This window comes from Schistocerca piceifrons, chromosome 1 (genome assembly GCF_021461385.2).
Source record: "Schistocerca piceifrons isolate TAMUIC-IGC-003096 chromosome 1, iqSchPice1.1, whole genome shotgun sequence".
In the NCBI taxonomy this organism is placed as follows: domain Eukaryota; kingdom Metazoa; phylum Arthropoda; class Insecta; order Orthoptera; family Acrididae; genus Schistocerca; species Schistocerca piceifrons.
Genome location: NC_060138.1, coordinates 791,612,526 through 791,684,614, shown reverse-complemented (window position 1 = coordinate 791,684,614; position 72,089 = coordinate 791,612,526).

Genomic DNA, 72,089 nt, shown 5'->3' with positions numbered 1-72,089 from the left:
GAACTTGGAACTACTTAAACCTAACTAACCTAAGGACATCACACACATCCATGCCCGAGGCAGGATTCGAACCTGCGACCGTAGCAGTCGCGCGATTCCGGACTGAGCGCCTAGAACCGCGAGACCACCGCGGCCGGCTGCATTACTTTCCACTTTGCTACACCTTGCTAATGTTTCGGGTTTCTAGAGATATAATTCCCACTCTTTATCTTCTGAATTATACTGTGCAAGTGATCGGTAGCGTACTGATACGTATTTGCTATAGAGAACTATGTGTAAATGGTATGACATTTTGGAAACCATGTAAAAATACAGGGTGACAGTTATGGAACTATATGAAATAAAATGTATCTCTTATTTTTTGGTTTCGGTCTGTATTAGAGTTGTCCTTGATAAAATATTCTTATCTTTAAAGTTTCATTGTGGTGGTTATTGGTCGCGCCAGACCGCTCGTTAAATTTTTTTTTAAAGAATTAAAAGAACTTAACAGCTTATTCATTCTTAGGTTAAGATCTTATAACCTCAATAGAATAAAACCTCAGTCCTGCTCAGACACACAGCCGAAGGCAATCCTAGAGAATGGCCTCACGGTAAGTGAGGTCTCCTTGTCAGGGTGATTGAATTAGGCAATTAAATAATACAAGTGATGTATGGGTGGTTCGTTATGTTTAGGAGTGGGGACGATGGGTGGGTTTTCACTTGTTAAATACGTTACGGCATGGCGATGTGTATCGTGCGGCTTCTGAACGGTTTGCGGTAGGACGTTAAACTGCACGGTTGGCCACAGAAGATTACAGGAATTGTATGCGCATGCGCATGCACACGTGACTTGTTGTCGGGCATTTGCACCTGAAAATGTCACGTTACAGCGTGCCTGAGCGTACAGCGCTTGTGAAGGCCTACTAAGCGAGCAATAACAGCGTAGCTGCGACTCAAAGGAAGTGTGCGACCGAGTTCAAACTGAAGACAACCGCTCCAAGTGTGCTAATTTGATTCGCAAGATTGAGAGGTAGGATAGTGTTCGTCATGACAGTGTCGATCGTCCAAAAAGAGTGAAAACGCCTGAAAACAACGAGAAGACACACGCTGTGCTCCAAACCAGCCCCAGGAAATCGATCAAACGAGCTGCACAACAGGTGGGTATCAACTGGGAGACACTGCGACAAGTTGTTGAAGACCTGCACATTTCCCCGTACAAAATTCAAACTCCTCAGCTGTTGAGGCCAAGGGCCAGGGAACAGTGGTTGTGTTTCACCAACACTTTTGTCCACAGAACTGATGAACAGGACTTTGATGTGAATATGGTCTGGTTGTGCGACGAAGCCAGCTTTCATTTGAATGGGTTCGTCGACAAGCAAAACTGGCGCATTTGGGGACTGAGAATCCGCATTTCGCGATCAAGAATTCTCTTCACCCCCAACAGTTGAGTGTGTGGAGTGCAATATCCAGCCACGGGATAATGGGTGCGATATTCATTGATGGCACGTTGACAACCGAACATGACGGTTTTGGAAAATGATCTTATCCGTATTATCCAAAGTGACTCTCATTTGGACAAGATGTGGTTCCTGCAAGACGGAGCTCGACCCCACCGAAGTAGAACAGTGTTTGATGTCCTGAAGGAGCACTTTTGGGGACCACATTCTACCTCTGGAGTACCCAGAAGTTACTGGCATTGGCCGCTATTAGCCGCCATATATTCCATATCTGAACACATGCGACTCCTTTTTATGGGGCTATATTAAGGACAAGGTGTATTGCAATAACACCAAATCCATTGCTGAGCTGAAAACAGCCATTCAGGTCATCGACAGCATCGATTTTCCGACACTCGCTATTCGTCTGCGCCACATCATCGCCAATCATGGCAGACATATCGAAAAATGTCATAACCTAAATTCGAATATCTGTAGTGACATTTACATTTTGAATAAAGAGTGTGCACGCCGTAGTTTGTAACAAATCTAAGTTTTTTTTCGTATAGTTCAGTAAGTGTCACCACATATGTTCTTGTAATCCCAGAGTCTACTGTAGAAGCATGGCAGCAAGCAAGAAAGCAGGTAGGGGCCAGAAGCAGTAATGCCATTTTACTGAGGGGAACCAGCATAGTCTTTCTACACCAGATCCGAGAGTGGCCACAGTCTGCTGAGGGCGCTCTGATCGCGTATCGTGCATGCGTATGTGGTGGGTAGTTCACTCATGACTGTTGGCCATGGTGGATGACCGACCGACTTTGTGGGAAATATCTAGCGGTTTGAGAACTATACACGGTGCATTGTTTGTGTCTCTTTTTTGTGATCTATCTGTCTTCACGGTATATGTACACGTGTCTGATGGCTGACACGTGTATGCAGGAAACAGAAGTGGTGATTTTATATGCTCCAGGATACGAATTATGGTTATACAACAATATGGTATGTGGTGATTGGTTTGACTCTGAAAACTTCAAGCTTTCTTCGACAGCATCATAGCAGTGTAACTGAGGACGAGTCTTTGGCGGGAGTTTCCATATTTCATGATCTCAAAAATGGTTCAAATGGCTCTGAGCAGTATGGGACTCAACTTCTGAGGTCATCAGTCCTCTAGAACTTAGAACTACTTAAACCTAACTAACCTAAGGTCATGACACACATCCATGCCCGAGGCAGGATTCGAACCTGCTGCCGTAGCGGTCGCGCGGTTCCAGACTGTACCGCCCAGAACCGCTCGGCCACACTGGCTGGCCATGATCTCACTTTTGCATGGTTTAACCGTCAGCGCAATATAAGTGCTGTAGGTTTTTTCTTCCTATCTGTACAAAATAATTTTGACGCTGAGAGTCTCATAATTTGTCAGTCTGAAGAAAATCGCAGACAGAACTCCCACAACGGCACCAGCTGCTAGCAGTTTGACGGGTAAATTCAATGAGAGCCAGTCAGAATAATCCATTCACAAAAAGTTCCATGACGTCAGGTAGTCACAAGACACCATTTGTGTGGGACATAGGAGCCTCTGCTTCGAACAAGATGGGGACAGGGTATCTACAGAAAGTTCTGTGACGTCTGAAAGTCATGTGACGTCTTCTTTGTTTGATTGTTCAGAGACACGTTCAAGCACACCATCGACCTCTGGCGGAATGCTGTCTCTCATCCACCACTGTGTCTTGATAGCATCTACAGACCGGCAACTATAGGACACCGAAAATTTCAGCTATTTTTCTCGACTATAGAATAGTGCTTCGTATTCTGTTTGCGGAATTGTTCTGTTTTTCCTATCTGTGCTTGGACAGTAGATAGTGCTTCTATAGCAGAGGAGAAAGACATCCCTGACTCCAGCAGAAAATATAAACTAACCCCCACACCATTACAGAAACCTGATGAACACCGTAGCAGATGTAGGACTCAGAAATTTTTTTCTCTCTGGCAGTGCCTTTAAACAAGCAGCTAAGACTGGAAAAATGGTGAGCGTCCTATTTTAGAGCTACAGAGATATTTATTTCAGCTTCCAAATATCGTCGTTTTGGCGTATAAAATCAGATATTTCAGCTGTTACTGGCTTTTGGATATTTCCCACAAAAGCATGTGAAGTATCTCAGGCAGCGATCTTTCTTTGGAGTCTGTGTTCAATCATGGCGGTATACGTCACAAAATTGAAGCAAACTACTGCACAGCAATCTTTTTGGAAGTGCATTTAGAGACACACTCAGTTGGATTTAGTAACTCCTGTGGCAGCTCATGCTCAAAGACAAGGAAAGGCTGTGGATTTTCCCACAAAAGCGCGCGAAGTGTGTCGACACAGTTTCAAAGGTTTGCGATCTTTTTTAGAGTCAGTGTTTAAGTGTAATGGTGATGGTATTCCTCGGAATAAAATATGTAATTACATCGAAAATTGTTTAAATATTCTCGTGCCATCTGCAAAGCTCTCTCACTCTCTTTATACAGTGGTACATTTAATTCCTGTGACATCTTCATGTTACGTATGTGACAGGATTCTGGACATTGCTTGAACACCTGATGTACGAAGGTTGGAACTTTAATAGTGGCAACTATTTACTTACAGCTCGTACAAAACAGATACGTGTCTCAAAGTTTTACTGACCTTCAAAGTAGTCACCAGCATTGTGTATAACCCGTTGTCAGTGATGTGGAAGTCGTAGGATACTCTTTGCAGTGCCAGTTGCGTTGACAGTTCGAGCAACGTGGTCTATTTCCTGATGAATATGTAGCAGTTCTGAAGTTGGTCGTAGGTTGTGTTCTAAAAATGTACAGCATAGAGAAAGAAGTAATGACACTTTCTGCAGGACCTGACTATCATTTTGCAGGCAAAACTCAAGCACGTACAGTGCAAGCTGTTACTGATTTGTTTGACTGATGGGGCTGCTAAGTGCTATACCACTTACTGTATTCCCCTGACTTGAACCCTCGTGATTTCAACTCGATTTCTAAACTGAAGTAAACACTTCACTGCATTCGCTTCAGAACTGCTACAACTTTGTCGGACAATAGACAGTGCTGCTCGAACTGTCAACACAAATGGCACTGCTAAGAATATCCTACGACTTCCACATCGCTGGCAACTGGTTATAGACAATGCTGGTGACTACTTCGAAGGTTAGTAAAACTTTGAAACACGAATCTGTTTTGCATGAACTGTAAATAAATACTTGCCACGATTAAAGTTCCAATCATCGTAGTAATTCCCAAAGCAGTTCGTGTACAACAACAAAGAGTATCCGTCCACTGGGGATGGGAGGGTGGACAGTTGCAGTATTGCCAACACAACAAGAAGTACGCTGCCACTTACGTGACTGTTGCGTGGCGAGCTGTGAGCTCAGCTTATGGGCTCTCTTCCAGCGGAACGTGGAGACTCTGGGGTGAACGTCTTGCCTCTTGTGCTTTGGACGACTGACTGGAATTTTATCAGATGATCTACAGTTACAGCACACGTTTTTATTAGCATGAGTTGCGAAGTGTAACTTAGCCCCAACCTCCTGCATCTTCATTATTTGATTAAGCATATTTATCTTCACCAAATATCATTGCTTCCAGCCATCACACAGGTGGCTATCGCCACAGCACTCAGCTACATGATTACAGCTAATATATTCGTTAAGCTCCTCCTTCTCCATAAAAGCCATCTCATCCATTGAACACATAGTACACACAGTAAACAATTATATCTGTGCTCCCAGTCCAACAGCAAGACAGAGACTGATCGGATTCCCCTCGCAGGAGGGGAGGGCGACCACCAGCTTCCTCTAGTGGTGGTGTCGTGGACTACATCAGTTGGACTCCGGATCTCAAGGTGAACACACTGGATGGTACTACTGCCTATGAAAACTCGAAATGTTAATATAAACAATGCATAAAGAATCCGCCAGCCCTTTATAGACTGAGTCCAAATTTCCAGGTAGGGGACAGGAGGGGAGGGGAGGGGGGTGAAGTTAGGTTAGTGGAAGTAACGCAATTGACCTATTTTCGTGACAAAATTGGAACTTCCCGCCATGACGTCAGTACGAAGTTGCCACAACTGTGACCATCATCTTGGATCCGCGATCTTGAATAAATCTGGCAATAATACAGAGGAGGGTGATGCCATCTTTGTCCCACCACACCATGTGACGTCCAGCTTTCTGTGCTCATCTGGGAGATGTCTGGCAGCTTGCTGCCCCACTTTAAGAAATTTCCACCAGGCAGTTCATATGTTATTGTATTTTATCTATCTCGTCCTTAAGTTTTGCAGGTTAATGTACTATTACACTATCCACAACATGCAGGCAGAATCTCAGCAAAAATTTGTAGCACGAAATCTGAGAATACTCAATACAAAGAGAGTTCAGTACTATAATGGGCAGTCAAACGAAAACGAGGCAGATGGAAAAAGTAAGAGAACTGTTCGTTATTTCAAAAATATACGCCACAATTATTAGCACAATTATCCCTTTGTTAGGCAGCTTGGCCAATACCCTTCATGGGATAATGTTTGCGGTTGGCTATGGAACCATGATTGTACCGAGGCTAGCACTTCTTCCGAGGCAAATCGACGGTCACGAATGTCTTTCTTCTAAGCTCCGAAAATACGGAAATAGCACAGGGAGAGATCGAGATTCTAGGGAGGATGTGTAAGGACCTCCCAGTGAAATTTCTTCTGCAGCGTATCCAAACCAACCTTGGTAACATGTGTGTGGATCCATGCAACAGGAGACAGTTGAATAAATGGAAAAGGACAGTTTGTTTCAATCAGAGAGCAGTTGCTGGCGATGTTGTCCACTACAAAATGGCCCGGAGACAGCGTTCGGATGACTCCACACACAGAAGACTGGAAGGAGGTTGTGTGAGAGCTTCGCAGCAAAACTTCTACAGCATAGACAGAACAAAATTGGGAACATGTGGGCGTCCCATGCCGCAAGGTTGTTTCGGTTAGGCTTCAGATGTTTCGCTAGAAAGCCGTTAAACATCCCGAAAATAATTCCTCTCTCTCCCCGCGTGATTTCCACATTTTTAGTGCCCTTATGAAAGACTATCATGGTCGCTGGTTTGATTAGGGGTTGGGTTAGGCTATTTGGGGGAAGAGACCAAACCGCCCCTGTAGCTTTGTTTATGTTGAAGCCATATGTTATATGTTCAACGACCCGTAGGTGGTGGTGGTTTTGGGGGAGGAGACCAGACAGCGAGGTCATCGGTCTCATCGGATTAGGGACGGATAGGGAATAAAGTCGACCGTGCCCTTTCGAAGGAACCATCCCAGCATTTGCCTGCAGCGAATTAGGGAAATCACGGAAAACCTAAATCAGGATGGCCGGATGCGGGATTGAACTGTCGTCCCCCTGAATGTGAGTCCAGTGTGCTAACCACTGCGCCACCTCACTCGGTGATTTGATTCCCGTAGGCCACCACAAATATATGTCCGTGAAGTCATTGACCGAGCTGTTTTACAATGGGATAAATGTTTTAACACTTACGGAGATATCTTTTGAAATAATAAACAACTTCCTTTTTTTTTAATGTCGCATTTCCATTTGACTACTCCTTATATTTTTGTCGTATAGCAGAGCACCATTAAGTAGGTGATGGTCAGTTGCGAATAGGCTGGACCTGAATTGTTTCTGTAACGGAGAGGTTTATGGTTGTTGATGTGGGAACAGGAAGTTATTTCTGCATCTGCTTCATAAATGGTGATGTGTAGCTCAGAGTTTCTCAAGGTTGAACAGAAAATCGTTCACATGTCATTAAAGCAGCCTGGAATAGTTTATTTTTAATACAAATAGTGGCGCTGCAACTGCCATTGCGAAAGACTCGTGTTGTCTCGCTGTGGCGCAATCTGCGACCCGAAGCTACATCCCGAGCGGTACGCGCTAGAGATGTAAAAACGCGGACTTTCGCTTCTTTCGTCAGGCGGCTCTGTGCACGTCGGCGGCATTTGTATTTATTTGTACTCGGAGGCAGCGCCGTTTTAACAAGGCCGCCTCCAGGGGCGCATCTCAAGGCAGAGTAAAGCCGGCAGTGGCGCCCCGTTGCCGGCACAAAGCGGCTGTAATGCCGTCGCGGACGTCAAAGACAAAAGCCGCGGCGCTGCGCGGCTGAGGACCACTCAGTCGCGGCCGCGGCTTCACTGCACTCCACCCGGCTCCACTCCATACAACACCGCCGTAATCCACTGCGGCCTGCGGCTCTTTCAGCGCCTAAACACAGATTTGTGGCAGGGGCAAGCCTCGCTGCCACCTGCTGGAAGTGGGGGACGTCAGCCTATCCAGTACGGGCATTTCGTTTATACACTTTCCGTCGCAAGGAAACTACAACCAGTAATGCGTTGTTTGTCCCAAGTCTCCTTGTGCTGCTGCAGCAGTCGCAACGTAGTGCAGTAACACCATTGCTGGTATGTAGTACGAGGGGCAGTCATTAAGTAATGCAACATTTTTTTCTGAAAACCGACTGTTTTTATCCAAGATTCCGACGCACCGTATTATTCCCCATTCTTCTGGCTACAAAAAACTACTTTTCAACGCATTGTCCTTACAGTTGGACGGATTTAATGACACCTTACTGGCAGGGCCTGTATACTAGCATGGTACCACTCTAATGATCGACGTCGGAGCCAACGTCTTGCTTCATCAATAACCTCCCCATCGTCCATTTACCGCTCCCCACAGAGTACATCCTCCATTGTTTATGGTCTTCCATTAGGCTGCGAGGAGACCAGCAGGCGCACGCCTTTGAGTACTGCAGCTGGTGGACGAGTGTGTCTGCAACGAGGCGTGTGATTGTGATCCGTCGATCATTTCGAATGAGAGTGTCAGCAGGTTCCAACATTGCAGGCGTCGAAGCTGTGTGCCAATGGCGAGCGCGAGGAAGATTGGACAGGTCTGTGCGACCTTGTTGCGCCGCCAGACACCTCGCACAACGACTCACTGTGCTTTTGTTCACTGTCTGGTTTCCGTAGATATTCTGCAAGCGCTTAAGAATATCTGTGAAGCTCTGTTTTTCCGGTAAGAGAAACTCAGTGATGGCTCTCAGCTTGGAATGCACTTCTGTAACAGACGCATAGTGCCTCCACCTGTCGGAACATCATGAAACTATGGGCCCGAAGTGGGAATGTTCCACGATGTCCTACGGCAAATTCCTCATTTTCTCAACCAAAACTGGCCGAGAAAAAAAGTCTTGCATTCTTATTAAACACCCCTCGTACAAACACTTCAGCTTCCGGGATTGTTCGTTCAAATGGCTCTGAGCACTATGGGACTAAACATCTGTGGTTATCAGTCCCCTAGAACTTAGAACTACTTAAACTTAACTAACCTAAGGACATCACACACATCCATGCCCGAGGCAGGATTCGAGCCTGCGACCGTAGCAGTCTCGCAGTTCCGGACTGAGCGGGATTGTTCGTCTCAGGTGGTACTTGTATAATACAAATGAAAGAGAACCATTTTAGCGTCGCCTACCATTTTAACACAATCGTCTTATTCCATATTTTCTTGAGCAGTAAATATTTCGGAATGGTGGTAGTTTATAGCAGTCCTGTAACGTGTCTCTGATCGACAAGATAACGCCAAGCAGACTAGAGGTGTGTCTAAGGCCACCAGATAAGGTCAAATGATAAAAAAAATGCCAGTAACAGTTACATAGAGCATTAGTACGACACACGTATCAGAAAAAAAAAAACAGGGAGACACGAAATCTATCTGCTGGAAGGTATCTTTAGATCTGCAAGCAAACGTAAGTACTTTGAATTGATCATTGACGGAAGATAAAAATAGCTCTCATTGCAAGCAATGTCAAACGTGCTCAAGAGTTCCTTTCCTGTCAATTAAACCCAAGGCTACTCTACGACCTGTCTTCAATTATGGACCTATAATACGGCTGAGGAATACCGAACGAGTGGAACAAATTTAGGCAACGGGCAGTACTCCTGAAGGCCATTAGCCATCATTAGCCAGAAGAGCAAAAGGACTGATACATAAGGTGCAAGAAATAGGAATCATCAATAGCAGATGCGGAAAGGAAAATCTTATTACAATCAGGAACACTGTCAGCTGTCCATTTCGAATCACTGGGTCAGCAAATGCTCTACATATATCATAGGGGTTTCCATACGAAAACATTGTTAAAAAATCTATATAATTACAATCTGTTGCTAGTCAGACGTAACAAATCATATTCCTAAAGGTTTGAAACGGCGTAGATTCTAAAAACGACTTAAATCCACATGTACCGAAGATTAAAACATCTGGTTTATTCGTCAGTGAATATTATGTTTATGGTGTTCTTACACCTGTTGTTTGACCATAAATACATGGAATTAAAAATCCTCAAGTCATACCTACTTGTGGCTGTAGGCGCTTATATGTGTAAGACAAAATGATATTTTCACACGTTATTAGTGTTCTCTTTGCAATAGGCCCACGGCTTGCATGATGTGGAAGAAGATTTTAAGCACAAGTTTTTCGCTTATTTACTCGTAGCGATACAAGTTACAAGACGAGCTGGTTTCGGCTTTCTGTAATTATCAAGTGTACCTGTGAAGATGGTAAGCACGCAGTTGGTCTCGACCCAGGGACCCAGTATCTGTGATGAACTATGATGTATTTGAAGTCGTTAAGTTCAGCCCCTTCTCACGGCAAAGAGATAGGAACAAAAAGCTCATACGTAGTTTGCTGTGGATTTTTTTCGTGTTTTACAGATGATTCAGGAGTAGAAAGAAAACCCTTTGGTGCGTTTAATCCCAGTTGTTCACTGACAAAAATACACTGGATTACATGATTCTTCCAAAATTGAATCAGAAATCAAACTTCCTTTCGCATGGTTTGTTAAATTTGTGTTCTTCAGAGGGATGTTACCAATGTCGAGGTCTTTCTTGTTACCATGCCAAATTTGGCTTCATATTTTATAGAACTTAAGTTCAGTAACTTATTAACATAGTTGCAACTGCAAAAGAACTCTAAATCACAGTCTGTTATTAAACAAGCAACTGAGGACAATTGCTGAAGAATTAGCCCATCCTGAGTATAAAAATCAATGTGTAATCTCTTGACATATGTTGTTGGACACCCACTCAATTTGTCCTTTCAGCAGCTATTGATAGTTCTTAACCATACATTAGTCTATTGAAAAATCATAACAAAAGTTTTGTATATTAACCATATTCCAAAATACTCTTTTTTAGTATGCTCATATGCTAAAAACACATTTCGATATCTTGATCTCCTCATGAAATATGATAGATTTTTTGAGTAATTTAGTTACTCTGTGCTATAGTCGACATGCGGACAAGTAAGTGAGCTACATAAAATCCATTTTCAAGAAATAGTGACAGACACAGGTCTCCTAGTATGTTTAGATAGTAATTAAAGATATTAGCTATGTTTCATAAGCAGGTTATATGACCTAATACGTACCAATAGTAAATTCATAGTGACTCTTAATTTTGATTTCAAATTATTCGAACTTCGTGCAGTGAGTTACATAATTTCGAAGTATCACCATAGATGTGACCATAAAAGGAAAGGTAGACAGCCAGTCGTAAAGCGGCTGTATCACATTGTAAGTAACGAAAGAATCAAAATTTTTCACCAAGCAGTTTCCAGAAAATCGCTTGAGAAGATTTTCAAAGCAGTCGAAGTACGTGCGCCTCCATTCTGCCACTGCAGTGAGTCGGCCACCTGCTGTGCCGAAGCAGACAAAGAAAGTTTCATTCATTCAGGCCAGGCATGTGCAGTCAGTCTGCTGGGGTTGCTGCTGCAGTCCAGCTGACACTCTGTGATGTCCCGTTAGACAGCACAGGGATATTCTTTGCGTTGCTCCAAGCAGCCGACGCTGGCCTCCCCTACGCCTGAAACCTGCTGTCTTTGTGTGAGCGCTCTTACAGGTGGAGCACTGTCACACGCTGCACACCTGTGTGAACCACTGAATGAAACGTCCATTCAGAGCAAGAACAAAAGCAGGATGTACAGTACACATCACCTCGGCTGCTCAAGACCCTCCGCTGGCACTATCTATAAAAAAATTTTTTCCTTGTGATTTCATTGTTTAACACAGCTGTGCCTGCTGATTCGTCGTCTGCTGCTTCAGTTATTGATCGTAATTCTCATTGTTTAAATCTAAGCTGACTGATTTTATTATGCAGTATGTTCTCACTTTCCTCATACATCGAAGTAGTTCTCCTCCATAGCGAACACACATAGTTTTGGTGTGATATGTGGCCTTTGTAGTCTGCCAGGACGGTAGAATTTAATGACACAGCAGTAACAGCAAACTGACTGCGTGATCTAGACGTTAACGTTTTTAGCTAGTAATAACGAAATTTTGAAGTTTTTGTTTTCCCAGTGACTTCCTCAAATCTGTGTGGTCTAGAGGTTAACGTTTTTAGCTAGTAATAGCAAAATTTGGGTTTGAGTCTCAGTGACCTCCTCAAATTTTTCTTTTCGTGGGAACGTCTGGATGAAGGTCCACCAGCCTTGTGAGATCAGTTGGAAAACTACTTGAATATAAAAGGAGCGAAATTGACGCACAAGCCGCTGAAGTTGTGTTACATCGAAAGGTTTGCATCAGGAGAGGTGAAACCACAGACTTACTAAAAATATCTAGACCGCTCGTTGGTGCTAGTGTACCGTTGCCACATTGAACAGGAAGGGAGCCGCCTTTTGCAGACTAATAGTGTGTAAACATGGTTCGTTCGTGTGCTACTTTCAATTTCAATAACAAGAGTGGAAGAAAAAACGAAGATGGAAAGAATGTTACATTCCACAGGTTAGTCATTCCTGTTTATTGCTTCCTTTATGACATTATTTATGCATAAAACCTTTCCTGAAAACTAATAATTCTACCTTAAACATCTGATATTGTACAAATCTTTGTATTTGTTTAGGTTTCCTCTTTGTGATTATTCACTCAATCAGAAATGGGCAGTTGCGACTCGCAAAGAAAACTTTCGAACCACAGCAAATTATTTACTGTGCACCGATTGTTTTGAAGAGAGTTACTATCTCGAAAATTATGTGAATGGAAGACAATTAAAGGACAATCCTATATCCACATTATCTGCCTTTCCACCTCATCTGAATACCGTACAGTATCCTAGGATTCGCGTAATATACACTCCTGGAAATGGAAAAAAGAACACATTGACACTGGTGTGTCAGACCCACCATACTTGCTCCGGACACTGCGAGAGGGCTGTACAAGCAATGATCACACGCACGGCACAGCGGACACACCAGGAACCGCGGTGTTGGCCGTCGAATGGCGCTAGCTGCGCAGCATTTGTGCACCGCCGCCGTCAGTGTCAGCCAGTTTGCCGTGGCATACGGAGCTCCATCGCAGTCTTTAACACTGGTAGCATGCCGCGACAGCGTGGACGTGAACCGTATGTGCAGTTGACGGACTTTGAGCGAGGGCGTATAGTGGGCACGCGGGAGGCCGGGTGGACGTACCGCCGAATTGCTCAACACGTGGGGCGTGAGGTCTCCACAGTACATCGATGTTGTCGCCAGTGGTCGGCGGAAGGTGCACGTGCCCGTCGACCTGGGACCGGACCGCAGCGACGCACGGATGCACGCCAAGACCGTAGGATCCTACGCAGTGCCGTAGGGGACCGCACCGCCACTTCCCAGCAAATTAGGGACACTGTTGCTCCTGGGGTATCGGCGAGGACCATTCGCAACCGTCTCCATGAAGCTGGGCTACGGTCCCGCACACCGTTAGGCCGTCTTCCGCTCACGCCCCAACATCGTGCAGCCCGCCTCCAGTGGTGTCGCGACAGGCGTGAATGGAGGGACGAATGGAGACGTGTCGTCTTCAGCGATGAGAGTCGCTTCTGCCTTGGTGCCAATGATGGTCGTATGCGTGTTTGGCGCCGTGCAGGTGAGCGCCACAATCAAGACTGCATACGACCGAGGCACACAGGGCCAACACCCGGCATCATGGTGTGGGGAGCGATCTCCTACACTGGCCGTACACCACTGGTGATCGTTGAGGGGACACTGAATAGTGCACGGTACATCCAAACCGTCATCGAACTCATCGTTCTACCATTCGTAGACCGGCAAGGGAACTTGCTGTTCCAACAGGACAATGCACGTCCGCATGTATCCCGTGCCACCCAACGTGCTCTAGAAGGTGTAAGTCAACTACCCTGGCCAGCAAGATCTCCGGATCTGTCCCCCATTGGGCATGTTTGGGACTGGATGAAGCGTCGTCTCACGCGGTCTGCACGTCCAGCACGAACGCTGGTCCAACTGAGGCGCCAGGTGGAAATGGCATGGCAAGCCGTTCCACAGGACTACATCCAGCATCTCTACGATCGTCTCCATGGGAGAATAGCAGCCTGCATTGCTGCGAAAGGTGGATATACACTGTACTAGTGCCGACATTGTGCATGTTCTGTTGCCTGTGTCTATGTGCCTGTGGTTCTGTCAGTGTGATCATGTGATGTATCTGACCCCAGGAATGTGTGAATAAAGTTTCCCCTTCCTGGGACAATGAATTCACGGTGTTCTTATTTCAATTTCCAGGAGTGTATGTAGAAATAAGTACTGAATTGTGGATAGGCCCAGATATAATTCTATGATTGTATCTTTCCTAGGTCGTTACGGAAAGAAAACCACGAAAGACAAGAAAAAAATCGAGGCTGTCCATTATGTGTGCAGAAACGAAATTCTTCTTTCTGTTTACACCGAAGTCCACAATTATTCATTTCCGTCAACTCCAACGAATTTGAGGAAAATGTACGATCGAATTGTGGAAAGGAAGATGTACAAAACTGTACATTATAATAAGAAGTTAAAGACAGCCAGTAACAAGTGCGAGGGCCGCACAAAAGACATGTTACTTAGCAAATATTTTAGGAGAAGTGAAAGCGAAAAAATTAGTTAACGATAAAATAATCTCTCTAATTAACGTCACTCATAGTGAAATGTTGTGGGAAATATGAGATCTTAGCCAAAACAGAGCACAACAGTATTCTGAAAGGTTAAAAGCTGTTGCTATAGCTTTAATCTTTTATGCTGAAGCTGCCTACAGCTATGTTCGCAGTACATTTAATTTATCATTACCACATGAACGTACATTACGTAGAATGTACAATTGTGTTGGTGGTTTGACAGGATTTACGATAGAAACCTTCAAAATCGTAAAAGCAAGAGTTGCGAAATAATCCCGTGACTTATTTTGTGCATTAGTTTTTGATAAAATGAAAAAGAATAAGCGTATTAAGTGGTACGTAAATGAATTTGCGGGCTACGTTAATATTAGGTGTGTTCCTGTTACATAAGGAAGAGAGGAAGAGGCTTTGGTTATTATGGCAGTACGAGTCAATGACTACTGGAAAACCCTTAGTTTGTATTTCGTGCCTGACGGTATTTCTGACTGCGAGAAACAAAATCATTATTGAAATGGCGATTACAGTGTTACATGACCTAAATGTGACGGACTTTGAACAAATATTGAAATGGCCAAGGAGGTAGCTGCAACTATTGCAGTTGACAACATGAAGCCCCATTTCTCTCATCCCGTTTATATATTATTTTTATTCATATATCCATTATAAAAGTAAAGTTAACAGTTCATGTTTTAAATGCTTCACCTAGTAGTGACCTACAGTACTATGTTTATGTTGTGATATGAAATTTCAAGAATTTCAGGAGGCTGAAAGAGATGCAGACCTCTGTCTTATTTCTGAACAGTTATTTTTGCAGCTCCAGAAATCCTTTGGCTAAGGGACACAGATCACCTATACATCATGCCAATAAATGTATTTCGGAACCTTTTGTTGAGAGAGTAGCATGTTATTTAACATCCCTCAAGGATTCAAATGGGATACTTTTGTACTCGGATAACAGAAAAACAGCAATACTAGGGATTTTAGCACAATTTGAAACTTTTAGATGATTGACAATGATGTAATGAAAACAAAAAGATGGAATATTTGCTCATATATAAGTTTAGTCATGATTACCCGGAAATGTATTTTTCTTTAGTTAGGTTCAAATGGCTCTGAGCACTATTGGACTTAAAATCTGAGATCATCAGTCCCCTAGATCTTAGAACTACTTAAACCAGACTAACCTAAGGACATAATACATATCCATGTCCGAGGGAGGATTCGAATCTGCGACCGTAGCAGTCGTGCGTTTCCGGCCTGAAGTGCTTAGAACCGCTCGGTCACCGCGGCCGGCTTTAGTTAGGTGTAGATTAGGTTGGAATAACAATCCATCTTACCTCCATTTCAGAGGCAGCCTTCAGGCATTTTCTTCTTTCAAATGAGGTCAAACATAAAGCAAGTGATAGTAATCAGGTTAAGGATAACACATGGCTCCTGCCTTGGACTGGGAAACACAAATCTTTTTCACATGATCCATTAGATTTTTGTAATAACAGAAGGAAATGTGGAGGCTTTGTGTGATGACGATTATGTCATATTGCCCCAGAACCAAACAGAATATACTGAGCAGTATGGTTGTTTCTATTGCAGGATTTGTTGTCAAACATGTGGCGAACAAGTTAAACTGCAGCACTTGCACATATAGTTGTAGTGTAGAAAATTTGCAGTACCCAAATTTGTGAAGAGGAAAAGTTAATGGTGGCTTGATCATGCCATCAACAGCCGCTGTTACTGTATGCCGAGAGGCTGGGAAACAAACACTGTTGCGAATTCTGTGATCTAGTAATGTTCTTCCAAAAGGTGACGTGTCAGTGACATAATGTCAAATTTCGTGCAAGTAGTGATAAAGCGAGAATTATTCCCAGAATTGATAGGGTATTTAATTGAAAATGTTCTCCCTGAGAATCATGTTTATACGAGGGTTGGACCTTTAATAGTGGCAACTATTTATTTACAGATCGTATAAAATAGATAAGTGTAACAAAGTAGTCACCAGCATTGTGTATAACCCTTTGCCAGCGATGTGGAAGTCGTAGGATACTCTTAGCAGTGCCAGTTGTGTTGACAGTTTGAGCGGCGCGGTCTATTGCCCGACGAATTTGTAGCAGTTCTGAAGCGACTGCCGTGAAGTGTTTCCTTCAGATTAGAAATGGAGTTCAACTCACTTAAGTCAGGGGAGTGCAGTAGGTGGTATAGCACTTAGCAGCCCCATCAGCCAAACAAGTCAGTAACAGCTTGCAATGTACGTGCTTAAGGATTGTCCTGCAAAATGATGATCAGGTCCTGCCGAAAGTGTTGGTTGGTTGGTTGTTTTGGGGAAGGAGACCAGACAGCGAGGTCATCGGTCTCATCGGATTAGGGAAGGACGGGGAAGGAAGTCGGCCGTGCCCTTTGAAAGGAACCATCCCGGCATTTGCCCGGAGCGATTTAGGAAAATCACGGAAAAACTAAATCAGGATGGCCGGACGCGGAATTGAACCGTCGTACTCCCGAATGCGAGTCCACTGCGCCACCTCGTTCGGTCTGCAGAAAGTGTAACCACTTCTTTCTCTATGCTGTTCATTTTTGGAACATAACCTACGACCAGTTTAGAGACAGAAGTGATGTCGCTTTCTGCAGGACCTGACCATCATTTTGCGTGACAGTCAAACAATTAATTTTTAATTACCTGATGACTCATCACATTCGACGAGAAAGAACTACATGTCCATGTTACTGTTGCATAGAATACAATGAAATTTACTGGTAAAATTACGTACTTGAAATTTAATGAACGCTTGTACTATTTCAATATAAATTTTATGGAATCCTTTAAGTGGATTTTTCTCGAGTATAGCATTTTTCAGTTGTGTCACTGTTCTCGATGGGGTGCACAATGAACTGTACGTTAATGGTCGCATATTCTGGTATCTTCTGGAGCACCTCATTTTAATTTGGAGATTCACAAAAACTACTTCTTTGCTAGCTATACAGCCACAAGGATAGAAATGTTATGTACCATAGGTTGAGTGTTTCTGGAAGCCACCCAATGTCAATCGTGAAAATTATCAGGATAAGTTCCACTGCGTTTCGACACTGCGGGCCAACTCGAGTGGTCCTCGGCTGTGGAGCGCTTTTCCCACGCCAGTCGAGATAATTAGCGGCAACGAGGGCTGGCTTTTCCCGACTCTGCACTGGTACGGGGGTGGCCTGTTATTAAGCAGCGGGCGGCGGTCCTGTTGGTGGTACCCGCGCCTCGAGCAGGACTCAGTCGTGGGTAATTACTGTGCCGCGCATGTTGTGTGCGGCGACATCAAAGCAGCCGGAGAAGCGCATCTGACCTAACCCCGGCAAGTGGGCGGCAAACAGCCTGCACTGGATAGCGGCCGACGAACGCTATGGCGCCCACAAAGATAGCCTACTACGTTCACCTCTGCCGATCTACCAGTAGATACGAGGGACGTTCAGTAATGAAACACATTTTCTAGAGAAAGCATTGTAACACACACGCCCGGGAGTTCAAATGGGGTGGGGTACCATAAACTGTTACTGTTTCTGCTTTTCTTGACCGTGCGCCCTGTCCACACCACGTACCTGATAATCCCGCGGCGGTCTTTCTGTTCTGCTCCACAGTGCTGTTGGCTTGCCTGAAATTATCTATCGAAATATGCAGGCGGGTTTAGGGGAACCACTCAACGTTATAACACAACACGGTCCCATGTCTGGTATGAACATCTATATTCTGAGACGGTATGGAGACCACAGGTTGGACTGTTTACACTCTAAATCGTAAATGTTTATACCAATCAACAGTCTTCATGTTTATCTGCTCACAATATCATTGAGACGAACGTACGCGTAACCGACACGACGCGGGTGATGGTTGATGATGCGGAAGCCGAATGATCGAACGGAACTTCTTACGCTCGTCACACATACAGATGTGTGGTAATAGTCCTCCTTGACACTAGTAATGATACAACACTGTTCGTAGAGTTAATTTTTCAGTTCTCAGTTCACACTTGTACGAGCGTGTGCATAACCGTCGCGGCGCGGCTGAATGTTGATAAAAACGGAACGCGATGACCGAACGCACGGTCATCTCGCTCTCTACAAGACTGCACTCTTTTATGGTAACTAATTTTTACTGATTCACATTGGTTCATTCTGGGAGACCGAACGCGGTGCGGATGATCGATGCTGTGCGACACGCAACGAGAGGATACACAAATACGTTATCGACGGACTGCTCATTTTCAATTACTTCTTGACGCACTTTCCTCTGAATTACTTCCATATTTCATCACTTTACTGTAACAGCACTTGCAGCAACACTTCAACCTGGATACTGAAAAAGCCTCACACATGCAGAGCTACACACTACACAACGTAACAATACCGAGTCCCGAGCTCGACTCACTACAGGATTGGGATTAAGGCAATGAGGGGGGCGTTCTGCAGGTGGATCCACTCCTTCCCAACAGACGCAAAGTTCGACAACGACTTCTACCGACACGTAGAGAACCAACTCCCTGACCTACTAACAAGTCCAACAGCAGAAACAGAAGACACCTCCGAACTGACCAAACCTATAACAGACGCTGAAATCACCAACGCAATACGGACCGGACGAAACTCAGCCCCAGGACAAAACAACATCAAACGTTTCCACCTGCAGAACGCCCCCCTCCCTGCCTTAATCCCAATCCTCTCACTGATGTTCAACTACTGCCTAACGACAGAAACAATCCCGACTGCGTGGAAGACAAGTAAGACCATAATGATCCCCAAACCCGACAAACCACGAACGGACCCCCTCTCCTGCCGACCTATCTCACTACTGGTCGTTATAGGAAAAACTTATGAACGTATACTGACCGACAGACTGCGAAAATATGTGGACAACAAACAACTACTCCCCCTACTCCAAGCCGGCTTCCGCCCCAACCACTCCACCACAGACCCAGGGCTTCTACAGATCGCACTGTACGCTAGCCATATTCCTCGACATCGAGCGCGCCTTCGACCGTCTATGGCACAATGGGCTCCTGTTCAAACTGCTCAAACTCGGCATCCCACCGAAATTCGTACGCCTAATAAAAACTCAAATCACCGGACGACACAGGAGAGTACATGTGCAAGACGCCACCTCCGAACCATTCACCCCAGAGGCAGGAGTCCCGCAAGGTGCAATATCATCCCCACTACTGTACGCGCTATACACACACGACATACCGACCCCAACAGACCAACACGAAAAAATCGCCCTATATGCAGATGACACTGCATGTTGGTGCACAGGACTCAGAACAGACGTAATACAAAGAAAAGCAGCAAAATATCTGACCAAACTAGAGACATGAATGACTAAATGGAGAATCCGACCCAATCCGACTAAAACACAACTAGTCCTATTCCAACACCGCAACCTGACAAAAAAACGACAGCAAAAACAAGAAGACATAACACTCCGACTATGGAACGAACCCCTACAACTGACTGACAAGGCGAGGTACCTTGGTGTCTACCTAGACAAACACTTCAACTACCAAGCCCACCTGCAACACCTGCTCAACAAAACGAGGAAACGACAACAGTTAATCCGACAAGTACAAGGACGACTGTATGGCTGCTCCACCAGGACAGCTAACACACATACAAGACATACATACGACCAATATACGGATACGCCGCTGCACCACTAGGCGGAATACCAAAGACAGTAGCAAACAGACTGTACTCGACAGAACGCCGACTACTACGCAGCATAGCAAAGCTACCATGCCGCACCCCTAGCGACGAAGTATACGAGGCGACAGAAATAACCCCTATGCGAACAAGACTGACAAAACTCAGAGCAAGATACGGCTCACACATCCTACACAAACGACCCGACATGGAAGACATTCTGACGACCAAGCCACGCACAGCAAGACGCCCAAAAAAGAAATACATTTACCCGGCGCGTACAGTAGCACAAAACACAACAACTGAGTTCCCCGACTTAGCACCCACAATGACACAACTGACAGGAGGCGAAACCACCCCACCCCACCTAGACAAAAGACAATAGCACAGCAACAAATAACCTAGTGCACCACGACAGCCCCTCACACTCAACACACAACACACCCCACAGAACAAAACACAATAACATTAAGGAAATCATAGACAAGATAAGAACTATTGTTAACAAAAAAAAAGCTCCAAGTACCACCAAAGGGAAAGGAGAATATGTCAAATTAGAATAAGGCAAAAAAACATTGTAGCAACCAGCTCCAAGTGCTACAAAACAGGAAAGGAGAACCTGTAAACATTAGTATTAAGATTAGTCTAAGCTAGAATATATCATCCAAAACAAAATACTCCATCACATAGAAGTATCACAGAGGGAAAAGTAAGTGTAAGCGCGTTTAAAAAAAAATCCCCCATTAGAATAATGTGTCACTTCCAGTTATAAACAAAACTCAATTAAGTAAACAATTAGTTTTATTAAGTTAGTTATATTGTTAAACATGTTCAGTTAATACATAACAAAATCTATCAATATTTTCTCACATTATATACACCAAAAATAACGTAAAATTAAAAATACCCAATATAAGATAATAGCATGTAATCAGATATATAGGAAAAATGGAAATAAATAAAATAAAAATGTACCCTATGGCTGATAAAGGGCAATCAGACAAGCCCTAAAACCTCCCTTAGGAGAAGGAATGAAAAGAGCTAAAAAAATAAAAAATAAAAAAAAAACACTCGAGGAGCAGTCTCAGGTCGCACCTGATGAAGGTTACAAGCTACGTGACCGAAATATCGTGCAAGTACGACGCTGATATCCGGCAGAACACCCGACAACCCAAGATGTTAAGAGAAAACAGTCTCAGTACGTTCAGTGTCACCCTGGAGTTTGAACATCAAGTAACGTAGAAATTTTAGTCATTCTTTACATACAAAAGGGGAAGTTTCGCTTGGAACGCACCTGTGTTCCAGACGCCATTTTCAAGGCTACATATAGCGCCGCCAAATTTCGTGAAACTATAGAGGCTGAAGCTGGAATATTACACGATGTCCCATAACAAACTCTGCAATTTTTAACGCAAATGGCCAAGGAGAAACGTGCATTGCATTACGTATTGAACGCTTCACATGTAGCAATCGTGTACATTGCTTGCAGGGGACACAACGACTGTTGTAGTTATTGTACAGATAAATCACCACATCTCACCTGTTACTTTATTGACTTCTACTTCCGCTCCTCAAAATCGAGTGCCCTCAGATTTCAACGCGTCAGTGGTTTAAAGCACCACTCCGTACCATCGACAACGCAAAGTATACGGTATCCACAGAGCTTTGTGTTGATGATGGTTCCGAGTGCTGCTTTCAACCTCCATCAAGAACAGTGACACAAATGAAAAATTGAATACTCGAGAAAAATCCACTTAAAGAATTCTATAAAATTTATATTGAAATAGTATAAGCGTTCATTAAATTTCAAGTATGTAATTTATCCCGTAAATTTAATTATATTCTATGCAACAGTAACGTAGACATGTAGTTCTGTTCTCGTCGAATGTGACGTGTCATCAGCTAATTAAAAATTATATTAGCGTCTGATGAGGGACGGGTAATTGGCGATCCGTGGCGGTTTGTTTGTATAACAGTGTTTCAGGTATGTCGCGTATTCACTAATGCTGGAAAGTAAAAAAGGGTTATAAGAAACCACCATCTTATAATGCATGTGCCATTAAAAACCACTTGTGTCTGGGTATGTCACGAGCTTTTCCTTAATAAATGGTAGCCAGATATGAGTTCAGGTGTTAACACAGGACGTTTGTAACAAAAACAACACGCTAGGTGGTGCAGTCCTACGTCACAGGACTCACTTTCGGGAGGAGGCGGTTCGAGTCCCCCCTCTGCTCGTCAAGATTCAGATTTTCCGTGCTTTTTCACAAATCGCTTACGGCAAATGCTGATTTCCTTCCATCACCCTTCGCCATTTCCTGCTTCTGCCCATCGTTGGTGGAATATTACACCCTAATATCTCTTTTCTAAGAAAGACACTCATTCTGTATTCATAGTTCTCTTAATGTAACCTATACTGCTATACCAAGACAAGTCGTTGTCGAAAGTTGTTACCATATATCTCCAAATGTAGTTGACCAACATACATCAGGTTTTTGCACGATACTCTAATAAAAATTCGCACAGACATAGTCTACATATTTTAATTTACTTGGTATACAATTTATAAATATATTGTAACTAACCACGTTACTACGGGTTATTCCTTATTATTGGGAATGGAAATACTTATTGCTTATGAAATCAACGTGAGAAGAATAGGGTCGCCACCGACTCAAACCATACAACTAATCAAAGATTTGGTCGAGACGGAAAATAAATTAATTTGATCACAGACCAAAAACTCACAAAAATGCATACGTTGTGAGGTCGCTCACAGCGGATACGATGTAATTAATAGTATTGCCCGTGCACTGTTCACGACAATCAAACATTTAAAATAAAATAGAAAATGCATGAACACTGCATAAGATCAGCTCCCAGCAACACACCTGAAAATATGACTTAATCTAAAGCATTTGTTATAAAATACAAGAGGAGACTAATCACTGGACCTGTGCATAAGGAAACGCATTGGATGTGCTAATGGGAAAGCTACGAGGTGAGTGGCTTAGGCGCAAAAACGTAATCTCGGAACACAAGAGAAAATTGTAGATAAAATCATTTATTCCTAAACTAAGGATGTGAGGCATGTACACGATTCCTGATAACATGTGGTTTGTGGAGACACAATTTCTAGGTATAGTGCCAAATTCCAACAATATCACATCATACAACCATGTTAACATTTTCTAAAACAAACATGCGATCGGACAGTTAGTGATGCCGGTAGCCCAACAACTATAATGTTCTACCACGTGGTTGGCTCCCCACGGACGAAAGACACGGAAAGTAAGGAAAATTTACGAGAAGGCAAGGCCCTAAATATTTAGAAAGGTGAAAGCTTATACAGGCACAGCTGAAGGCAAACAGACATTCATTCAGAAGCGAGTGCTCACTTCTTATCGACGCCTTTGTGTGGCGCTCTTCCGGCGGATCCAAGTCTGCTACAGAAATTTGCTAAAAGAAAAATCTGCCCAAGTTTTGCATTCCTTGCTGCGACAAGGCAAAGCAAACTTCCAGATTTGAAAAGCGAGACCAAAGGCTAACAGCTCTCCCCTCGCCAAGTAACAGCGCGCCACGCGGTCAGCCTAACTCACCCTTCTTCGACTGGAGCCCAGCTGTGGACGCTTCCCGTACCCGCGGCAGACTGCCTCCCGCTTCTCCAGCCTCTTCCACGCTCCGCGTGGACCGGAAAACCCCAAGATGCCATTTCCGCCACCAACCTAACGCAGGTGGATTTCCCACAAGTAGCGGAAACCTCTTTGCCGACTTGACCACTACGAGAGTTGGCTATTCTGTACAACTGCTGCTGAATCTGTACGACTATCGCAGACTTTCTGCAGCAGACTACGCCACCGTCTAGCAACGTGACACACAACCACATTCATTCAATCACACTACTATGAGAGTAAAGAGAATAGAGAAACAAGGAAAAGAAAGAGAAATGGTAATGAAAATGGGCTACTGGACTAATGAAAGGTGGCTACAGGACCCTTTCATCACCCCAAACGTCCCGGGGAAGACTGTGACGCGAATTTTCTCGCCATGCTAGGAGATTCGCCAACAGTCTTCAAAACAAACATACCATAACGAGCAACAATTGCAACAGGCAAACAGCAGCACAAAAGAATTGATTGATCTCTTAGATCCAAATGAGTTTTATCTGACCTTAGTCAATAATTGTGACCTCATGCGGTCCGCAAGGCTAACAAAACAAATTAAATTAAGTGTGATACTGTACGCTAACATCATGTCATCTGACCTACAACAACAAACATGAGATATTATCTTAAAATTGCTTAAACCTATTATCAAAAGTTAACATAGAGACATAGATGAACAGGTACACAAAATATATACATATATAAACAAATTCAATGTTGCAAAATCATTATCACGAACCAAAGCAGTATCAGCTGGTGCTGACATAAAAACATGTAAGTGAAAGTGCAAAATAGAATTTTCACAACAAATACAGTGATACAAAATCATTAATGAGCCCAATGGAATGACAGCTGGTAAATACCCACATATGGAAAATAAGACATGAGTACAAAAACACACCCAGAAACCAGCTCGTTGACACGCTGTCATTTTGCAGTTTCGTCACATGGTATTTTCACTGGGTATTCTCTTTAGGTGCTGGGGTGGGCGTCTCTTCTAAAGGCGACTTGGAGAATAAGCTACTAGGGGACCACAACACTGAACTGGGGAGTTCGCAGCGGCGTTGATTGTAACGTCTGTTGTAACCCAGGTTGTTCATCCTAGACAGCACCCCGCGACGTTGCCTCGTGCCCGTTTCCACCCTCTGCGTCCATACTGTGGGATGGTTCGGCGTTGCAGATTTGCAGGACATCGCCACTTGTGGGCCCTGCCTCATCATCGAGAAAGCGGCTTGGCGGTCGTCGTCCGTGTGTTGTGGAGAAATGTGTTTTACCGACCCACGCCCCCGTCTCCTCTCGTGTCAATGGGGAGACACGCGCTCTTCTGCGTCGCATCGAGGTCGACGTAAACTCGTGCGGGTGTCGGGCTTGAGACCCGCTTATCACCTCTTTGCACCGTCTCAGCTGATGCGTCAGTGGTGGGACCCGTGTCCCTCCGGGCAGTGGGCGTTACCTCACCGCAGCAGCCGTCTGGACTAGCGGCGCTCAGGGATCGGCGGCCTCGCCTGGTGTGCGTCATACTTTCCCTTTCGCTTGTCAGATGACTAGCGCATGGGGTGGAACGCCGGCCATCAGCTGGCGCTGCCGTGGTGACACGCCTGCGGGCTCCGGTGTGAGCCTGCGCCTGGGGGAAGACCAGCATCCCCTCCCCTCTGATGGGGAAACAGCTGTGACCGCTCGCCGCACCACTGCTTCGCCGTTGATACCAGGGTTCTGCAACGCCTGCCGGTGGACCAAGCTCTGTGCTTTCTGATTCGGAGGCTCCCTAGGCGGCCTTGCACCCACTTAAGAACTGCGCTCACAGAGATCGTTACAAAATATCATGTGTACAGATTACCACAAAATGTTCGGAGTTTCTCACTCCTGATCAATACATGGAATAGTGCCCAAAATTAATTTGACAAAAAGGGCCTTCTTAACATTACTAATAAAAAAACAATGAAGAAAATTAAATAACCAATATTCAAACAAACAAAAAATCCTTTTTATAAAATATAGTTCCAGCATTACATCTGCTGTCAATCATTCAGGGTAGATCTTGTACAAGGTTTGGTCAGGATTTGGATAGGATTTGGCGCCGCTGCTAGCTACAGACACAAAACTCTACCTACTCCTAACTACGCCCTCACACACAATCTACACAGCTCGTACTAGTCACCATCACCATATAGCCCGACTACAATTCCCACATATAAACAAAATATTCCTTTCAACACCAATACCCATATCGTTGTTCATTGACTGCTCCTCCAAGGTTTGCAGAACATGTTTGCTGATCTGTGAAAAATTTCCGAGACTTCTTTTCTATGGACATTGCATAATAAAAGTTATGATTAATGAGACACAGAAGGTTCATTCAAGTCACATGTGGAATGGTAAATGTTTCAACATCTATTCATCAGACTAATGCAAAAGGTCAGTGGGCATAAAAATGGAAATAAAAATCATCCTATCCTATTAGCAAACACATAAACACTTCGTCCTATAAGTACATAAAAAAATACTGTCAAAAGAAATCCATTGTCCAGGGCCATGAGTACCCAACTTACTGCTATCATAAGATACTCATAATGATTACACACTTACTCACCACATGTCCCCAGGGGTCCTCACCTACCGTCATGTTATTTTAGCTTGGAGGTAGTCGCATTGATTCTCTATTAAATATCAAGCTGCTTGAGTTTATAAGCTGTTTCCATATACATCTTCTGGGGTTTCACATCCTGGTGTCCTCAACCGCACCTAGTAGTATGTGACGGCAAGTTACACTTTCCAAATATCTTATAAGATGGCAACTCTGAAAATCAAACACTATTAATCTCCCTTCATACACAAGTCCTTCACCTACAAGTCACCAAGTTGCTTTATTAACATCGCAGTACATTTGAAAAATCTCACTGAATCATGCTCATCTAAGGGGAATAAGAACACTAAAACTGTAATTTATCATCAAGAATTACCTTACGACCATTGACTCGCCACGCCAACACACCCGATACGTTTTTAGTCATCAAAGAACGAAAGCCATCTTACTGTAATAGGAAACGCTTCATATGAGCCTCATAATCATTCACATTCAGATGTTTTGAAGCTGCACAACACTACACCTTTCTGCTGACAAGAAGAAATAACTACACACATATTGGAGGACCCTTTACAATTCATAGAAAATATAAACTTTAATTTCAATCACACCAGAGTGAATCAAAACATTGGAAAATATACACTGTAATTTTACGAAACAGAGGCGACTGGGTTTACCGCGGGCATACCAATACTGTGGCCCTCCCTCAACAAATCTTCCCTAATATCGTCTTCCTTTATTCAAATGCACATCAATATCATCAATAGCACCGGTCCTCATTAAGTTTGACTCCAACCGAGCCAGCCAACAGTCATTGATCCATTTGATTAGAGGCATTTGTCGGATTGTGCCGCGGGTTTGCGGGACGAATTTGAACACCCACTGGCGGACCACCCGTACTGTTTACGGCACCCCTGTTGTTGCTTGTTCGATAATTATTCTGTGGTCGATCACGACTACCGTTCCTAGGTCCACTATAATTGCGCCTAAATCTCTGCCCGTTACCGTATCTTCTAAACTCCCCGGGGTGTCTCTGATTTACTCTCGGCGAATGATGACCATTGGCATCGTTTGTTCTGCCCGCGTTCCGTAAGGAGTCGCGACGCTGCCACCGCTCGCGCGCTCTGTAACTCTCAGGCGACCCGTTACGTCTGGAGTGCCATCTGTCTCTACGGCTGCGGCTTCGCTCGCGCGGCCGCTGCTCGTAGGCGCTCTGACCGTATTCTGCGTGGTGCCATTCGCATCGCACTCAAGCTCTAAAAGGAAATTGCGAAACCCCTCTACGTCATCCTTACATCGCCCTGCAAGGATAACGCGCCGCAACTGCATTGGAAACTTTCCCAGGCAAATCCGAATAATTTCCGCAGGTCCATAAGGATAGTCAAGATGTTCATTCGCCTGCAGTATGTGCTCGAACATCTGCACAGGGCTGGAGAATTTTGGCCTGTTTAACTCTGGTAGCATAATGAGTCCGTGTTTTACACGACTTTGCGCTGCCACTGACCAATAGATCGACAGGAAGTGTTGTCGAAACTCCCCAACAGTGTAGCAATTGCGTGCAATTAACCTCATCCGCGCCGCTGGCTCACCTTCGAGGTAGCCGCACATATACTCCATCTTGTGCGCACTGGGCCACGTAGGAGGAAGGGAGAACTCGAACTGCTGTAACCAGGCCCGCGGGTGAATCCCCGTAGCCGAGTTACGGAAGACTTCAAACTTCCTCACCGTCAGAAAATTTTTAAAGTCAAATTCGTGAGTTTCCCTTGGCGAACGTTCCTGAGGGGATCCGCGCCGTTCCGACCTGGTACGAGATCCGTGATCATGACGATGATCAAATTCGCCATCGTTCCCGGAATCGTCGTCGGAATAATGACCCTTTCGTTCATTTCTTTCAACTTCATGGGCCTTTAACCCTTTTAGGTGAAGATCTAAACGGGCAATGCGCTCACATATTCCCTCGGTAACCCCTCGTTGTTGTATTTTTATTTCACACTGTCCACGTGGACATTTCGTTATCGACCGTATTTCGTCTGCATCCGCTGATGACGAGGTAATCGTTTCCCTATTATTGTCAGACTTACGCGCCACTGCGTCTGAGATCCTGGCTATTTCTTCTCTCGATGGGCCGTGTCTTGTTTTGTTTGCGTAAGCCCTTGCTCTCGCTCGAGAGCTATTATCGCCTGGCTGAGGGTTTCTACCTGCGCGCTAAGGTGGACCGGGCACTTAGCCGCAGTGTCCTCTATTCGGGACACAAGAGCCGCGTGGTCTCTCTGGCATTGTTCTGCTAACGCGCGGAGATCCCTGGCGGAATTTTGTCCTACTCGGGACTCAAGAGCCGCTTGTTCACTCTGGCATTGTTCTGCTAGTATACGTATATTCCCAGCGAACCTTTCTTCTTGCTCCATCACCTGCTTGCTAATGACTTGCTGCCCCTCTTCTAAGACGGAGATGCGTTGGTCAATGATCGCCAGTTTCTCCCCAACACCCTGTACTATTTCACTAGTCAATTTTTTATTCACTTCCTCGATATGCCTCCTATTTTCTTCTGCTTGTTTTTTATTCACTTCCTCGATATGTCTCCTATTACTGTCTAATAATTGTCGTAGCATAGCCTATAATGAATTTGCATCTATCGAATGATTCGAAATCACTACAGCGGGCTCAGGATGGACAACACTTGTACTTGCGTTTTCAGCGTTTCGTTCCTGGTCGGACTCGACGTTTTGACCTCGTCCTTGTTCGGGGTTATTGTCTGGCAGGTTTTTCCGATCGCGGCTCCCTGAACAGCTACATGTCTCCATCATAAGGATAGTTACTCCGTGCTTCAAAATACAACAAGAATAATGCCAAAGTCTCCTAATGGACTCACAGTCCCCACAAAGATTTACTATATGACACCGGTACACGCCACAGGACAAGAATCAACCCAAACTTGTAACACAATTGAATACTAAATCACAATGTCTATACAGTAATACATATACAAGATAAAACGTGTAAGAAAATGCACGCCTATATCATAAATTCACGTAAATTCTGTATTACAGAAAAACAATATACGAATTAGCACATCCAACTGAAAATAACTAATCCTCACTGCGCATCAGAAGATCTCTGGTTTACCGAAATCCGTGAGCAGGGTAAGCCATGTGTAACTAACCACATGGTCGGCTCCCCACGGACGAAAGATACATTAAGCAAGGAAAATTTACGAGAAGGCAAGGCTCTAAATATTTGGAAAGGTGAAAGCTTATACAGGCACAGCTGAAGGCAAACAGACATTCATACAGAAGCGAGTGCTCACTTCTTATCGACACCTTTGTGTGGCGCTCTTCCGGCGGATCCAAGTCTGCTACAGAAATTTGCTAAAAGAAAAATCTGCCCAAGTTTTGCATTCCTTGCTGCGACAAGGCAAAGCAATCTTCCAGATTTGAAAAGCGAGACCAAAGGCTAACAGCTCTCCCCTCGCCAAGTAACAACGCGCCACGCGGTCAGTGTAACTCACCCTTCTTCGACTGGAGCACAGCTGTGGACGCTTCCCGTACCGGCGGCAGACTGCCTCCCGCTTCTCCAGCCTCTTCCACGCTCCGCGTGGACCGGAAAACCCCAAGATGCCATTTCCGCCACCAACCTAACGCAGGTGGATTTCTCACAAGTAGCGGAAACCTCTTTGCCGACTTGACCACTACGAGAGTTGGCTATTCTGTGCAACTGCTGCTGAATCTGTACGACTATTGCAGACTTTCTGCAGCAGACTACGCCACCGTCTAGCAACGTGACACACAACCACATTCATTCAATCACACTACTATGAGAGTAAAGAGAATAGAGAAACAAGGTAAAGAAAGAGAAATGGTAATGAAAATGGGCTACCGGACTAATGAAAGGTGGCTACAGGACCCTTTCAATATACAGGGCTATTACAAATGATTGAAGCGATTTCATAAATTCACTGTAGCTTCATTCATTGACATATGGTCACGACACACTACAGATACGTAGAAAAACTCATAAAGTTTTGTTCGGCTGAAGCCGCACTTCAGGTTTCTGCTGCTAGAGCGCTCGAGAGGGCAGTGAGACAAAATGGCGACAGGAGCCGAGAAAGCGTATGTCGTGCTTGAAATGCACTCGCATCAGTCAGTCATAACAGTGCAACGACATTTCAGGACGAAGTTCAGCAAAGATCCACCAACTGCTAACTCCATTCGGCGATGGTATGCGCAGTTTAAAGCTTCTGGATGCCTCTGTAAGGGGAAATCAACGGGTCGGCCTGCAGTGAGCGAAGAAACGGTTGAACGCGTGCGGGCAAGTTTCACGCGTAGCCCGCGGAAGTCGACGAATAAAGCAAGCAGGGACTTAACCCCATGCGATTTCTTTCTGTGGGGTTATGTGTAAGATTCAGTGTTCAAACCTCCTCTACAAGGAAACGTGCCAGAACTGCGAGCTCGCATCAACGATGCTTTCGAACTCATTGATGGGGACATGCTGCGCTGAGTGTGGGAGGAACTTGATTATCGGCTTGATGTCTGCCGAATCACTAAAGGGGCACATATCGAACATTTGTGAATGCCTAAAAAAACTTTTTGAGTTTTTGTATGTGTGTGCAAAGCATTGTGAAAATATCTCAAATAATAAAGTTATTGTAGAGCTGTGAAATCGCTTCAGTCATTTGTAATAACCCTGTATGTAATACGTATGTAAAGGGGAACTGTTGTTATAAAAAGTCTCGAAACGTTCTGCAATTTATTTCAAAGTTCTACACGATATTCTAAGGAATATTTGGACGGACATTGGTTATACATTATTAATGTATGTGACATATACAGTTATATGTGATTTGTAAAGAGGGAACGTATTTACCAAAATCTCGAAAAGTTTCTGACAGACTTATTTTAGTTTCTTACATGCATTTGGACAGACACAGGCAATATGTTTTTAATATATATAATCCACAAATACATATGCAACATGTGGATAGGAAACGCTGTTACTAAAAATTTCGGAACGTTCTGGACCGATTTACCTCTAATTTTACTCGAAACTTCCACACACACACACACACACACACAAAGTAAAGCGTTGATATGAAAGCTCTCAGAAGGTTCTAATCCTGCTTCTAATTTCGATGTGGTACACTAACGTACATTCCGATAGACATAGACCATACATTTTTTTAAACGATAATGTACAGGTTTCCTGTTAAAACCGACTGTGAGAAAGAAAATGCCATGGTGTGCTGGAAAAATCTGCGCTTTTATTTTTTTCTGCAGTCAGTTTGAATTGCGGTAGCAAGGCATGAAAAACATTAGACAAATTGTTTCTCACATCTATATTCTTTCTACTTCCATACATTTGCAAACAAATGTTGTATACTCAACAATGTATTGTTTTGTTTTGTTCCCGGCTGTCGGTTTTACAGAAAACAGGAAGTGTGTATATATGGCGCATTAACTTAGTTTTAGAATGTTGTTGTTGTGGTCTTCAGTCCTGAGACTGGTTTGATGCAGCTCTATTTTTCGTCTGATAACGACGTCCTCCTGAGTAGTCACCGCCCGGAGATCCGAATGGGGGACTATTTTACCTCCGGAATATTTTACCCAAGAGGACGCCATCATCATTTAACCATACAGTAAAGCTGCATGCCCTCGGGAAAAATTACGGCTGTAGTTTCCCCTTGCTTTCACCCGTTCGCAGTACCACAACAGCAGGGCCGTTTTCGTTAATGTTACAAGGCCAGATCAGTCATCATCCAGACTGTTGCCCCTGCAACTACTGAAAAGGCTGCTGCCCCTCTTCAGGAACCACATGTTTGTCTGGCCTCTCAACAGATACCCCTCCGTTGTGGCTGCACCTACGGTACGGCTATCTGTATCGTTGAGGCACGCAAGCCTCCCCACCAACGGCAAGGTCCATGGTTCATGGGGGGAGTTTTAGAATACTGTGGCACAATCTGAATCGTTCGAAAATCTTACAGATCAAAACTATGTGAAGTACTGTCATTGAAGTTACTATCCTCAAATACAGCAGTTGAAAAAAATTGTTGTACTCCGTATACCGATGATCCCAATCGAGTTACCCATTCATTTTAAGCGACTTCTGTTTCCAATAAAGCCTTAGTTCACAGAAACAGTGAATAAGGCCCAAGAACAGAGGAGAGAGGAGGTGATGGACAGTGATGGGGCAGGAAAGGAGTACAGAAGGGACGAGGACGTGGACAGAGAGACGGTGAGAAGAGATGAAGGAGTATATATATCCAATTTCCATACAAATTTAGCAATTTCGAACCATTGCTGGCTTCGTTAGTTCAAGTATAATAATACGCGTGTTCAGGTTTATTATCTCAACGGTACAATCATCTTTGATTCCAGGATAAACATAGCTCTGTCGAAGTGGAAGCGCTGTCATTGTTTTTGTTTAGTGCCAGAAATTGGCACGTATATATTCACCAAGCATAAGTTGCAAATTATTTTGTTTTCAAATTTTCGATATAACGTACACAATTATGGACTTTAACACACAGCAATTTTCTCCACAGAAACAATGAGACTTCATAAGCAAACCATGCTGGCACACATAACAATGAAACATCGTACTTATGGAAACGTAGTCATAGAAAAGCACTGCCTATTTTACAGAGTGTCCCAGGACGGATAGTCAGTACTTAGGGATATGAGAGGAACGATCATTGGAAGAAAAAGGGTCTAGTCTTCAAGCCCTGTAAAATGCGTAGCGTAAGAGCTATGAGCACTTATTGGTCTACGATGCTATGAAAAAAATCTCTTCTCCTGCAAGTCCGCAGCTCGTGGTCGTGCGGTAGCGTTCTCGCTTCCCACGCCCGAGTTCCCGGGTTCGATTCCCGGCGGGGTCAGGAATTTTCTCTGCCTCGTGATGACTGGGTGTTGTGTGATGTCCTTAGGTTAGTTAGGTTCAAGTAGTTCTAAGTTCTAGGGGACTGATGACCATTGCTGTTAAGTCCCATAGTGCTCAGAGCCATTTGAACCATCTTCTACTGCAAGCTCTTTGCTCTCCATGTTTTGCAAGTTCGACGAAGACAAGACGAAAATGTCCAGTAAACACAGACCCCAAAATACATACTTTAAAAAATACGAGTAGTTGTTCTGTAGAAAATATAGGTTTCACAGTAGGGAAGACGGACGAGTGCTATTAGCTCTTAATGGATTGCGCTTTAGAAACCACATTTACTGGGCATTTTCCTTGTTTATTTCATACTGCCATTGAAAAATATGGAAATCAAAGAGTTTGCGGTAGAAGAACATGATGATATTCGATTTGTGGGGCGCTCAACTGCACGGTCATCAGCGCCCGTACTAAGTCCCAATTTTTACACACTCCAAATTTTTTCACAGTCCAATCTAGTCACTGTCACGAATGATGATGACGATGAAATGATGAGGACAACACAAACACCGAGTCCTCGTGCAGTAGAAGAGATTTCTCTCATAGTATCAAAGACGCAGAAGTGTTCATAGCTCTTAAGGTATGAACCTTAGAGGCCATGTTGTAACGAATCCACAACAAATAAAGCCTATGTTCGTGTGTGAAAATGGACTCGATAAGCAACCTGAGCTATTGGTAATCGGAATCTAACCTGCACAGCACTTTGTGCGTGCTGCATGAGTGTCAGTTTTACTGTCATTTAAGCCCTCAACAGATCGTTACATGAAAAAATTAACATTTGGATAAGCTACCTGACTGTGTATTTGAATGTGAACGACAGGAACAAATGAACCTGTAACAATGAATACCTGAGCTATCTGACTGCGTATTTGAATAAGAATTTAGAAATGTTACCGAATCTGGCTTGTGCAACGGAATTTACTGGATTAGAATACGTAACTTGTTGGTGTGTCAGTGTGTCTGTTTTGGACCTAAGTTTGGTACTTCAGATGACTGCCTTTTTCCAAGTGGTTTACAGCAATTCGCAGCAGCAGCAGGTAAAGATTATTGTTACTAAGGATAGGTTTAATAAAAAGCAGTTTGGTTGGGTACTATTAATTACTGAACAACTCGTAAGAAGGGAATTCATAAAATAAGTCTATTTAAAAACTTCAGAAATCATCATGACCAACAACAGTTTGACAAGTGCTAATAACGGCGAAATGCCTGACAATGACCTTATAAGTATCAATAACGGCTGAGCGCCAGATTAACAAATTATTTCAATTTCAAAGTTTCATTAACATTTAATAACTAAAGAATATTTATGAATTAGATGTGGAGAATAATAATTATTATTTGGAGGATAAGGAGGCTTCTTTAACAGACAAGCAAAACATGGGATTATTGCAAACTCGGACTAATGATCACGAGCGTAACCCTCAATTGCGCTTTACTCTATGCTTGCGAATTTTACCTTGAATTCCATCTTCAAGCCATCTAAATCTCTCTTGGCCTTATAAATAAAATCAGGCCTTGAGTGTGGTAATATCGGCCATCACCAACCGAACTCTCTACCAACACCTCATAATGTTGCTCTCGCAAAACTCGTCTCACAACAGTGCTTAGAATAGCGCTCCCATCTTTCGCCCTCAGATTGTTACTATTGATATCTGAGCACTTATTTATTTCCGTAGAGAACCGCAGAATCTTGCATAATGCAAAGAATAGCCGTAAGTTGCCTGTATTGTCTTCGATACTCAATGTAATATTTTATCATTGTAATGGAGAGTTGGGACATACTCCTTAATGGGTTTTCTAGACATTTTTGCTTCGAATGATCGTTCCTGTCATATCCCTGAATATTGACCACCCCTCCTTGTACACCCCGTGTAAATTGCTTGGTCTTATTTTATTTACGTCGTTGTCTTTGATGTTAATCACACATATAAAATTCGATAACCCAAAACATGTTCCTGTGGGTTACCATTTTCTTTTACCGAATCTTCAGAATCGTCGCAAACCATGTACATTTCCACACAACATGGTTAATTTATGTGCTACTACGGCGTGACATTCAGTAATTACATCATTATTGATATAGTCGACAACGATACAGCAGGAAGGAATTGGTGTCCATTTCGAAGGAGAGCTCCGTATAGGTACTCTATCTAACCTAAAGTATCTGGTCGCCTATAGTTGGACATTAATATAGACAGTGTCCACTCTTTGCCTTTTGACAATTTGAACTCTGCTGGGGCACTTTCAGTGAGGTGTCTGTGGAGGAATGCTAGCATACCCTTGCTCAAGAGCCATACCAGAGAAAGTAGTGGTGTTGGATGCTGGTGTCTGGGGTGAAGTCGACGTTCTAACTCATCCCAAAGCCAATCAGATCGGGCTATTGGCAACTGAGCTTATTCCACGAATATTATTATCTAGAAATCATGGCTTCACAGGTGGCTTTATGATACGATGCATGGTCGTGTCGATGCAGACAGTCATCGTCTCCAAACTGTTCCTTTAACGTGCCCAGCACCCAGTTCTATTCATGTCCTTTCGTATTTAGCGTTTTCTTATGTGCATCAAGGAGCCCATACTCTAACCAAGAAAAACACCCCTATACCGTAACACCACCGCGTCCGTACTGCTGACACTACACTTGATGACAGGTACGTTCTGCAGGAATCCAGCAAGCCAAGACACTTCCAACAGATTGGTGCAAGATATAGCCTGACTCAATACTCCGAAACTGTCATTCTCTGTTCGTTGGCGTCGCTGTTTGCAGCACCTCAAGCACCGCTTAGGACCTACAGAAATGCATCGTTTACAAGAGACCGCTTTACCATTGTTCTGCATTCTTCCATTGCGCTAAGTGGACCGTTGGCAGCACTTTGGAACTCACGAGTGATTACTTCCCTAGATTACAGGCAGTTTCTTACAAACGCTCCACGCAGTGCTCTATGGTCCCTGTCCAGCAGCACATAAGGCATGAGTAGTCTGGATTTAGCTGTGGTAGTGCTTTTATGTTTCCACTTCAGATTCGCTACATCAACAGGCTACCTGGCTATCTTTAGAACCATTGAAATGTCCCTGATGCAGCTGTTAGTTGGGAGACATCCTGTGACCGAGCTCTCCTGACTGAGTTTTATGATGTTGCTGCGTCTCTACTGACAACGCAATATACGCCGCCTCCTTTTATACCGACAGGGCTGCCTTGTGATACCTAGTGGTCAGTTTCTGGTATTTTGCCCAGGTAGTTTGTACGATGGTCATTCGGAAAATAAGGAACGATCGGTCGCGAAATGGAAACCCCAGTGAAAAATCCTTTAAAGTTTTGCAAAGGTGTGTTGGGCAGGGTCTCTAGTATGCCCGTCGATCGCGTTAGGTCGTTCTTTTTAGTTCTGAGCACACAGGGAGCACATAAAGATACCTAGAACAGTAGTGTCTGCCGCCAAGTACGAGGGCCTGGTGAGAAATTTCGCCTAAAGCTATGCAGCCAACATTACACAGCTGTGGCGCGTTTTCTTCTTCAAGCCAATTCTCAGCCTCATTCTGCAGGGGCAATGAAGATGCTCCTGCATCGTTTTCAATTGGAAAAGATTGACTACCCACAAAACAGCCCGTAATTATCTCCCTCTGAGTTTAATCTCCTCTCAAATTAACCGCTAGCTATGAAGACGACATTTTGGCACAGACAACGAGCTGTAGGCCGGCGTAGAGAATCGGCGGAAAGCACTGGCGGCTGCCTTCTATAACGAGGGTATTGGAAAGTTGGAACAACACTACGATATGCGTGTAAGTCTGATCGGTGACTATGCAGATAAGTAGCTGGAAGTTGAACTGTTCCAAATAAAACAGTTTTGATTTTCACTGTGGTTTCCATTTCGCGACCTGTCCTTCCTTACTTTCCGAATAGTCCTCGTATCACGACAGACCTAAATCTAGCGCTTAGTCTATTTCAGCTGCACTGCACGAATACATCTACACTGCGAAATCGGTCTGACATTCCATGTGACTACGTGTCGTGTTTACATTAGCTATGAGTGAATTGATGGTCGGCTAACCAAACACTACCATTGCAGCAAGACCAGGCTTGTAAATGAAGCTGACAGTTCGAAAATAGTCGCCAGCTAAATAAAAATCAACTGTGATGGAATTATAACAAAGAACTAAATCTTTAAGTTCGGATAGAGATTCGAAAGCCATTTGTCTCGCATTCCAGTACTCTGCCTTAACGTTCTTTAACCTCACCCGACGTTGTTTCGAGACAGTCACTTAGTAATCTCATCCTATATTTGGCACATTAACAACGACTTTAATTTGTAAGAATGTACCGTATAGAACTTTTGATCTGACACATCGACATTCGTCTAAGCAAATACAACATTGATCCTCCATACATCACAAAATCCTCACTGATAGAAATGGAAAGATTCGCCATGAACATCTTGACCGAACGCTACCAGGCTGATACTCCAGTATATCTATGCCTCTGTGGTACTTCGATTAAAATTTTATCCTGTTGGAGCCTATTTACAGTACTTTCAGTACATAAAAAGAAACTACTCCTACAAGTAAAGAATGTTGTGAGTACACGAGAGCCTAGAGGAAGTGCATGTGCAACTTATCGTGGTTTTTACGATTTTGAGAGACATGGAAACATTGTCACGGGGACGTGGGGGTACCACATGACAGATCGTACAGAGAGTCGGCTGTAGTACGGTGACTGTGGAATAAGTGGTGACAAAATAGATTCCGTACAGCAGTGAAGCAAGTAAAGTAGGAACGGGCTCTTTCAGAACGGCTACGCCACGGGAAGATCGTATCACTGTTCGACTTTCTCTGATGAATACACGGCGACAGCGCTAAAATCCGGCCAGAGATAACAGGCTGGGTGTTACCACGAAACTTCGGGAACCAATTACTGGTGACTGAGTTGAGATCTTGAGCCGTCCTGAGTCGCGCACCATTGACACTTTAGCACAGACAACAGACACAGTGTGTATAGCCAGAGTCATTGGAACATTCAGTGGTGTTCAGCGATCAGTCTCATTTCTCGAACAGTACACCACGGGTGTACTGCCGGTCCATAGTGTCTAACGGGCACACTATTTCGGCGATCAGACATGTCGCCATCTTCAGGTGCGCTGACGAACTGAGCTCCTGACATAACGTACTGTTGTCATACCCATACAAATGGCATATTCCTACAGCGTTGTCCAAGACTTCACTCTGCAGTTTACACTACAAAAGCATTCATAAATGTACATATTTCTGAAATGCATACTCGGTTCGCTCCACCCATGGAGCATGTCTGGTATGCGATGAAAAGACGTATAGTTTAATATCAGCTTCTAGACAAGATGTATTTCTATCTCAAGATGACATTTGGAGGCTGTTTGCTCACATGCCAAAATCAATGCTGAAATGTATGCATTCACGTGGGGGTCACGTCACACTCTCATTGCCGGCCGGAGTGGCCGAGTGGTTCTAGGCGCTACAGTCTGAAACCGCGCGACCGCTACGGTCGCAGGTTCGAATCCTGCCTCGGGCATGGATGTGTGTGGTGTCCTTAGGTTAGTTAGGTTTAAGTAGTTCTATGTTCTAGGGGACTGATGACCTCATAAGTTAAGTCCGATAGTGCTCAGAGCCATTTGAACCATTTGAAAACTCTCATTTTGACCATTTCCGAATGGAATGAAAGTTGAATTACTTAACAGCTGTTATGTGAGCAAGATTATCACAATGTTTGATAAAAACTTCACTGGTGCCTCACAATGTAATAGTTTCTGTTTCCATCAATGCAATTTGTCGTCGATATTATGATTTTGTTAATTTTCAAACCTGCTCTTTAATATTGGAAAATAGCGCGTCGCGCATGAAATTCACTTACACGTTATAATTTTATGCCGACTCAACAGTCGAGTGCTATCGATCCAATCGCTTAATATCTCGATTGCTTAATTATAGGTGCATTAATGAAGATGTATATTCTACACCATACAACCAAATCAGCTTGGATGAGGCTGCACAAAGTCAAACAGTATCTTACGTATGTTGTGCACTGGAAGAGGAGTTTTCTTTACCGAGCAATTCTGTCATTGCAAATATAAAACTGGAGCAAGAACTTTGCGCGCAAACGTGACACGCCACCGAGAACGAAATGCAGTTCACTGAGTTACAGTGGAAGCATTAGCGCTGCTTTGAAACACAGAATCTCACTTTACAGATTACGATGCCCCGGGAAATTACTCACCGATTTTAATCTTCAAAAGTCTGAACAATTTAAATGCGAAATGCTACACGAAGTGCGCTTTATGCATTATTATAAAGCGTCATTTCAGTTACACACTCTGCCCAGAAGCACGAGGTTGCGCAGTGGTGAAGGCCTTTGATTTGCATTCAGAAGTTGGCTGCTTTCAAATCTCGTCCGTCAGTTGTGATTTAGGTTTTGAGTTGTCAGTTAAAGCAAGTACAAGGACGATTCCTTTCAAAAGGAAATTGGATGGGCAGTTTGCGTCTCACTCCCAGTCTATTCTCTGCATAAGATCCATCGCTATTGATGCGTCTTTGTCGGAATCTTAAACCATAATCTGGCTTCCTTACTCTTGAAGCAGTCCAACAGTGGACTCACTTCTATGAGCTTTCAGCAGACGTCTACTAAAAAAATAAAAAAATAGCTCGGTCTCATCGTTCTTCGCTCTGTAATAAGTCATGCCCGAATCTCTTCCTCAGTTTAAATGCTGTAAGCTGAAAACGCGCATTTCTTTTCCTAGGGCCGTTCAAGACGCTCAGTCGAGCGGTTTTCTTGAAGCGATGATCCTCCCGTACTTGGGGAAAATTGTTATGGATTGGCCACTTAAAAAAATGTGTAATGAAATACTCGTATATGGCAAAAATATTTTATTTTCAGTATAGCTTGAACATTGTCTTCCAAATTTCACCACAGAAGACAGAGAAATCATAAATATCCACTGTTAACCCTTTTAAGTAAGTACTATTATAATGATTACCATAAAATCGTGTGAGCTGCCCGTACTTTCCAATGATGGCTGCAGAAATTTAATCACCATTAATAGTAGTCAGTTACAGTAACTTAGTGCAAATCGTACCATTTTTCACTGCAGTTTATTGTCTTCGTGGAGCAGCTTACCAGTAAGATGCCGAATTTTTGGCAACAGGGACTGCACTTAACAACCGCTAGAAGACACTATTGTCAAACTCCACAGAGAAACCGAGCCAGACAAGCAATGGAACCAGCCTATCGATAGCAGCCTTACCATAACTGTTATCTACTCTGGATGAATCAGTTCTGGTACCAAGGGTGTCATGCAAGACAAAAGCAGTTATTATATTAACAGAAAAATGGAGCTTGTGAATAGAGGTCAGTCTGTCAACATGCCTCGAATGGTCCTTTCGAGATGGTTACTCCACAGTAAGAAAATTTCTTTCATTATCGAATTTGAAAATGAGGCCCGCCAATTAAACTTCCTTGACTTGACGCTTACCATAGAAACAAATAAAATTTCTTTCAACATTTTTTCGTAAAGTAACATATACCGACCAGATCGTTCATGCATCTTCTACTCATCCAGAATCGCATAAAAAAGCCTTCTTTCATTCTGCTGTTCACCGAACTATTTCCATCCCAGTTCAACGACGAAATCAATTTACTTAAAACAATAGCAGTTAATAATGAGTATAAACCAAACATAGTAGATGACGTCCTTAAAAGAAAACTGCTAAAAGAACTACTGCGCTAGGCACTTTTGTCATCGAGTCTAACTCAAAAAAATATTTCTCTATTCCTTTCGTGGGACCTATCTCTTGTCAGATCCAACGCATTCTTCGAAAGAAATACGATTGCAACGTTACTTTTTCTACTAGTAACAATTTGAAAAAAAAAATTCGTTCATAATTTACATTCTATTCGTTCCCCTTTATAAAATTCTGGTGTCTACAAAATTGTCTGCGATACTTGCACCTCTTACTATATAGGACAAACTGGACGTGCCTTCACTACCAGATATAAAGAACGGTTGCTAAGAAAAAATGGTACTAGCCCCCAAAATTCATCTTTTGCCGACCATCTCCTCATTACAGGTCATTCACCTAAAGCCATCTGCGATAGCAACATTTTGCACGCCGAAAGGACAGCCTCATCCTTAAGGAACAGCTACAGCTACGTAACAAAGATTTTTTCAACGGTATAAAGCCTTTACTCGATATCTGACTTCGGGTCTCCTTGTGAAAGCTGCCGAAATGTTCTTTTCCTTCTAAGGTAGTCCTATGTTTTCTAATTATCAAATCTTTCTTGGCTGTATTTCATGTCAATATTGCTTTCTAAAAGTTGTCATTTAGTCCTATCTGCATTTTCATAATGATACTTTCATGTTTTACCTTACTGTTATAAGCTTTGATATAAACAAAATGTTAGGTTGTATGCTACTATCAAACCAACCTTGCTTTCCATTATGTACCAAATACTATTTATAATAATTCCTGCCTATATTTCAATGTGAAGTAGACTAATTGTATCTACGGCTACTAGATGGCGCACTCGTTGCAGTGCCATGTTCACCTGGCCGCATTTTTTAACGCGGGCACCTCAGTTCGTTTACAAACTGCATCACGCAAGTAACGAGCAGCCCTTAGTGGCTCGTCATCACAGTTTTTTTTAATCTTAAATATCTTTGTGACAAATGCCCTTTTGGCATATTTATTATTTTATAAATGACATATAAGTACTGCCAGTCTTTCACGATAATTCCGTACTTATAATTTGTATCATACGTTTTTAGTCATAATTCTGTGAACATGTTATAGACCATTCTTTAGTTTAAATTCTGAGGTAAACACTCCTAGCAGTGTTGAAACCCCGTTATTCGTTAAGAATTAGTGACCGAGGGCTGTTTTCTTTTAATTGGGGCAGTAAGAAAGGTTGTCAGGAAGATATGTTGCTCTCAAACTGGCGAGTACCACATCAACGTCATGCGCACATTCACCCACTACCGTGAGACACGATGAATTGAAGATCTGTCTCGCAATTGCCGTCCATGGCCAACAACGTCAGCTGATGACTGTTAGCTACAAACAGTGATCCATAGTTGATGTGTCCACCGTTGCACACGGTACACAGCTACAATCACAGATGGTGCCATCAGCCAGGCATTCTCCAGCTTAGGGTCATATAGTTTCCACGAATCGTCACATAGAGGGTGCACAAGGCAGAAACCTTATTATGCTTTTACGACATGATTCACAAACAATCCACCAATAGTACAGCCAGCCGCCACAGAGAGCGCTGGCATGAGGAACTACTTGCTGCATTAGCATAATGGAACGCAGAGGGACATCCTCCGGCTAATCGCAGATAAATGCGGATGCATACTTTCACTCGGCCAGTGGTGTACAACTGCCGACTGGTTGTCACAGTTCCAATAATCTACAGTTGCTGAAAATATAACCCAGAACCTATCAACGAATGATGATCGGACAGTAAACACCACGTGTCAGAGTATTTAACATCAAACGAGCTTGAACTAATAGAATGTCAAGAGACAGCAGTCCATGACTGAACTTCTGTTAGGTTGTATGGTCAAAATACACTGAGTTAGGAACCCTTACTCCAGTGCCACGCTTTATCATCAGACTAAGATATTTACAATATATGCTATACACCTTTAATAAATTATTATTACTTGTTTCCTAATGTACTGGTCACCTTAGGTCTGTTACGGTGTTAACCGTGCTGTGACGTGTCTAGTTGCAACCGTGCAGGCACAGTACCTTCAGTAGACCAACTAATTCTCTGTGGTAGTGCGTTCGCTTCCTTTTACCTTTACGTTGGGAGGCAAACTTATTTGTTGACATCAACATAAAAGCAAGTACCCCAAGAAGAGTATATGAAAATTGAGCACTGCCCTTTTGGGGGCTAGAGGGAAATTGGGAGGATCGTGTGCACCCCAACAGTATGTAACCATATCAAAGCGATTAATTTGATATCTAGGTGTCCAATACGGTCAACATAACAAGACCTCCAGCCCCATGATGCACAAAGAAGACCGACAAGGGGGCAGAACGTGAATCATTAGCGTCAGGCTCTTCTCACCAGTGAGCACAGGATTTGTCTAAAGACTGGTGGTCATCACACACAAGTGTGGAGGTGGCCAACCATGCAGTAAACACTAATGGATATTGGTTTGTCTTCCAGTATAATAAGGTACTTGTACATCTCGCCTACCTTGCGAACTCCTTCCTCCAGGAGATAGGAAGTAACCAAATGAAGCAATCTGAAGCATCCGCTGATGGGAACCAGATTGAGCGTTTATGGGACGAGCTGAACCATCGTAAGAATCTTCATGACGTAGGCCGCCAAAGAGTGACACACGCTTTAGTGGCAATGTCACGATCGCCCTGAGTGTTGTGTGTCAAGGAAGATGAAGGCATGCTGCAACGCACATAGTCGAAGAACGCAGTGTTGAATGTTAAGTAAGAGCGTATTTCAACTACGCAAAGGAAACAAAGCTGTACAGACTGCCGTTGTTTTAGTTTTATTTCGCAGTTATGATTATTTTGTTTAGTTTTAACAGTGTTCTTTCTTAGTGCCCTGCTCACTGTGAACCTATGACCATATCAGCATGTGGATGTTGCCCAATTTTTTTTTGAGCGGTTTTTATATACACAACCTGATAAAAAAGAATCCGTACATACCTTTTTATTAAGTAATTCGTCACTAGATGTCACGAGAGGCTGAGCCGCCTATATAAAACAAGGTCAATAGCATTATAGCTATCATCAGAAAAGAAGTAGTAACGACAAAGTAGATTAGAAAAAAAAAGCAGTAACAGCAAAATGGGTCGGTCGGGGAAGCTCAGTGACCTCGAGCATAGTGTGGCTGTGTTATTCAGTGGTTTGGTATTTAACTAATTTGTAAATGGAAATGATAATCTTATTTTATTACATTGAGTAATTACTAAATAATTTTTCTCCCGGCTAAAGATTTGATCAAGTTGCTAAAGAACTCCAAGTTAACGTCGTGTTAAAGTGTTGTCTGTAAGTTGTGTAAGTGTCACTAAATCACAGTTCATACAACAGATTCTATACAACTATGGATTATGATGGAAACAGTTATCTTCAGCAAAATGATCATTAAAACCACAGAATATTAGCCGCGCACAACACTGACGTATGTTACCTGAAACAATATTCTTCGCAACTCGTGCGTAATTAATTTCGGCTCCATACATCAGCTAGAAAAGTTTGTTATAACGATCGTGCTATGAGCACTGTTTTTAAAGAACCAACCTGATTCGAATTATTTTCATTAAAATGAGTTCGGGACCACCGGTGCACATTTATTTTTACACATTTGTACTACGTTCAGCATTTATGTCTGCAGAGTTGCGTAATTTGAATTTGCCGCTGTGATAATTGTTAAGATGGCGGCAGACATTTGATAGAGACTTTCTATTGTTAGAGCAAATAAGTAAATATTTAAAATGTTTATTAAACGCTATAAACTATACTTTCATATTGTGCAGTATTTAGACCTCATCACGCAAACATTTGATTTGTTTCTAAGGAAAACACAGACAAAAACGCGATACAAATCGCCATCATCAATGGCTGCGCTCGCTGCAGCGGAAAGAAATAATTAACACTGATAATGCTTACTGAGAGAGAAATTAAAGTTACAAATAATTATTCACTCATATTTATAATAATAATGAACTGTATTTTCAAGTAATAATTAACAAATAATTACAATTTCTTAACAGAACTCACTTTGATATGCGATTGCAACTTACAAAAGCCAACCAACAAAAGGTAAAAACAAAGGAAGACAAACGTAGATCATAAAAGGAATTTACAATTATCATTGTCTTTGTATGATACACATCGATATGTCTAATTACATCATAGAATATTATATAAATAATTAATATTTATAAGTTTTCACTGTTTTTTCATACGTCGAATACATAATGTTTATAACTGTTAGAGGTATAATTTCCTCTCGTCGCACTGTAGCCAAAAATTTATCACGTGGATGTTACAAGTCGAAGAACACAGTGCTGAATGTTAACTAAGAGCGTATTTCAACTACGCAAAGGAAACAAAGCTGTACAGATTGCCGTTGTTTTAGTTTTATTTCGCAGTTATGATTCTTTTGTTTAGTTTCAACAGTGTTCTTTCTTAGTGCCCTGCTCACTGTGAACCTATGACCATATCAGCATGTGGTTGTTGTCCAATTTATTTTTAGCGGTTTTTATATACACAACCTGATAAAAAGAATCAGTACATACCTTTTTATTAAGATGTCACGAGAGGCTGAGCCGCCTATATAAAACAAGGTCAGTAGCATTGTAGCTATCATCAGAAAAGAAGTGGTAACGACAAAGTAGATTAGAAAAAAAGCAGTAACAGCAAAATGGGTCGGTCGGGGAAGCTCAGTGACCTCGAGCATAGACTACACATTAGATGTCTCCCGAGTAAAAAAGCCAAGACGGACATTTCAATACTTATAAAGATACCAAAGTCACCAATTAGTGATGTGACTGTGAAGTGTAAACATCAAGAACAACTACAGTTAAACCAAGATGAGAAATACGTCATGTATTGAAAGAGACCATCGACCATTACATACGATTGTTCTAAAAAAAAGCCCTGAAATTAGTGGAAGGAATGATTCATTAGTTACAAAATGCTGCTAGTAGTCCAGACGTCACAATGTATACAGAAAATTAAAAGAAAGGGTTCCAGTAGTCGAATGGCTCTTCATAAGCCACACATTTCAATAGTCAGTGCTAAGCAACGCTTGAGATGGTACGAAGAACTACGCCACAGGAGAGTGGACGACTGGAAACGAGTTATTTGTCATGATGAATCAGCCCATACCCTGGGGCAATCAGGTAGTAGGCTTTGGCTTTAGCGAATGTCTAGTGACTGTTCTTGCCATTACACTAATGACAAGAGTCAAGTATGAAGGAGAGGTGGTACAATATGAGAGTGTTATTTTTTGTGGTTAGAGCATGGCCTACTCGTTACGGTTCGGGTAACGCTAAATGTGAAAGGATGTGAACACATTTTACACCCTTGTGTACTATGTACAGCAGAGGACAGAGACGATGACTGTTTTGTACGTTGTCGTCAGCACAACGGTTGGTAAAGATGAAGCGCGAAGATCGATAGTAAGCGCTGTATCAAGTGCACCTATTTCAAGAGAGGTCAGAGACAGACTTGCAAGCAACATGCCACCAACGGCCTCCCGACCCCAAGTACACTACTGGCCATTAAAATTGCTACACCAAGAAGAAATGCAGATATAAACGGGTATTTATTGGATAAATGTATTATACTTGAACTGACATGTGATTACATTTTCACGCAGTTTGGGTGCATAGATCCTGAGAAATCAGTACCCAGAACAACCTCCTCTAGCCGTAATAACGGCCTTCATACGCCAGGGCATTGAGTCAAAAACAGCTTGGATGGCGTGTGCAGGTACAGCTGCCCATGCAGCTTCAACACGATACCACAGTTCATCAAGGGCAGTGACTGGCTTATTGTGACGAGACAGTTGCTCGGCCACCATTGCCCAGACGTTTTCAATTGGTGAGAGATCTGGAGAATGTGCTGGCCAGGGCAGCAGTCGAACATTTTCTGTATCCAGAAAGGCCCGTGCAGGACCTGCAACATGCTGTCAGGCATTATCCTGCTGAAATGTAGGGTTGCGCAGGGATCGAATGAAGGGTAGAGCCACGGGTCGTAACACATCTGAAATGTAACGTCCACTGTTCAAAGTGCCGTCAATGCGATCAAGAGGTGACCGAGAACTGTAACCAATGGCACCCCATACCATCACGCCGCGTCATACGCCAGTATAGCGATGACGAATACACGCTTCCAATGTGCGTTCACCGCCATGTCGCCAAACACGGAGGCGACCATCATGATGCTGTAAACAGAACCTGGATTCATCCGAAAAAATGACGTTTTGCCATTCGTGCGCTCAGGTTCGTCGTTGAGTACACCATCGCAGGCCCTCCTGTCTGTGATGCAGCGTCAAGGGTAACCACAGCTATGGTCTTCGAGCTGATAGTCCATGCTGCTGCAAACGTCGTCGAACTGTTCGTGCAGATGCTTGTTGTGTTGCAGACGTCCCCATGTGTTGACTCAGGGATCGAGACGTGCTGCACGATCCGTTACAGCCGTGCGGTTAAGATGCCTGTCATCTCGACTGCTAGTGATATGAGGCCATTGGGATCAAGCACGGCGTTCCGTATTACCCTCCTGAACCCACCGATTCCATATTATGCTAACAGTCATTGGATCTCGACGAACGCGAGCAGCAATGTCGCGATATGATAAACCGCAAACCCGATAGTCTACAATCCGACCTTTATCAAAGTCGGAAACGTGATGGTACGCATTTCTCCTCCTTACACGAGGCATCAGAACAGCGTTTCACAGGCAACGCCGGTCAACTGCTGTTTGTGTCTGAGAAATCGGTTGGAAACTTTCCTCATGTCAGCACGTTGTCGGTGTCGCATCCGGCGCCAACCTTGTGTGAATGATCTGTAAAGCTAATCATTTGCGTATCACAGCATCTTCTTCCTGTCGGTTATATTTCGCGTCTGTAGCACGTCATGTTCGTTGTGTAGCAATTTTAATAGCCAGTATTTAGGCCGCTACCGCTGACTGGAGGGCCTCACTCACTGCGTCACACTCCAGTTAGGCGTGTGTCAGTTTCAGAGCGGGCTCTGTTCACGTCTCAGGCTACGACAGTACGTAGCGATCAGAATTCTGACCATAGGAAGATTAACGATATTATCTACAAGAGGACTATTACCGATGAGCTTGCACCACGAACATGGACTCTTTTCAAGTGAAGTAGCAGCTTCATGTAAATAAAGAACCTCAATAATTCACGTGTGTGTTTGTTTTGTAGAACGAGGATACCGGCGACCCATAACAACATCCTCTCCCTTGCTTTCTACGATATAAGGCTCAACAATAACGACTAAGATACTACTACCCGAGGTACGATGCCCGGTTAAGTTCGGCTCTAATGCCCGACGCTTTGGAACAAGTTGGCAAGCATGCTGTTGCGTGAGTACCGATGTTATTTTCTTGTAGCAGCGTAGCTGTGAATTTGTATCTGTAAATGTGTTTGTGCGATTTCGTGAGAAATGTGTCAGGTGATAGCTGTAAATGTTTTGTGCTTCACAAGTAGGTGAGGGGGTTTGTTTACAGCGTTTATAACTTTTTCAAACGTGAATTTGAAACCGGGATTCCTATTGTTGACATTCTGAAGACACAAGGACGAAATGCAGAAGCATGTGATGGCAATACAACAGTACAGAGAGTAGGAGACAAATGTGTCAGAGCTGTAGAAACGTCAGGAAAAGTTGATTTCATGTCGCAAGGAACCTGTAACAAAGACGGATGGCTTTCACAAAGGTGTTTGAAGGTGTTCCTTGTTTCAAATGTACATAGGTGGGGAACATCTGGCGTCACAAAAACTTGTTACAAGAAAATTTGTTTCAAAACAAGTGCTCCGTCAATGCAAAAAAATTTAAAAGGCGTAGGTTCCAAATACGTTCAAAGTGCTGATGGAAGAAAGTTTTTAATGGAAAGAAATGATATAAGTGCAGCATCAGCCACATTCCTGCAAGAAATAAGAAAAGAAGGTAGTTCAATAGTGTATTACCTTGATGAAACACGGGTAATACGAACCAGTCCAGAAAAACTTTCTCGAAAATGAGTGATGGTACCGGCACTTTCAAAGTTCCCAATGGAAAAAGCTCTGTGCGGGCTGGTTCTTCTTCAGGTTCTGTTCCTGAAAGAAAACTTGCATTAATGGGCAAGGAAAACAGCATCTATTGCCTTTCGAAAAATTTATGCGGTCAGTGTCAATAAATGGTTCGCTGAATAGTTATTGCCATAACTTGCGCAGAAGTGGGTCATTGTAATGGACAATACCGGTTATCATTCAGCTGTTACGCAGACAGCACCAAGTATCACCAGACATTGTTTTCTGGTTTAAAAACATAAATATTCCGCAAAGTATCATCCAGACTCGTGCTTAACTCCTGCATTTCCTTAATTTATACCAGTTAGGCGACAAAACGCACGAACTTGTTTTGTTGTGCGAGAATATGGTCACACAATTTTGTCTTCACAACCATACCACTGTCAGTAATTTGGTAGAGGTTAAAGGTTATGTTGCAGAAAAGAATAAATCTCTGAAGGAAACAGATGCTTGAGGACTTTGCTAGGGAGCTAACGATGCACATAAGCCTTGTACCTACAATCGTAAATTTGCAGTCCTATAGTTCGAACACAGACTCATTCAGTAGTGACGATGGTATTACGATGTAAGTTTTCATATTTATTGATGTTTAAAGAGTTATGGTTTCAAAAATGTTTTTGTTAGTGAACATATCATTTACATAAATAGTATGAGAACTTCCTAACTTTTACTGACTGAGAATTTTTACCTTAACAAATATGAAGACATTAACATGATATGAGTGACATAAATATAGTTTTCAATTAGGACAAGCAGCCAGCTAGCTAAATAGTTGTGAAATATAGCCTTTCCAAGCATGTACTACGCTCTAGTAAGTCTCGAGAATGCGGCGGAAAAATTCGTAAAAAATTCCGATATTTCAACAGGTAGCTCGCTATCATTTTCAAGGCACAAATTGTAAAATGTCATAAAATAACTGGGAGCGTTTCCTGTCTAGACATTGGTAGTTTTCGACGTTATTGCGCAGCATTCCTTCGAGTTATTCGATGAAGATGGTCAGCTGCTTGTTTGTTCCATGGATTACAACTGCAGCTTCTCACTACACTATCGCACGAATTAGTTTACACAGTTTGCTCATCGAGAACGAAAAACGTGAAGAAGTACTGACCATGTACAAGATAGTCTTTTGCATTAGTCTTGGCTAACAGTAATTCCGTTTTATGCACAGTTATTTACATTTATCTACAGTTAAACTCACCCACACACATATATAAAAAAATTACACACTTTTTTCAAAAAATCTATGGAATATAAGCATTTGTCAAGTAAATAAAGTGGCTATGGCTTGTGTTTGAAATTTATTTTGTTTTGCGTTACATTTTTACTTCCAATGCAGTTCATTTCGCTCTGAAGTAACATATTGTAACCAATTTAGATAATCCAGAACGAGATTTTCACTCTGCAGCGGAGTGTGCGCTGATATGAAACTTCCTGGCAGATTAAAACTGTGTGCTCGACCGAGACTCGAAATCGGGACTTCTGCCTTTCGCGGGCAAGTGCTCTACCAACTGAGCTACCGAAGCACGACTCACGGCTGGTACTCACAGCTTTACTTCTGCCAGTATCTGCAGAGTGAATATCTCATTCTGGAAACATCCCCCAGGCTGTGGCTAAGCCATGTCTCCGCAATATCCTTTCTTTCAGGAGTGCTAGTTCTGCAAGGTTCGCAGGAGAGCTTCTGTAAAGTTTGGAAGGTAGGAGACGAGATACTGGCAGAAGTAAAGCTGTGAGTACCGGGCGGGAGTCGTGCTTCGGTAGCTCAGTTGGTAGAGTACTTGCCCGCGAAAGGCAAAGGTCCCGAGTTCGAGTCTCGGTCGGGCACACGGTTTTAATCTGCCAGGAAGTTTCAATTTAGATAATGTTGTCATTGGAAAATCGTCTTTTTGAGAAAAAATGTACTTGACATTCACAAAGCTGTATCAGCTTTTCTCGCCTTCGACATGACGCAGACGCTGTGAACCAACGTTCCAATATCTTCACCACATCTCTTACGTAGACAGTTGATTGAAAACGGTTTTAAAATTTATTACTCACCACATAGCTTTGAATGTATCATATGATGCACCATAGCAAATGAATCTCACTGTTGAAAACAGCAACGTGGTCTGGCAACCTGGACATTGTTTGTCCACTCTCTGGCGCCGCGCTTATGCAAACCTCATCCCCTCTAAACTTCCCTACGGTTCTAGGCGCTACAGTTTGGAACCGCGCGACCGCTACGGTCGCAGGTTCGAATCCTGCCTTGGGCATGGATGTGTGTGATGTCCTTAGGTTAGTGGGGTTTAACTAGTTCTAAGTTCTGATGACCTCAGTGCTCAGAGCCATTTGAACCATTTTGAACACTTCCCTATCTCTCCGCCTCTGTGCGCGGAAATGCTTTCCAGCATGACGCAGGATATAGTACGGCCACGCATAAGATTTCGCAGAAAATGTTGCCCGCTTTACTGAGCCATAGGAGGCCCTGAGAGTCGTGACTTTTGTGACACTCGAGATTAAAAATCAGCAAACACTGAAGGTCAATAGATCACATTTATCTCAAATCTAGTCAAGTGGGTGATCACTCCAGTAGTATGGTGGCCCTCTCAACTGTAATTAACTGGTAATCGTATTATGAGATCTAATATTCTTGTGATGCAACCTCTTGTTGAGCTACCACCGGGGGTACATATACTTCTTCCCTGAATAAATGTTTTGGTAACTATACGACCTGTCGCGGTTATTTTAGACTTGTTGCCCTTCGTTCGTAGCACTGGGACGCAAGATGGAGCTCTGCCATCGCGTTTTGGTCGAGGGACTGGCTCTATGCTCTGTTGTACTGTTCCAGCTGTTGGGCAGCGTTGTGTTAGATTAGGCGGGAGAGGATGAGCCGTTACCGCAACAGCTGGTACTATCGATCCCAGAGAGGTCTCACTGTTGGCGCCAGGATGGAAGAGGATTGTCTCTGACCAATGGTTAAGTGAGCAGTGCACTCTGAGCGGAAGCGAGCAGTCAGTGGGCGGGGTAACAAGGAAGCAACACTGTGGAGCGGGAATGTGGCCATTTGTCACCACTGCTAACCACCCCCCCCCCTCTCTCTCTCTCTCTCTCTCTCTCTCCAGCTGGACTGTGTACCGAGGACTGGCGTGAACTACGATGCTCACTTTCAGTGGAAGCGATGGTTACGTTCTAGCTGTAGTGGCAGTAAGTTGAAGTGGACATAGCTGCTAGCACAATGTGAACATCTCTGTGGACTGGAAATCTGGATAAAGACCATTTAATATGGTTTCCTTTTTGCTGTGGTGAGGCACAGCAGCTTGCTGAAGCAGTGTTTGAACGGCGTTGTTCTACGAACATTTTGGTTTGGTCACAGCGTTGAGTTTCTTACCTGTTCTGGCCCACGTTTCTTGTTGATTCTGACGGTAGTAGGGTGCGTTCTATAATGGAATATTGTTTTGTTACCAGTTCTGATCATTACATTTGTGGACAGTATAAGCTGACTGATTCACGGATTGTCTAAGAGTAACAGATTCTGCCGTATTTTGGTTGCTGCCAATGTAACTTTAAGACTTTTATGTGATTGGTGATGTATATCGATACTTGATACTGCAATATCTTAGTGTGATATTTAATCCAGTGCGTGGTTTTATTGAAGGTGGCCACATGTAACTTTTGAGTCAAAGCATTCATAGTGCAGTTGGCGTCTTAGCTTCTCTGTATCGAATCCATCCTATATGGGAGATAATTATTTCTTATTCTTTGAGCAAGGTTAATTTTATTGTTCATTTATGTCCTAAATTAATCTGGTTTGTTAACTTGTGATACCTTTATTGCTGTAAGATGGCGCTTGAAGCGAAGTGTATAATTGTAGATCTGATTGTTGTTAATAAATTTTTAAACTGTTACTTGCACATGCTAACTCTAACACACTCCATATCCCATCCCCAAGCACACTACCGCTTCAGATACGATGTCCCTTGATTTCCAGAAGGCTTCCGGGATGATGCTGTTGCATCTAGAGATGTCACAACGCTAGAAAATAGTAGCGAAATGCAGGAAGACCTGCAGAGGATAAACATAAACAAATGTTACTTATTGCGAATAAATAGACGAAAATACTCTTTGTATGATTGCACTACTGGCAATCCGTCACTTGAAGCAGACACATCCGTAAAAAATCCAGGAGTATGCGTATGAAGCCATTCAGATTTGAACAACCGCATAAAACTAATCGGCAGCTGCATGCTAGCAGCCCATAATTTTCCTTTCCATTCTTTTTTTATATAATTCTTGTCAGTGACGTGGATGCGTAAGTTGTTAAGCTGAGTGTGCGATAATTCTCGCACTTGTTGGTTCTTGCTATCTTCAGAACTATGTGGATGGTGTTTTCCGAAAGTCTGATGCTATATGGCTAGGCTCACACTTTCCACACATGTGCCAATACTCGCTTTGATTTCACTTGCACCAATGATTATAGATATTCCGATAGAATGTTATCTATCGCTTCTGCCTTATTTGATCCTAAGCCCCCGAAGTTCTTTTCAGTTATGTCTCTACCACTGGATCCCTCACCTCTTCCCTATCGATTCCTGTTTATTCTTCCACCGCGTCATCAGACACGAACTCCCCCTCGCATCTGCCACTCTCCTCTGCATCTAACAGTGCATCCAATTGCACTCTCCATGTTACCGCCCTTGCTTTCAATTACGCCGAAGGCTGTTTTCACTTTTCTATACGCTGAATCGGTCCTTCTGACAATTACTTCCTTTCAGATTTCTTCACATCTTTCAGGGAACCATTTCGCCTTAGCTTTCCTGCAGTTCCTATTGATCCCATTCCTACGTGACTTATTACGTATTCACGAACTTCCCTGGACACTTTTGTGCTTCCTTCTTTCGTCGATTAGCTGAATTATTTCTTCTGTTACCCATGGTTTCTTCGGAGCTACCTTTCTTGTACCTATAGTTTTCTTTCCAAATCCTGTGATTGCCCTTTTTAGAGATGTCCTTCCCCCTTAGTACACTACTGACCATTAAAATGCAACAGCACGAAGATGACGTGCTACTGATGCGAAATTTAACAGACGGGAAGAAGATGCTGTGATATGCAAATGATTAGCTTTTCAGAGCATTCACACAAGGTTGGCGCCGGTGACGACACCTACAACGTGCTGACATGAAGAAAGTGTCCAACCGATTTCTCATACACAAACAGCAGTTGACCGGCGTTGCCTGGTGAAAAGCTGTTGTGATGTCCCGTGTAAGGAGGAGCAATGCGTACCATCACGTTTCTGACTTTGGTAAAGGTTATATTGTAGCCTATCGCGATTGCGGTTTATCGTATCGCGACATTGCTGCTCACTTTGGTCGAGATCCAATGACGGTTAACAGAATATGGAATCGGTCGATTCAGGAGGGTAATACGGAACGGCGTGCTGGATCCCAACGACCTCCTATCACTAGCAGTCGAAATGACAGGCATCTTATCCGCATTGCTGTAACGGATCGTGCAGCCATGTCTCGATGCCTGAGTCAACAGATGGGGACGTTTGAAAGACAACGACCATATGCTTGAATAGTTCGACGACGTTTGCAGCAGCATGGACTATCAGCTCGAAGACCATGGCTGCGGCTACCCTTCAAGCTGCATCACAGGCAGGAGCGCCTGCGATGGTGTAACGACGAACCTGCGTGCGTGAATGGTAGAACGTCATTTTTTCGGATGAATCCATGTTCTGTTTACAGCATCATAATGGTCGCATCCGTGTTTGGCGACATCGCGGTGAACGCACATTGGAAGCGTGTATTCGTTATCGTCATATTGGCTTATCGCCCGACGTGATGGTATGAGGTGCCATTGGTTACACGTCTCGGTTACCTCTTGTTCGTACTGACGGCACTTTGAACAGTGGACGTTACATTTCAGATGTGTTACGACCCGTGGCTCTACCCTTCATTCGATCCCTCCGAAACCATACATTTCAGCAGGATAATGCACGACCGCATGTTGTAGGTCATGTACGGACCTTTCTGGATACAGAAAATGTTCGACTACTTCCCTGGCCAGCGCATTCTCCAGATCTCTCACCAATTTAAGACGTCTGGTCAATGGTGGCCGAGCAACTGGCTCGTCACAATAACCCAGTCACTACTCCTGTTGAACTGTGGTATCGTGTTGAAACTGCATGGGCAGCTGCACCTGGACACGCCATCGAAGCTCTGTTTGACTCAATGCCCAGGAGTATCAAGGCCGCTAATGCGACCAGAGGTGGTTGTTCTGGGTACTGATTTCTCAGGATGTATGCACCCAAATTGCGTGAAAATGTAATCACATGTCAGTTCTAGTATAATATATTTGTTCAGTGAATACCCGTTTATCATCTGCATTTCTTCTTGATGTAGCAATTTTAATGGCCAGTAGTGTATTTCCGTATCCCGCTTCCTTGAACTTTGATTCTTCCTGACTAGTTTCTTAAACTTCAGCATACTCATCATCATTACTAAATTGTGATCTGCGTCTATATCTACTCACTGATAAGCCTTGCAAGCCCATACCTGATTTCCGAATTTCTACCTGATCAAAAGGTAACCTAACTGGAATCATCCCGTACCTTTCGGCCTTTTCCAGCTATACCTCCTCTTCTTTCGAGTCTTGAACCAAGTATTTGCTATTACTACCTGAGCTTTACTGCAGAACTCAATTAGACTTTCTCCTCTCTCATTCCTATTACCAAGCCCATGTTCACCTGTAACCCTTTCTTCTACTCTTTCCTCTACAACCATATTTCAGTATTCCAAGAGTATTAGGTTTTCATCTCACTTTACGTACTGAATTACCCGTTTAATATCCTCATATACTGCCTCTACTTCTTCATCTTCTGCTTGCGTCGTTGGCATGTAACCTGAACTGCTGTTGTCGGTGTCGGTTTTCGGTCGATTCTGATGAAAACAACCCCATCATTGAACGGTTCACAATAATCCACTTTCTATTCTGCCTTCCTGTTTATAACAAATCATACTCCCTTTGTACAATTTGTTGCTGCTGATGATATTAATCTATACTCATCTGACCAGAAATACTTGTCTTCATTCCATTTCACTTCCCTGAGCCGCCACTCTATCTAGATTGAACCCAAACATTTTCCTTTCTGGGTTTTCTAGCTCCCTACCACGTTAGAACTTCTGACATTTCACGGTCCTACTCGTAGGACGTTACCCTTTGGTTGGTTATTGACTCGTTTTCTCACTGTCAACCTCTCCCTTAGCAGTCCTTCCCCTGAGGTCCGAATGCGGAACGAGTTCGGAATCTTTTGCCAACGGAGAGATCATCATGACAGTTGAACTACAGGCCACAAGCCTTATGGATGTACCTTATGTTTCTTTAACTCAGTGACTTCCATTTTCTTTTTGCATCGTCATACCGTTAATTATTGCTCATTCTTCCGAGTTAGGGGTAGTTTCCCACCCGAACGATATGTGAGTGCCCTGACTATCCGTCTGCTCCTGCGCCCTCTTTGAAAAAACCGGTGCCAGAATGAGGGTAACATGTCGGGTGTCTCTAACCACCGTTGTTGATGTTTTTTATTCAAAACTTAAGCAGTGGTGAGGTTCGAACCCGGGACCTAAGAATTTTTGATTACGAGTCAACGATGCTACCTGATTTTTACGTGATGATGATTTTTTTCTGGAATCTCTTCCTCACCAAACAGAAGTCATTATTAAGGCTACGTGTTGTGTTACAGGATATTAGTGTGTGATCTCCTTCCGATGACTAAATTTCGGTCCGATTTGCAAAAGAAATTGTCATCAATCATAAGGCTGTGTTCGAGATCACAGTGCTTTACTAAGATGTGGTTCTATTCGAGATTCTATGTCTCTTCCGGATGCAGAATGCCTTGTAACACCAGTAGAAAGGAATGAACAAAAACGGTATGTCATTTAACGATAAAAAGGGCAAAGGTGAGGAAGGGTAGTGAAGGGTCAAGGTAAAGTCTGTGGTGCAAGACAGTGACTGGGCTGTTAACTTCACTACAGATGGAACGAGGCCCACGAGAAAGACAGGCAATGACGCGTACGTCACAGCACGTGACACTGCAGGTTTTGCGAGTGCTAGCTGCTGGCGAGAAATTATTTCAGGCAAGCTTAGTAATTCTTGGCTGCTTCTTTAAATGCATGTCAACTCTCGATAGAACACGAGATATTTAAGACGTGTAGTGGATACCTTTTCAAATACATACTGATTTCCCATGGGCCCTGCATGGAGCCAAGGGTTCGCTAAGTGTGGCGGACAAGCCCACTAATGTGAGGTCACAAGTTCGTTGCTGGACCTGTATATTTCGTTGGGCCTGAGGTGGAGTGCAGCCTTGCTTCGCTGTGGCACTACAAGTTGCAGGGTGCCGTGCCCATCGCCCCAGACGCCTTTTACACCTGGGACACCTACATGTGTGTTTGTCTTTAGGAAGGTAAATGGATCAGAGAAGCAGTTCTGAAGTTGCGGTTGATAAAGACGCGTTCGCAGCATTCGTGGACCTGGAAAAAGCGCTCGAGAATGTCAAATGTTTCAAGATGTTCGAAATTCTGAGGAAAATAGTGGTAAGTTGTAAGATAGTATACAATATGTACAAGAACAAAGAGTGTAAGACAACGAATGATGCGCTCGGATTAAAAAGGGTGTAAGATAGGGATGCAGTCTTTCGCCGTAAGAGTTCAATCTACACATGGAAGAAGCAATGACGGAAATAAAAGAAACGTTAAAGAGTGGGATTAAAAAGCTCTATAAAAAGATATCAGTGATAAAGTTTGATGATGAGACTGCTATTCTCAGTGAAATCGAAAAAAATATTACAGAATCTGTTGAATGGAATTGTGTAATGAGTACAGAATATGGATTGAAAGTAAATCGAAGAAAGACGCAATTAATGAAAGTAACAGTAAAGAGAATACCGAGAAACAAAATACGCAAGTTGGTGATCACGAAGTAGATGAAATTAAATCTTCTGTTACCTAGGAAAGTAATCCATGACGAACGTGGCAAGGAGGACATAAAAAGGAGACTAGTATTGGTAAAAAGGACATTCCTGGCCCAGAGACGTCTATTAATTTTAAACGTAGGTCTTAATATGAGGACGAAATTTCAGAGAATGTAAGTTTGGAGCAATGACTGTCGGAAAATCAAAACAGAAGTGACTCCCAGAATTTGGGATGTGGTACTACAGAAGAATGTTGAAAACTGAATGCACTGATAATTAAGGAATAAGGAGGTCCCCCGCAGAAAAGGTGAGGAAAGGAACTTATGGAAAACCCTAAGACGAAGAAGGGATAGGTCGATAGGACATCTATTAAGACATCAGGGAGTGACTTCCATGGTACCTGAGGGAGCTGTAGAGGGTAAAATTGTAGTCGAAGACGGAAATTGGAATACGTTCAGCAGATAATTGAGGACGTACATTGCACATGCTGCCCTGAGATGAAACGCAGGAGAAGAATTCGTGGCGGGCCTCATCAAACAAGTTACAAGACTGATGACTTAAAACAAAAAGATGCGCTGGTCTGCACGAATAATGGCATCTGTGCGATGCATCACGCCGGGTGCAGTGTTGCGACAAGACGCACCTTGCCGGACCAATCACGGAGCTCGAGCTGTGCACTTCCTGTTACTTTCACTCTGTTTACGCAGTCCCTAACAGGACTCATATCTACTGCACCAATACAGTAGCCGGCCGAAGTGGCCGTGCGGTTCTAGGCGCTGCAGTCTGGAACCGCGAGACCGCTACGGTCGCAGGTTCGAATCCTGCCTCGGGCATGGATGTGTGTGATGTCCTTAGGTTAGTTAGGTTTAAGTAGTTCTAAGTTCTAGGGGACTAATGACCTCAGAAGTTGAGTCCCATAGTGCTCAGAGCCATTTGAACCATTTTTTGAACCAATACAGTAAACTGCCCATTTTCATTTATGGATGTTTACCAAGGTTTTATTTCTTTTTCTGTCGCAAAAAAAAAAATTCAATTGCAGCACGTTCTTTACAAGGAGTATCTAGCTCAGACGCCATTTTAATGATTCATTACGGCTCTGACAACTGTCGCAATTGTTCAAAACATCGCACAAGTCCAGAAGGAAAATTATATTAGAACACCTTAAATCATGTTTCCTTAAGCATACTAACGGCTGTAAAAGAATTGTAGCATTGTTTATTGAACGAACGTCGTATATTTCGTGAAAAAGCCATAAAGGTAATATTAGAGAGGTTAGAGATCACGAGGACGCTTACCAACAATCATTCTTCCGGTGGACCATTCACGACTGGAACCAGAAAGAGGGGAAGAAAATTCCTACGTCACACACCATAAGATCGGTTGTCGAGTATAGATAGATACATAGCCACTAGTTTTGAAGCGCAAATTTTGGATTGAGTCACCAATATTTTTGTCTTTAAGAAATATCCTACACACCGTAAGTATGCGTCATACGGTTGTTACGACGAACAAGAAGCCACTGTCGCCTACAGTGGAGAACCGAGCACACTGGCGAGCGTAGGAAGTGAGATGGCGTCCATAAAGGAACCACGTCATGTCGTGAGTTTGTGGTGCAGCTTCAGCAGACAGGCGAAACGGTGCTGGCGGTGGTTTTGTTTTTCTCTGGTGCAGGCTGAGGCACGGTGAGCCGTAAATCCCAGTGCGTTGGCGGCTGCTCCAGGCGCCTGGAACTGGAAGTGCGCCAAACGTCCACACGCGAGTCATCCACAGAAATATCGGCCACCATGTCCACTTAGTTTGATTTAAAACTTGTTCTTCCTTTCAGAACGTCACAAACGTGTTTCCCAGACAGCATGAATAATCGAGTAACCGCATTCTTACGGCACTGATTACAGGATGAATACAATTCTGTAGGAAAAAGAGTGCGAAAAAAGTTACAGGCCACTGAACTGGCACCACCACTATAAAGAACACTACTTTCTCAACTGCGGAATATGTGGCAGCCGTTGCGTCTCGTATATAAAACACAGTTTGCATTTCTGCGTACCACAATCATGGCGAAGAATCTTTCTTTTCGTCGTTAGAATTTGGAATGCTGATCAAAGAAATGCTCAGTTTTATACGGGGCGTGTTTTTTTAAGTAAGTGCCGTTTTGAATTTAAAAAAGACGAGCTAAGATATCTCAATAATTTTAGTTTTACATGAAAGCCTGTACTTTAATCTACTTTTCTACATAATTTCCGTCAATATCGAGGCACTTGTCATAACGTTGTACCAGTTTTTGAATACCCCCCCTCATAGAAGTCTGCCGCCTGACTTGCACGGCATCACCAATGTTTTGACATCGTCTTGAAGACGCTGACCGCTCAGGTGTTTCTTCAAGTGCAGGAACAGATGGTAGTCACTGGGCGCAAGATCGGGGCTGTACGGAAGATGATGTAGAATTTCCCATCGGAAATATGAGATGAGATCTTTGGTCTGATTCGCAACATGCGGACGGGCATTGTCTTGCAGCAAAACAATGCCCTTACTCAACTTCCATGGACTGTTGCTTTGATTCTGGTGTGACGTAGGCCACCCATGTTTCATCGCCCGTAACAATTTTGCTTAAGAAATCATCACCGTTGTTGTGGTACCGCTCAAGGAAAGTCAATGCACTGTCTAAACGTTTGGTTTTGTGCACATCTGTCAACATTTTCGGTACCCAACATGCCCACAATTTTCGGTAATTCGAGTGCTCGGTCACGAGGCCATAGAAAACACTACGCGAAACATTAGGAAAGTCATCCCGCAAGGAGGAAATCGTAAAGCGTCTGTTTTCTCCCACCTTATTGTCCACTTCCTGCACCAGACTTTCATTAACGTCCGAAGGAAACCCACTCCGTTGTTCATCATGCACATTTGTGCGGCCACCTTTAAATGCTCTCACCCACTTTCTTAGCATTCCAGCACTCATAATGTTTTCTCCGTAAACTGCAAAGATCTCACGATGAATATCGATCGCTTTTAGGCCTTTAGCACTAAGAAATTTTATAACAGCCCGTGCTTCACATTCGGCGGGACTCACGATTATCGGAGGTATTTTAAACACTCAGTACACAACGTAAACAAGGAAGAATCAGACTGTAATGACGCCAGTGCGTAGATTAAGGCACAGGATTTCATGTAAAAATAAAATTATTGAGATATCGTAGCACGTCTTTTTTTAAATTTCAAAACAGTACTTACTTAAAAATCACACCTGGTAGATTGTTCTTCAAGTACTACGCCGCCATTGACATTCGTCTGACTCCTAAAGGAGTATTAATCTAGATGTGTAACTGAAATGAACATTGGCAATAGGTAATAATTGCTCACTGCCTATCTCAGTCCAAAGACTGGTTTGAACAACACAGTGCTTATGTCACGCGGGGTTTGTTGCACATACAATTACCTTTAACCCTCTACCTCCGTAAAATAGACTGTTACTGTTGTTCGAAAGCTCGTAGCATTTGCGGAGGCTGACAACAGCAAATGATTTATTTGTAATGCTGTGCTTGGTGGAACAAGTGACTCTGAACTTTCACCCTCGGAGCAAAGAGAGAGTTGAATAGAACATGCTAGCAGGCAGTTGGTCGTAAGGTGTTGGATGTTTCGGGCTCCAGAATGCAGCATGGTGCTTCATACTTGTCATTCGCATGCACCCGTGAAAAAGGAGCTCATTTTAACAGAATCTGAGAGTCATTTAACTTCTTTTATTTTAAAATCGACCACACTTCAGTGCACGTGAGTTCCAGTTTAGTTCACTTCAGTCACACGTTATATTGTCAGCGAACAAGCATTGCTAAGACCATGACCAGGCCCGACTATCAAATCAGTGATTTTTTTCATGCAAGTCAATCGCCTTGCATCGTTGGAAGATAAGTTACACGATCCCTCCGCAAACTTAGTTATCCTTTGAGGTCATTAAACATGTCAGATTACTTAATTACACCAGTTATTGATTACGCTTACCTGAAGCTGCCTACGCTCTATAATACACACTGCTGAGCCAAAACATTATGTTCTCTAGTTAAGTAGAGTTTCAGCGGAACATCGCAGTTTTAGAAAGCATCACTCGTGCGAAACTCAGGTTGCTCTTTTCTCACAGGATATCCTGCGAATTAGCGACGGGCAGATTCGATACTCCCAGATTTTCGAAAAACATTTGACACGTTGGCCCCACTGAAGACCGTTAATAAAAGTACGAACATATGGAATAGGTCCCCAGATGTGCGAGCGGCTCGAAGACTTCTTACATAACAGAACCCAGTACCTTGACCAGGATGACGAGTGTCCGTCAAAGACAAGTCTATCGTCAGGAAGGCCCCGGGAAGAGTGATAGGAGCGCTGTTATTTTCTGTTTTCATCAATCATCTGGAGGACAGCGTGAGCAGCAGTTGTGGCTGTTTGCTGATGATGCTGTGGTGTACGGGAGGGTGTCGTCGTTGAGTGACTGTAGGATGATACAAATGTAAGTTAATGTAGATGAGTAGGAAAAACAAACCTGTGATAGTATTCGAATGCAGTAGTATGCTGTTCACACTGTCACGTCTATTAAATACCTAGAAGCCACGTTGCAATGCGATATGAAATGGAACGACCATGTAAGGATTTTAGTAGGGAAGGCGAATGGTCGACCGGTTTTGTTGGGTGAATTTAGAGAAGTGTGGAGAAGTGTGGAAAAGTGAGACATGGCGACTGAGGCCAAATGTTTCTAAAATCGAGGTAAGCCTGTTCCACCTCTCTAATCGCCTTTCATCAGCAAAGATGAGTCCACAGTTCGGCCCTCTTGGCGCAGTCAGACACAACGAAAGCCCAAAATACCTGGGAGTCACTCTGGACAGAACTTTAACATACAAAAAAACACCTTTCCAACTTGGCCAAGAAGATACAAATACGAGTGAACCTTGTGAGAAAGCTGGCAGGCAGTACATGGGTTGCAACCACATCCTCAGAGGAACATCCCTTGCACTGGTATACTCTGCAGCAGAATACTGTGCACCAGTTTGGCTCCGAAGCGCCCACGTAGTGAAAGTAGACGTCCAACTGAACTCAGTTATGAGAGGAATTAGTGGTACAGTCCGGTCTACACCTACTTGCTGGTTACCAGTGCTTTCAAACATCTGTCCACTAGACCTCCGTCGAAAGGCTGTTCTTTACAACATCTGTCAGCAAGTTTCTGAAAATAACTCGGTCCCTCTTCATGACGATTTGCTATCACTGCCCAGAAAACACCTCAAATCTAGAAGACCAGCATATGAAATGGGAGTCCAAATGCTATCCACAGGATTCGACCAGAACGCAGAGTGGAAACGTGAGTGGCAAGCTACAAGAACCCGAAACCATGAACTTGTAGACAATCCAACAGTTCCAGTTCCAGGCTCCCACCAACCAAGGGAGGTGTGGGTGCAGTTAAACAGATATCTGACCGAAGAGGGTAGGTGCAAATACAACACGCATAAGTGGGGCTTTTCAAGTGACAGTGTGTGTGACTATGTTGTTGTTGTTGTGGTCTTCAGTCCTGAGACTGGTTTGATGCAGCTCTCCATGCTACTCTATCCTGTGCAAGCTTTTTCATCTCCCAGTACCTACTTCAACCTACATCCTTCTGAATCTGCTTAGTGTATTCATCTCTTGGTCTCCCCCTACAATTTTTACCCTCCACGCTTCCCTCCAATACTAAATTGGTGATCCCTTGATGCCTCAGAACATGTCCTACCAACCGATCCCTTCTTCTGGTCAAGTTGTGCCACAAACTTCTCTTCTCCCCAATCCTATTCAATACTTCCTCATTAGTTATGTGATCTACCCATCTAATCTTCAGCATTCTTCTGTAGCACCACATTTCGAAAGCTTCTATTCTCTTCTTGTCCAAACTATTTATCGTCCATGTTTCACTTCCATACATGGCTACACTCCATACGAATACTTTCAGAAATGACTTCCTGACACTTAAATCAATACTGGATGTTAACAAATTTCTCTTCTTCAGAAACGCTTTCCTTGCTATTGCCAGCCTACATTTTATATCCTCTCTACTTCGACCATCATCAGTTATTTTGCTCCCCAAATAGTAAAACTCCTTTACTACTTTAAGTGCCTCATTTCCTAATCTAATTCCCTCAGCATCACCCGACTTAATTAGACTACATTCCATTATCCTTGTTTTGCTTTTGTTGATGTTCATCTTATATCCTCCTTTCAAGACACTGTCCATTCCATTCAACTGCTCTTCCAAGTCCTTTGCTGTCTCTGACAGAATTACAATGTCATCGGCGAACCTCAAAGTTTTTATTTCTTCTCCATGAATTTTAATACCTACTCCGAATTTTTCTTTTGTTTCCTTTACTGCTTGCTCAATATACAGATTGAACAACATCGGGGACAGGCTACAACCCTGTCTTACTCCCTTCCCAACCACTGCTTCCCTTTCATGTCCCTCGACTCTTATGACTGCCATCTGGTTTCTGTACAAATTGTAAATAGCCTTTCGCTCCCTGTATTTTACCCCTGCCACCTTCAGAATTTGAAAGAGAGTATTCCAGTCAACATTGTCAAAAGCTTTCTCTAAGTCTACAAATGCTAGAAACGTAGGTTTGCCTTTCCTTAATCTTTCTTCTAAGATAAGTCGTAAGGTCAGTATTGCCTCACGTGTTCCAGTGTTTCTACGGAATCCAAACTGATCTTCCCCGAGGTTGGCTTCTACTAGTTTTTCCATTCGTCTGTAAAGAATTCGTGTTAGTATTTTGCAGCTGTGACTTATTAAGCTGATAGTTCGGTAATTTTCACATCTGTCAACACCTGCTTTCTTTGGGATTGGAATTATTATATTCTTCTTGAAGTCTGAGGGTATTTCGCCTGTTTCATACATCTTGCTCACCAGATGGTAGAGTTTTGTCAGGACTGGCTCTCCCACGGCCGTCAGTAGTTCCAATGGAATATTGTCTACTCCGGGGGCCTTGTTTCGACTCAGGTCTTTCAGTGCTCTGTCAAACTCTTCACGCAGTATCGTATCTCCCATTTCATCTTCATCTACATCCTCTTCCATTTCCATAATATTGTCCTCAGATACATCGCCGTTGTATAGACCCTCTATATACTCCTTCCACCTTTCTGCTTTCCCTTCTTTGCTTAGAACTGGGTTTCCATCTGAGCTCTTGATATTCATACAAGTCGTTCTCTTATCTCCAAAGGTCTCTTTAATTTTCCTGTAGGCGGTATCTATCTTACCCCTAGTGAGATAGGCCTCTACATCCTTACATTTGTCCTCTAGCCATCCCTGCTTAGCCATTTTGCACTTCCTGTCGATCTCATTTTTGAGACGTTTGTATTCCTTTTTGCCTGTTTCACTTACTGCATTTTTATATTTTCTCCTTTCATCAATTAAATTCAATATTTCTTCTGTTACCCAAGGATTTCTACTAGCCCTCGTCTTTTTACCTACTTGATCCTCTGCTGCCTTCACTACTTCATCCCTCAAAGCTACCCATTCTTCTTCTACTGTATTTATTTCCCCCATTCCTGTCAATTGCTCCCTTATGCTCTCCCTGAATCTCTGTACAACCTCTGGTTCTTTTAGTTTATCCATGTCCCATCTCCTTAAATTCCCACCTTTTTGCAGTTTCTTCAGTTTTAATCTACAGGTCATAACCAATAGATTGTGATCAGAGTCCACATCTGCCCCTGGAAATGTCTTACAATTTAAAACCTGGTTCCTAAATCTCTGTCTTACCATTAAATAATCTATCTGATACCTTTTAGTATCTCCAGGGTTCTTCTATGTATACAACCTTCTTTCATGATTCTTAAACCAAGTGTTAGTTATGATTATGTTGTGCTCTGTGCAAAATTCTACCAGGCGGCTTCCTCTTTCATTTCTGTCCCCCAATCCATATTCACCTACTATGTTTCCTTCTCTCCCTTTTCCCACACTCGAATTCCAGTCACCCATGACTATTAAATTTTCGTCTCCCTTCACAATCTGAATAATTTCTTTTATTTCATCATACACTTCTTCAATTTCTTCGTCATCTGCAGAGCTAGTTGGCATATAAACTTGTACTACTGTAGTAGGTGTGGGCTTCGTATCTATCTTGGCCACAATAATGCGTTCACTATGCTGTTTGTAGTAGCTTACCCGCATTCCTATTTTCCTATTCATTATTAAACCTACTCCTGCATTACCCCTATTTGATTTTGTGTTTATAACCCTGTAGTCACCTGACCAGAAGTCTTGTTCCTCCTGCCACCGAACTTCACTAATTCCCACTATATCTAACTTCAACCTATCCATTTCCCTTTTTAAATTTTCTAACCTACCTGCCCGATTAAGGGATCTGACATTCCACGCTCCGATCCGTAGAATGCCAGTTTTCTTTCTCCTGATAACGACATCCTCTTGAGTAGTCCCCGCCCGGAGATCCGAATGGGGGACTATTTTACCTCCGGAATATTTTACCCAAGAGGACGCCATCATCATGTAATCATACAGTAAAGCTGCATGCCCTCGGGAAAAATTACGGCTGTAGTTTCCCCTTGCTTTCAGCCGTTCGCAGTACCAGCACAGCAAGGCCGTTTTGGTTATTGTTACAAGGCCAGATCAGTCAATCATCCAGACTGTTGCCCTTGCAACTACTGAAAAGGCTGCTGCCCCTCCTCAGGAACCACACATTTGTCTGGCCTCTCAACAGATACCCCTCCGTTGTGGTTGCACCTACGGTACGGCTATCTGTATCGCTGAGGCACGCAAGCCTCCCCACCAACGGCAAGGTCCATGGTTCATGGGGGGGGGGGGGGGTTGTGACTATAGTGACACCCAAACAATGAACCACATTGTGAATGACTGTCAAATCAGACGCTTCCCTGGTGGCATTGAGAAGCTCCATCAAGCATCCCACGAGGCACTCCGCTGGATCGAATCCATCAACATCCGAGTGTAGTCTGAGCCGTTTTAAAACTTGTGTACTATATATAATTTCACATGTTCATTTTTATATATATTACTTTGTTTTGCTAAATGTGTATTACTGTAATTGATGCATACGATAATAATAATAATAATAAGAGAAGTGTGGTTCATCTGTAAAGTAGATAGCAAATAGCACGCCAGGGCGACCCATTGTAGAATATTGCTCAAGTGTTTGGGAACCACATCTGGTCGGATTGAAGGAAGCCATCGCAGTAGTTCAGAGGCGAGTTGTCACTAGTTGGTCTGAACCAAAAGAAAGTGTTAAGGAGATTCTTTGGTAACTCAAATGGGAACGCTATTGAGAAAATTTAGAGAATCTAAAATTTGAAGCAGTCTGCAGAACGATATTAGTGCCAATAACGTATATTTCGCTTAAGGTTCACGAAGATGAGGTAAGGAAAGTCTGGGCTCGTATGGTTACATGTAGACAGCTGGTTCTCCTTCACTCTGTTCGCGAGTGGTATGGAAGACCAAATGACTAGTACTGGTACACGGTACCCTCTGCCACCCACCCTATTGTGGCTTGCGGAGTGTGTATTTACATGCAAATGTAACTGGCCAACTTTATTTACTTCTGGTGATATTTAACTCTTTTTATTGTACCAAGACTAGCTTCAGGACTGAGTGGAAAACTGACAGCTAGCGATGTATGAGCTGAAAGAAAAACAAATAAAACACGTTAAGAGTAAAAATAGAATTACGTGCCAAACTCAAGGATGTTATTAAACGATTATGTGATTATCGAATCAGATTGTCTAACTATAAATTGTCATTAATACTTCACAATTATAAGAACGAAATAAAATGCAAAATTACAACTATATAAGATTTAACGAATACAAAATGTTTTCAACCTTTGAGAAAATGCAACCACCTATGGAATATAAAATAATGCGACTGCGTAAATTGAAGTCATTGGTTACGTTCCCCTCCCCAATCCCGTTCTGAACTTATCTTTACATGATACAAATCAGATCAATGAAGTTTCTCTGTATTAAATATAACCCTCGTTAATGATTCCTTTAATAATTTTCATCTGTTAGAAAAATTAGCTTCTGAGTATGATCTGTTTAAGGTCCTACGTCCCTAGTACGTTCTTCAGCATATTTTCGCTAGCCTCTACTCTTGATTTATCTTAAGAATTTATCTTAAAAATTATTTTTCAAACGAACTTATTAGAGGTTTACGTTCATAGTTTGATTCTCATCGGAATTTTGCTACATGGGATTCCCAGATAACTGACTTTCTGTTATATTTGTACAATTTTAAAATCACGTAAATGCTCTACATTTTTTCTGGTTTTAAAATTTATGCAAAAAGCATGCAATCTTCCTACTATGCTTGTGACCCACTTAAAATTATGTAATCATGTTATTTTATATTCCACATGTGGTTACGTTTACTCAGAGGTTGAAAACCATTTTGTGTTTTTATGTTCATTAAATCTTATTCACTTGTAATTTTATATTTTATTTAGTTTTTATCATTGTGAAATATCAGTTACAATTAGACAGTCTGATTAGATAATAACATAATCGTTTCATAGGAAATGCCGTGTGGCTAGGGCCTCACGTCGGGTAGACCGTTTGCCTGGTGCAAGTCTTTCGAGTTGACGCCACGTCGGCGACTTGCGTGTCGATAGGGATGAAATGATGATGATAAGGACAACACAACATCCAGTCCCCGAGCAGAGAAAATCCCCAACCCAACCGGGAATCGAACCCGGACCGTTAGGCATGACATTCCGTCGCGCTGACCACTCAGCTACCAGGTGCGGACAATCGTTTAATGATAACATCCTTTGATTTGGCATGTTATTCTTCTTTGACTCTTAAGGCCTTTAACTTCTTTTGCTTTCAGCTTACACATCGCTTGCTCTCACTTTTCCACTCAGTTCTCACGTTAATCTCCACATTGTTTGAAACTGATTAATGTAATGTCTTTAGCTCGTAGTGCCAGTCCATGTATTTCTCGTTGTGATTAATACACAAAATGCTTGGGTAAAGAATTTGAGTTTGAAATTTTAAGTTTCGTATTTCTGGGAGAGTGTAGTACCACCATTCGTAAATAATTACCTTATCTTCACTTTGAAAGAACTGTACACAGCTTTTAGGAATAATATTTCTTTTAGAAAATTCAGATGATGAAATCGAGACCATGTGGAACTTAGTTTTAATGGCTTGGACAACCTGATATTTAGTTGTAATGGCTTGGACAACCTGATATCACCTTGCCAAATTTTTATATTCCTCTCTCTGCCTGTAAGATCTTTCCATTTACATTCTTTTTTATTTTAACGGGAAGAATAACGGATGAGTTCAGCTTAACCTTAAACACTGTAGGCCAGGTAATGAATTACTACTGATAGAGGCAGGTATAGTGTTGTATCCTCATGTCGTTTCTGAGTGCATTTTTTAAAATCTTTTTTTAGCTGATCCGCACCGGCAAGGAATTCCCAGTCTTCGACAGCTAACGTACAGGGTCATAGATAACACAGGTGCAGCACCAGCTGTTCACCGCCAGGCGGTCTGAGCCGTCTTGCAGAATAATTACTGCATTCTTTCATTGATATTGTTTTGACGGTACACTAAATCGATTTTGTAAGAACAGAAAAAAATAGGGCTCATTCCGTGAATAATGAGACATTCAGGAACTTATTTTTTACATGAAGAACTAAAAATATTTTCTGAGAAAGGTTATTCATATCACAGTAAATTTCAGTATCTGCAGCGGAAAATTCAAGAAAAACTTCAAGACACGACAAAGTTTCGAAGGAGCTCAACAGCAGAAGAAAAATCGTGTACGATAAATTAAGATAAATTAATGAAAACTCATTTTTCCGATGGGAAACTTTGCATGCATCTCATTGCGTCCCATTAATTATACAGAATCTCTTTAAAGTCTATAAATATTTGCACTTGAAAAATGATGTTTGTTGCACTCCTGAGAATACTCAGGAAATGACAAGTGTCGACGTCGTGGGTGGCCTCTTGGTGTGGCTTTATTAAAGTCAGTTTGTTCTTCTTGAGCTGCTAAAATTGTTTTTCAATATTTTTGCACAAGACTACTTTTCTTAATGATGTGGTAGTTGGCAGTGGCGATGGATCATGCACGTGAGCTAATGCTGGGATTCCCTATTTCCAAACGAAAAAAACGCGGGGGAGGGCGTGCGGGGGTGTTACACACAATTTTAATGTACTATTCATTACGCCGCGAGAAGTTCAAAATGCACAGTTTTAATATAAACCAAAATGGCTTACTTTCTTACAAAAACATATTTCTCGCTTCCTCGGACCTTCTTAAGTACCTCTTTCTTGGATCTGACGCTACCTCAGTTTTGAGAACAAGTGAGATCCGCAAATGACAATCGAAAATTTGTATAGTACAGAAAGCCTATTTCTTTCATCAGCCCAACATGTATTTAATTATGAAAATATCCTTTCCACAACTGCATTGAGGGCAAGGATTGCAAAAACGTATTGCAGTATTTTCATGAGTTGTGAATATTCATCTCCCAAAAGATTGTTCATGGCATCTCACGATCTATCAAATACACTTTTCTCTGAAAATGTTCACCTGGTTTCCTATTTGACCTGTTCACCTCGAAACATTTTTAGGTGATTTACTTCAAACGATTCACTGTCATCCATAGGAACATTTCTGTGTCCCAAACCGGCGACAGCATTTTCCACACTTTTCCAGTTCTGAGAGTTAACCAATCGAACACAGTTAATTAATGGTACTGCCTCATCTATTACCTAATGTAATAACTTCAAACAGAATAGAAAACATGCATATATTTTCTGATCACATTAAGAAGCTGGTGATTGTCGCATTTAGAGATGAAACCTCTTTCCTTTAGGGGAACGATGTTATTTCTAGCCTTCTCTTGCACAACTGACGCAGTCTCACTCAGAACCAAATACACTTCCAGTATATCCTTCTTTTTCACTTTCAGTGCGCAGTTATGTTCGTGCATGTAAATGTAGACACTGTGAAGAAAGGATAGATATCCATAACATGATCCATAACATGTGATCTGCCACTATGTGATGTAGAGGAGAAACAGAAGTAAATAAACCGAAAATGAGAATGGTAATAAGTTACCTATAAGATACTGGTCACACAAGGACGCAGGACGCAAAACTGCAGGCTCTGCACGCATGTTTTTCATCCACGTAATTATACAGTGCGAACAAAAAATACCGCACTTGGAGGTCAGCATGCGTTTCCTCATCCAGGTTCAAGACAAAAGTTTATCTAGTAAAATCAGATCAGCTACTTTGCGAAAAAATATGTATGAGAGGAGCCGGCAACACTGTCACATCGTGCAGTGCATCGGAAAATGCAAAGGAACGTGCTTCACCCCGCAATACCGCACCTGCCGGCGTATAACAAATGACATCCTGAGACCGGAGCAATTCGGCTTCAGGAATCATCACTCCACAACACAGCAACTCCTACGGGTCACCGAGCGAGGTGGCGCAGTGGTTAGCACACTGGACTCGCATTCGGGAGGACGACGGTTCAATCCCGCGTCCGGCCATCCTGATTTAGGTTTTCCGTGATTTCCCTAAATCGCTCCAGGCAAATGCCGGGATGGTTACTTTGAAAGGGCACGGCCGACTTCCTTCCCTATCCGTCCCTAATCCGATGAGACCGATGACCTCGCTGTCTGGTCTCCTCCCCCAAAACCACCACCACCTACGGGTCGTTGAACATATAACATATGGCTTCAACATAAACAAAGCTACAGGGGCGGTGTTCCTGGACATGGAAAAGGCTTTCGACCCTCTATGGCACAACGGCCTCAACCGCAAACTCAGCGACGCGGGATTCCCCGACGGGCTGCTGCGTCTAATACACTCATACCTCACAGACAGGAGTTTCAACACTGACGTGCACGGAAAACAATCAACACGACACGGTATACACGCGGGAGTACCCCAGGGAAGCTTCCTAGGGCCCCTACTGTTTAACCTCTACATAAACGATCTCCCAGCCACACACAACACAACGATGGCAATCTACGCGGATGACACAGCCATCCTCGCGCAAGATTGGAAACCATCAAACATTACGTCACGCCTACAGACTGCACTCAGAGTGGCCGAGCCTTGGTTGGAGAAATGGCGTGTTAGAGTAAACGTCGACAAGTGCGAAGCCGTTCTGTT